At 44.6% G+C, this 72,089-nt stretch overlaps 1 pseudogene; it reads right to left on the bottom strand.

Moving 5' to 3' along the window:
- Positions 1–34,196: 34,196 nt before the first annotated feature.
- On the bottom strand, positions 34,197–60,950 carry LOC132321192 (ATPase family AAA domain-containing protein 2-like; annotated as a pseudogene).
- Between the last annotated feature and the right edge of the window lie 11,139 nt (positions 60,951–72,089).

Genomic DNA, 72,089 nt, shown 5'->3' with positions numbered 1-72,089 from the left:
TGTGAGACGGAACCATGCGTATTTGGTTTCAGTGGGCTGGATGGCATTAATGAAGTAGAAGCTCTGCATGGTGAATGTGAGCTACCACCCCGTGCTGCAGAGCGTGAAGGAACAGGACGAACCACCAAATCCAGCAATCTGTTAAGGGACACAATTTAAAATACGAAAAGAAATAAATCAATGGAAAGAATCATGCTGCGTTCAAGAAATCTGAGATGGTACGTAACAAAAACATTCCATGAACAAGAAATACAGGTGAACCCTCCCTGTTGGGGTGATGTCTCAGGCCCACCAACAAGTCAGAGGCATTTTCTTCTTTTCAATTATTTCGTTGCATTTCATACTTAATTTCCTAAATCACTGCCTCTGAGGCAAGAGTAATCCAATGTTAAGTTGCACAAGTGATGTCATTCTCGTGTCAGAAGAAAATGCATCCACATTTCAATGCTGGGACCACTTCAAATTCTCCACTTAGTTGTGTCCCTAAGTTGGCCTTTTCTTTAACAGACACAAAACTAAATGCAAACAGAACGCTTTGCAAGCACAGGAAGTGTACACACCCACACACGTACACAAATATATATATATGAGAAGCAACACCTTTTTGAAATATTCATTGTGTAGATCTACTATACCTGGAACATTTTCCTAAAAATTCTCTAACTCGTGCCCCAACAGATGCATTGCGCGACTCTGCATCAGGGAGAGGATGTGTTATGACTGGTGGTTCTGTCACTCCAGGACTAGAATTAAAAGGAAAATGTAAATGACTTTCATTCCCCTGAAGTCCAAACATACCAGAATCCAAGTTTATTTGACCATACCACCTGCAGGAAAATCATCTGACAACTACTAGCCTCTTTTCCGCTCTATTATCATAGCAGAAAAACTCACTCTCCAAATATTACTTACGATGTATTGATTCTTAAATGCTACATATTGTATGCGCAAAAAAGCCAGACAAAGCTCTATTCAGGCGCACCTTCCCTCCAAAACGCTAACGCAATTCAAATGGATTTTTCTCTCTCTCTCCAAACATGTAGCTCAAGACTAAACTTTGTTAGAAGGCTGCTTACCTATCATGCAGTGAGAAACTGTTTTTCTGCTCGTTTGCTACCCATACTTCTCCAATTTTGGACAATACATTACTGATGAAAGTTGCTCTTGGGTGCACGTTTCCTGCATTAGCTTCTTTTGTTACTGTTGATAATGGCTTTGGTCTTGCGACTGTAAAGCGAGAGGGAAAAACCCTCAGCCTCGTGTAATCAAAGCGATGGTTAGCTGTCCATTGTATTTCCCCCCCGAAAAATTACCTTCTCTTAAGACAGATGAAGGCAAATGGTAAGGCTTGGCTCTCTCTACATCCAGCTTCCTTTCTCTAGGAAGGATCTTGCCATATTGGTCTAATACAGAATTTCTGGCAAGCGCTCTCTCTCTCAAGCGAGGATCACGATCATTCTGATGAATGAAAAGCGTAAAGCAGAACGCTGACGAATTACAAGAAGTTCGTTGCACGGAACTGCCTGTGCTATTTCTAATGAGTGAATAAACATCCTCTGCAGATACAGTAAAATGCATCCACCGCACAGAACAGCAGCAAGTGCTACCCATCAGCACACGCTTTGGAGTAGTGGAATATTTTGTTCAACTTTTAGGTTCGGCTGTAACTTAAGGTGTAGAAGCTTATTCCTAGTATTTCAAAGAACGGTATAAAACCCCAAGCATTGTTGAGTACTATCAAAAATGGTTAGTAACACCTAAGAGAACCTTGCACACTTGACACTTACCATGCGATTAACCTTCATTGTCTGATTCAACTGTCGTGCTGGGATATAGTTGGTACGCTGCAGATGCTGGACTAAAAGAAGTTTGCGATTCTGAACACCAGCAGTGGTCTGTAAAAACTTCTCCAAACACTCCTATGAGAAATAACACATTTCAAAAATCGATTATGAATCTGCCTCTTCTCTGTTCAAAGAGACGATTAAGATTTTTATTTTCTTGTCCACACTTACTCGTTCAGGGCCTGTGAAAGGTAGCTTCAGTAAGTCTTCCATTAGTCCCACCTCCTGACAGACTTCAAACATGTGTTTTAACAGCTCTTCTGGGTTTAAATTAGTGGTATGTTGCTTCAACAGACCCCAAGCCTCCACCATGCACCTGCAATTAATTTTTGTGAGACGTAAAGGAATATTAATAGTATAGCCAAAAAGATGCCCCAAAGTTGTGGTATTCAAAGTTTAAAGGAAATTTAGGGCGTCGTGATTTGTATTATTTGTTCTCCACCTGTCACAATATTTGAGCGCCAAAACGGGGGGATATATTTCTTTACCTATTGGACAACAACACAGTGAGGAAAAGCCGCGCTTCACTACTGCTTGACATTGAGGGCTTCATCATCTGTACGTATCTGAGGGCTCGCCTATGCTCTCCTTGGCACATGAGGGACTGAAGAATTCTCATATGTTGCCATGACACAGTTTTGATTGTAGCTGGATGAAAGAGCAGGGCCAGCGAATTCTGTAGAAGTCAGAGATCACGTTTACTAAGATACATACATACACGCAGGCAACAAAAATATTCAAAAGTTTCTTAAGGAAGGGTGAACGGGTGTTAAATAAACTTAGGTGACTAACCAATGAAATACCTGATATGGGACATGTAGATAACAAGTATTTGCAGGAAAAAGCATTAGAGCATTCAGTTAGCCATACAGAACAAAGTGAGTGTTTTAAAAGGAGTAGGTCACACTTTTCTAGGTCCATCAAATCTCTGCATACAAACACCGCTTGTTATAAATACACTACTAAATAATAAGTTCTTCTCCCAGACTAACCGATTCCATCAACGCTGTGACAGGCAAAGAACAACCTTCAGCATCAGAAAGAACATGGATTAGGTTGAAAAGTCACTTTTGTAGTCTTCTGTCTCAACTCTGGCTGCTATGATCTTAGCTTTAATATTTAAAGTACCTAAACCACTGTTTTGGAGAAAGTGCTCAACTGGTCTGCTGAAAACAGCCTAAACGGATGGCTTTGAAAAGTCAAATATCAAGCATTATTAAAGTGGACTTTGTCTTCCTTTTCACCAACTGCCTGTCAAAGTCATTGAAACAAACATTTCAAAGCATAATTTATTGCTGAAGATGTCGTGGCAGTATTACAAAAAAGCTTCTGATGTTTTATCACCTGTTACTAGCTAAGCACCAATTTATTAAAATTGCTTTCTAGATTATCGCTTTGTACTGCAATGTATGTCTCGCTAAACTGTTACATACTTACTTCATAATCATTGTGATCTAGAAGCCAGAAACCTTGAACAAGCTTAACAAGACCCCAAGGGATAGCAAAGGCAGTTGGGAAGGAGTCGATTAAAGTTTCTGTTTTGTTCGGAAAGGAATGCATGACATCTAGCAGCAAGTAAATTGTCTGGTATCACGTATCTAATTAAGGCTAATAAATTTGTAAGACCAAAATTTATCACATAACATTTAGAAAAACATCAGGAAGTAAGGATATGCAAGTGGTAGGAAGCAGAAAATACTAATGGCTTAGTCTTGCTGTTTTAAGCTATTCTAACCTGACGACATTTGGGTCCTAACCACAAAACTGCATTCTGAATAAATAACCAGAAAGAAAGGCTCTTTGGTTTCTGTAAGGCATTCAAAAAGGTTAACTTTGGGTATTTAACTACTTCAGTTAGAAACTCAGGCTCCCTCTTTAGTCAGTGGAGCTACCAGTTGGACATTCAAAACATTGGAACATCCGACGCTTAGTTATTAAAGCAAACAAATTCTACAGTTGGTTTTTTTCCTCATTTCCAGAGTATATGAACCAATGTAAATTATGGTGTCCTTACAACACAACTCAGCTCGGAATGATTAAAATGGGATTTACACCAGTATGTGGATCACTCACTGGCAGTGTCATCTTCGCTTTCTGACATCCGTTTTTAGGGACGTACTCTAATAAGACAGCTCTGGGGTACAACAGTTTTTAAACCCCTTGCTCTCTAGGCTCTCCTCTCGGCTTAGGCAACAAACAACAAAAGCAATTCTGGATATTTCCGCAGCTTAGAAATTAAGTTTCTGCCCAATGACTTTTCCCTCTGTTTACTATTCTGTGGGCGTGCACTTTTAACAGAACAAAAGCTTTGCAACAAAACATTAAAAAAAAAAAGAAAAAAGAAATGCACAGTACAAAGAAATAAAACAATGCTTCTGTCTAGGACTTAATTCTAAACGAAATGTTTTCACTTGCATTGTGTTTGAAGGATAAATTAAAAAATGTTATGAAACACGTAGGTGACAAGCATTTAAGAACATTTACGTGCATATACTGAAGGTGTAATAAAAATAACTAGAAAGGATACAGTTGCATGCTTGTAGCTTTCTTCAATGCTTTCTAGCAAATAGAGATCCAGCAGTGCCTGAAATGAAAAATTGAAAGTTTTTTAAAAACTCCTGTCTTTCATAAATCACTGCCTTTTGGGTGGGGTTTTTTTTTGGGGGGGTGAGGGTTTGTTGTTGTTGCTGTTGTCATTCTTGTTTTCTGTGAACATAACACTCACATGTAAACTAGCAGGTGGATATTTCCCAGTTCCTCCTTCATCTCTCCGCCACAACTTCTCAACTTGGTCTCCTAACTGGGAAACCATTCCATCAATCATCAAGCAGTCAGAATCCCATTTTCCTCTGGAACAGAAGGTAGCAAGGATTCAGGCAGAGTAAACCACAAGTTCCACCCTCGCAGTGTAACAGATTTCCTCCAGTCAAAAGCAAACAAAAAAGCTCCCAGGAGTCAAAGAAAGTAACAGACATACAAAGGCATGATTAGAACTTGAAATGCACGTGAAAGAAATTTCTGAGTCAGGTGAAAGATGTTCATTAGATCATGTTCAGTTATTAACAGAGGTCAAAATAGAATTACAATTACGGATGGCTGAACTTTTAACAATTACATTCCTCACAAGTCCATCACAGCCTTCTGCTGACTGCAACGCTACCCTTTAATTTCCCGACGACAGCAAGCGCCAAAAGCACACCAGAGCTTGTGTGCTTCTAAGGATCACATGAGCCTGTGTGCAAGTTACTTGAGAATTAAGCTCAGAAAGATGAACTTTACAGTCAATACCTAATATGCTGCAGCTTCCACCTTAACTCATCTTGCAGCCTCTTCTTCACAGTGCCATAGCCTAAGCTTGTTTAGGTCTTTCCTTAGTTTCCAGTACCATTTCCAAAGAAAAATCTATTATCGTCTAATCCAAGGCCTATCACCTATATGCTAGTAAGCTAGTCCAGGAAAGAGAGTTTACGTTAGGAAGGGACTTCTATGCACTAGCCGATAGAGTGCTAGGTGTGCCAACTACACGTAACTCTGACTGTCTTACGAAATTACACAAAGGTACTTGCGAGTAGGAGCTTTAGGCCAATACAATTATTACCATCTATTACTAGCCCATAAAAGAGATGATTTGTTTTCTTTTTAAACATGCTTTCTTCTGTGTCCAAAACAATTGTTCTGTGAACGCTGTGCTTTCCTGAACCAGACACGACTGATCCTAGCCTGGTCACGTGATCTTTTCCAGTAGTGACAAATTATACAGATGAGCCAATGAATTAAGTACCCTACAAAAAACGATGATACCAACAAGTGGTACTAAGCCGAGGGATATATAAGGATTTTACCATGGGCAAGTAACCCCTGGGCTCAAGAGAACACATGCATCACTGAAGTCACGAGTATGGCCGGCAAATGCATTAAGCACAGCAAATACAATGGCTGAGATAAAAGCTGTTCCCTTCCACTTCTAAATTTGCAGTGGAAGTGTTCCAGAGTTTTCCAGTAAGGCTTACCTTGACAAACGCTCGAGTTTCTGTCGCTGACCAGCATAGTAGCTCTGAATCAGAGGATAGTTGTAGAAAGGTCGAGACAAATGCATATCATCATCTACAGGCAATAACGTAAAAGCAAGTTAAAGAAACAATAGCACATTTTTCGACTAAAATTTTTGACTACAAAGGCAGACACAAGGTAAGCATCACCAACTCTGAAAGAAGCCAAGCCCATTTCTGCCTTTGCCAGAAGAGATGTAAGAGACAAAACTCAATTCCTTCTTGTCTCAAGTGCCATTTCAAGCTTGCACTTGATGTAGCATTCAGAACATGTAGCGTTAGCTGAAATTCACTATAAAAAACACCAGTTCTCAAAGGGAATGGCTTTTTAAACATGTCATGTGAGCATTTGTAAAGACAATTAGGGCTGACAATAGAACTTATAATCCATCCAAATAAAGAAGCATTTCCAAGGCCTATTGTTTCCTCAAGCAATACATAAAAAGTTCAAAACATGCAGGTAGTGCTTTTACTGTACAAACAAGCATTCCAACAGGCTTTTGTTGCCTAATAGTAATTTGTCTAAAATCCCAAGTATTTCAAGCTGTGGACACCAGCAGCTCCTTGAATCAGAGCCTTATTGCTATTTCTAAAAAACATCCAGGAAAGAAACTGCTTGCATTATTCTACGCTATGTATTTGAAAAACCTGTAAAATCTCAATTTCACCACCAGAGCTTCTCGGCATACATTGTCACTGAACCAACAGGATTTGCTGCTGACAAAACATTTACAAAAGCGTGTCTAAGCACGTGTTCCTAGGAATCACTTACTGGACAGTCTCCTTGGTACAAATGTCTTACGGTTTATGCTTACCTAAACCCTCTGGAAGGAGACTGGCTCGACAGAACCAGATGACCACTCGTGCATACAAAGAAATGAGGCTAGTTACCACCTTCTTGTTTGTCAAGTCTGCAAAACCTGAAAAAAGGCATAGGATGATTTTTGTTACACAATTCCTTTCCTTTTTACAAAACTCCCTTCATCATACTACATAGAAAATACAAAAATAACCCGGTAGAAATCTCTCGTCTTTGCATTTTCTACTCTGTATCGCTTTCTTATTTGAAGAAAAAACCCACAATTACCACCAAAAGAGAAAGCAACCCCTCCAAAGAACCAGATTCACTAAAGGTTAACATAAAACAAAATTAAGCCTGAACTATTAAATACACGCAGGAAGACGACACCTGGTTTTCAAGTAGCAGAGATTTTTACTAGAGCAAAGGGACAGTCTTTCTTTTTCTCAATATGCCAAGAACAACTTATGATCTAAAAAGCTACAGAAACTCAAGTAACTTACTTTACAAGTCACTCATTTGCGCTTCCTTTATCTTTTTTAGTAATTTGCAATTCAATATTTGCATGCAATTATAAATTGCTGGCTAAGAATTAAAAAGAAACATGTTGAGCATTACCACATTCAGGTGCTGCAATTTCAACCCAGGTGCTTACATAGCTTCTTGCTGAGCGTAGTCTCCCCTAGCCGCTTGCATGAACTCCACAAGAAACTGTTTCCCTGAACTCAACGCATATTGAGTGGTCGTCCCAGCTTCTCAGATTTAAGCCCCTTCGCCCAGCTAAATTTAACCGTCTTCCAATCACCAAACCCAACAAAAGCTCATGTTCCCACAATTACAACCCAAGCATAATTCCAAACCTTAAGAAAGCATACCAAAGATTTAATAATACTATGACAAACCTTTTTCAGTCAGCTCTTGTGCTTCTGTTAGAAAACAGTTTAAGACTGTCCTAAGGTTGCTCAAAAGCAACTGGCAGTGCTGAAGAGACTGTAACGTCTGTGGGTCAATGAAGTTGCAAGAGCCATCAAAGAGCGGAACACCTTTTCAAGAACAAACATTAAAGCATTAGCCTACAGAGCAATTTCAGAGTTTCAAAGCACACTTAAAGAACCATGTGCAATACCATATACCAGCAGATTACTGGATAAGCTCAATTAGAAGGAATGATTTTATGTTTGTGGAATGACTACACTAGTACTCACTTATTTGGTCCAATTCTTCTTTTGTAGAGATCACTTTGTTCCATGTCCACTCAAGAACAAGCCGTAAATTAGCAGCAGAACTTGGCTGCTCTTTAAAAAGAGACAACAAAAAAGAAACAAATCAACAACTTCAAACTAACCAATATATAACATAAAAACAATGTAAAGAAGTATTACCTTCAGATGCCCACTGTTTAATGCACCCAGTAAGAAGTTCTAAAGAACCTGTCTGGACAGCAGCTGACAATACCGCTTCTAACTGCTCCTTCTAAACGTAACAGACAAAGTAAAATGAGAATCTTACATACTTTCAATAGCTGAACCATCAACAGCAAATGGTTGCTTCTACTGGTATACTCATGCAGACAGCACAAAGTCAAGTAGTACACCTGCAACTAATTCCACATTCTTCTTCTGAATTCTAGCCACAGGCTGGACTGCTGCTTGGTCTGAGGAACACATTAAACTTTTCCTCTGACATTTCAACTTACCGAAGGCTAATTCTAATCTTTATTTGCACGCCTCTGCATTATAGTCTCAATTTCCTGAGTTCCAGGTAACTATTTTCAGTAACATCCTCTGCTAATACCCATTACGCATTTTGTGCGCATGAGCTCGCCATCAGGAATGCGTGAAGGGGACAGAACAAATACCCTCTTTGCGTGGGAACAGTGAAGCTCAGGTCAAGCAGCTTTCTAGACTGTGAAGACATGAAGCAGTTCTGACACCCAGAACATGAAGTAATACTTTTCTCAAATGACAGAAAAGAAGTGAACCATTTAAATTCTAATAGGTTTAAATTTTAGGCTGTTCAAATACTGTATTCTAACGTGCTGGTAATCCTTCAGAAGGATAATGCACAGGTACGCACAGGCATGCGATATTAAGGAGTAGTTTATTTCAGCTGGTGTTCTGATACTTCTTTCAGCTGAAATGATCCTTCATAAAATTTCACTGTTTTGTTTGGTTGGGTTTTGTTTGTTTCTTTGTTTGAAACGTAATTCAAAAGTCTCTTTCCCTTCTGGGTAAAATCATTGCATTCAAAGCGATTTCTACACATTAGAATACACATGTGATACTTCCTTCTGTTTCTGAAAGCTGCTTTCAGACAAGGAAACACACCAAATACTACGTAGGGTGGCAAACAAAACTCCAAACCAGGCTTCCTGACCCTAATTCTGAAATTTGCCTTACTAACATTCAAAAGAAATCCCTGCTCAAATGCCTAACAAGTCTCTGAACGATACAGTCACAATGCAGCAAAGGTTATTAAAAAATGCCTTGATTTCCCAAGTTATTCCCAAACTGGAGCTGACAGCAGAACATCTAATTTGAATGTAAGAGTCTACATCAGGCTTGCAAAATAAGCAGTCTCTGGGCTAGGTCAGCTGGCCAAGAAATTTATTTTAGCTACCACATTGCACAGAAGTGTTATTTGCCCTAAGACACTTCCACAAATCTGGCAAAGAATCCGGTAGACAGGAAGATGAGGGCAGTGGGAAGACCGCTCTCCCCTTCCTACTAATTGCTCCACTGTATGATGACTAGCCAGCTGATCATTTCGCTTAGATGCTGCCTGGGTGAGGATGGGCTGTTCATCACAAAGGCTCCATCTCTCATGAAACTCTTCAGATGAGAGAGCAGGGGTGGTGCGCTGCAAATGGAAAACCTGGGAAAGAGGGGGCTGAAGTCACCATGGTGGGATAAAGAGGATCGAAGGGAGAGGGCGTCATGAGATAAAGGCGGCCAAGGTGTTGCAGTAACAAGAGGGCTGTCTAAGCGGGGGAAATTGTGCTACTGGAGCGCAAGGCAAAGGCTACAGAGGTGAAGATCTGCTTTGAGAGGCCACAGAAAAGCCGAGTGATGATGGGAAAATGAAGGGAAGCGGTGAGGAAATTGTCAGGTAGAGCTGACAACAGTAATCCTTTACCACGGCCCACCTCCTTGGAAGCAAATGATCGGGTATAGTGCAGCAAGCTGATGTTTGCAACAGCTCACATCCTAGCGAGACACCCCCATCGTCAGCTACTGCACTGAACCTAATGCTTTGAGAAACTGACAGGGATAAAGGTTGTCCTGAGGGAAAGATGCTTCCTGGTGCGTAGCTGTGGCACAGAATTAATAGATGGGTCTCTAAAGACAGATCTGTTAGGGCTGTGCCCAGTCAAACTCAGTAGCTTGGATCTAGGACTGCTATTACTTCTGCTCACTAAAGTCACCACCTGCATTTCAGTGCAACTTGCACATAATAGGAAAATCAGATTATCGTGTCTTGTAGCCTCTGGAGCCCCGTCAGACAAGATGGGTGTGTTTCCCCCTTGATTCCCTGATATGCGCTCACCTGACTCAAACTGGATGGCTGGACATCGACTACTCTTGGAGACAGCAAGCCAGCTGCAAGACACCTATTGTAGCTATCGTGAATGGCTTCACTTGTCAAAGGACCAGATTTCTTCAAAAATTTCAAGGTCTGAAACATCAATCAAAAACTACAGATTAAGACAGCGTTATTATTCAGTCACTAAGGTTCTGGATAAGCACTACGAGAAATAACATAAATGTTCACTGAAACTGTCAGAAAGCTTGCGTCAGTAATACCCTTTAGGTTAGCCATCTCAGTAAGCATTACTATGTAGAGTCTTAAAGACGGCAGCCAAACTAACAGTTACAGTTTATAAAAAAAGTCCTGTAAAACAAAATGTCAGCCCTTGCAATGCTTAATTAAGTATTTTCTATCTTCTCTGTCAATACACAGGCCTTTCTTTTTCCCCGAACACTGACGCAAAATGCATTCTATCGAAGCCAAAACTGACACACAACTTTAAATCACACTGTGGAAGACCCTTGCTATGCTTGTTTGCGCAGAAGCTGGTTGACGTTGGAAATGTTTAGTGAGCTCAAACTTAATTCAAAATTATTTGTTACAATCTGTGCCGTGGCTCAGAAGTTATGATTTGGCCAAGTCTGGGAGAACAAAGAATTCATTGCTTCTTAAGCAGTCAAATAATTTTTCATTTTCTCCATTCTGTCCTCCTTTTTCAGGTTAATCAGGGATCCAAACCCTAACTGAAGCCTAAGCAGGCAGTTCGACTGATGGGTAATATAGAAGTAACAGCTTTCGCCGCCTTCCACGACATTTTTGTTCTTGCTCCTACAGCAACGTTGTATTCCGTTCTAGACACTCAATCCCTGATCGTGCTTCAACAGGAGACAATGGTAGTTTTACAGTCCCAAGAGTGGACCGAAAACGTTACCATTGGCATAAAAGTGGCAGGGTACAATTGCGATTCTGCATGTGGATGGGCAGGATGAGCATAGAATGGTCTCTGACACTGAAAGCAGTGCAAGAGAAAACTTAGAAAAGGTACATCTCTTGACAGTCTCAATAAAGATACAGTAAAAGATCACCTCCTTCTGCAAGCCGGTGCAAGTCATGTGAACGACTCCGGAGTTCGGCAAGCACGAACCATCTGCAGAAACAAAGAACGTTTGACAACATTCCATGCTCTCACAGTTATGTTAGGACCACTTTACTTTTTTTAAACAGCAATATCTGGAAAGCTATAACTGAGTACCCAGAAGAAGAAGAAAGAGAAGAAGAAAGAATTTTAGCTCTCTAGCCCAACAGCCCCCAACAGCTAAGATCCTGTATCTGATGCAGACCGTAGCCTTGATTTCCCTTTAAATGAGAAAACAAACAAAACCAACACAGATCGGAATTTGACACTTCAGCCAGTTTACCCAGCTACCTCCTATGGTTATTCTCTAACACAACTATACTGCCATTCAAGAGTTGCAGTCCCTGCCTAATGTGGCTAAGCTAGCAAAAGTTCCTAAAGCCAGTTCTGAAATTGCGCTCTTTTTTACATTGCTTGTTCTACCTGGACAGACGGATGGAGGTGCCGAGTGTCTCAGTACAGAACACACGCAGCCTTCCAGCACAGGGAGACAGGAGTTAACAAGGCATTTCCAGCGTACCACACCACTTGCCCCTCTCAGCACAAGTTCCGGAATCACAGAATCACAACAAAGAGGATTCCAATCCCTGGAACCCACGTGGCCCAACCCCCCCGCTCAAGCAGGGTCACCTAGAGCAGGCTGCCCAGCACCGTGCCCAGCACCGTGCCCCTTTTTGACATTGCTTGGTCTACCTGGGCAGACGGATAAAGGTGCCAAGTGTCTCAGTACAGAACACACACGCAGCCATCCAGCACAGGGAGACAGGAGTTAACAAGGCATTTCCAGCGTACCACACCGCTTGCCCCTCTCAGCACAAGTTCCGGAATCACAGAATCACAACAAAGAGGATTCCAATCCCTGGAACCCACGTGGCCCAACCCCCCCGCTCAAGCAGGGTCACCTAGAGCAGGCTGCCCAGCACCGTGCCCAGCACCGTGCCCCTTTTTGACATTGCTTGGTCTACCTGGGCAGACGGATAAAGGTGCCAAGTGTCTCAGTACAGAACACACACGCAGCCATCCAGCACAGGGAGACAGGAGTTAACAAGGCATTTCCAGCGTACCACACCGCTTGCCCCTCTCAGCACAAGTTCCGGAATCACAGAATCACAACAAAGAGGATTCCAATCCCTGGAACCCACGTGGCCCAACCCCCCCGCTCAAGCAGGGTCACCTAGAGCAGGCTGCCCAGCACCGTGCCCACACGGCTTTTGAATAGCTCATTCTGAAACATACTTTTACGAGCAGCAGACAGCTCCAGACCCGGAGTCACCTTCCTTCATTAAGGAAGAAGTCAAGCACTTTTGTTTAAGGCAGTAACTTTGCTGCGTGATGCGTGCTTCGTGCAAAAATCAAGAGACCCCCACAAAACGCGCTGGATTCCTGTAAAGCTGTGCTCTCCCCATTAAACCCAGCCCTCTTGCCGTGATCGCCGCTCTACGCAGATAGCGAATTTCCTGACGCCTCCCTTTGGCAGTTACCCATGTTGAAGCAAAGAAACGGTTCACGAAGAGCAACTGGGAGGGGAGCAGCATACGGCCTTTCAGTGAAGGTTTGCCTTGAACGATTTATTAAGCAAGTCACCATCAGACCCCGTCTTTCCCAGAGCAGCCTGTCACGCACTCCTTGGCTCTTACACGCCACAGCCTCCTACTGAAATGCTTCTGTCTGGCTAAATAAGTCACGTTGAGATCGGTTGCTTTCAGAAACATGCCCCAAATTAAAAGCAGTATTACCCTTTTTTAAGAAAAAGAACAAAGAACGCGTCTGCCCCATGTTCTAGGGTGTTTATCTCATGGCTGGTTTTACAGGGAATATCTTTGGTTCTCCCTGTCAAGGACTTTGAAACGACACAAGCCTGAGCTGCTTCGACATGGCTCGGTGCATTCACTGGCATCTCTTATTTCCGTAATAATTTCTTGTAACGACAAAATGAAGACCACAAACTACAATGTAGTTAGAAGTAGACAGCATATTCTGTCAGCTGAACTCATGAGAGATTTGATATTACATTGTGGACCCCTAACCAAGGGCTACGTTATTGCCAGTTTACCCAGGCTTAAAAGCCCCTGGAAGGTCTTGTCGGGGCCTTGCTGGCAGAGAGGTGTGTGAGTAACAAATCTTAAAGATGACAAGAAGGGGAAAACATCAGACCACAGGTTAAGGTATCTGGCTACAGTGCCTGTTACTGGGAAACTCGCCTGAGCCACGGCGGCATACTGGTGCTCCCACTCCTTCCGGGCTTCCTCCAGCCGGGACTCCCTCGTTGCCCGTGTGCTCCGGATCCGCCGCTCATGCTCAGCCAGCAAAAACCGCACCTCTTCTGAACAGCTTTAACCAGGGTATCTACGTGTAAGATAGCAAACCCCGTGAGGGACGAGGACCAGCACCGTGGCAGCCACGCAGCGTGTTCACAGTTGTTCCAAATGTTCTCTGCCACCCACTTTGTAAGAAATCCACCGGTGGACCTACCTCAGCTGCATTCCCACCACACTTCCTCGATGTTACAGATTACCAAAGATGCCTCCTGATAACGTTTGGGGAAGTCAAAATCTACTTGCTATTTATGCTGAAATACGTACGTGTTTCGTCGGCTGTTGGTGGCCCTGTGCTCCCGAGCCCAGCCAGACTGGACAACACTTTGTTATTTTCAGCCTTCAGGTCTCTTATAAGCTTCTCCCCGGGACTTGCATTTACACTGCTTTCTTCCTCATCTGTTTTGTCCTTTTAAATATGAAAATACATAAAAGACAAAACAGAAGCTGGTACCCAAATAATCCCAGCAAACAGCAAGATTTCCTGTCAAAAATTACTCTTCTTTTTTTTTTCTTTTTTTCCCCCCCTCTTTTCTTCTTTTCCCTGTTCAGAAATATCCCATGTAGCTCTGGAACTTCACAAGTGAAAAGGTCTCATGGCCACTTTGCTCCTCGGGTGGAAGCATCTGATGCCCTCTCCTGTACTGTTACCAGCAATCACAGCCTGGTTTAGTTTGATTTGGTTTTGATCCCAGTCTGTCCTGGGAGGGGGCCAAGGGCTCCAGTTTGGACTGGGACAGGGCCCAGTCTGTCCTTGGAGAGGGCTAGGGAATCCAGTTTGCACTGGGAATGATCGCAGTCTGTCCTCGGAGGGGGCCAGGGGATCCAATTTGGAATGTCAATGATGCCAGTCTGTCCTGGGAGGGGGCCAGGGGATCCAGTTTAGACTGGGACAGGGCCCAGTCTGTCCTGTGAGGGGCCCAGGGGCTCCAGTTTGGACTGGGACAGGGCCCAGTCTGTCCTGGAAGGGGGCCAAGGAATCCAGTTCGGACTGCGAATGATCTCACTCTGTCCTGGGAGCGGGCCAGGGGCTCCATTTTGGACTGGGACAGGGCCCAGTCTGTCCTGGGAGGGGGCCAGGGAATCCAGTTTGGAATGGGAATGATCCCAGTCTATCCTGGGAGGGGGCCAGGGGCTCCAGTTTGGACTGGGACAGGGCCCAGTCTGTCCTGGGAGGGGGCCAGGGGATGCAGTTTGGACTGGGAATGATCCCAGTCTGTCCTGGGAGGGGGCCAGGGGATCCAGTTTGAACTGGGAATGATCGCAGTCTGTCCTGGGAGGGGGCCAGGGGATCCAATTTGGAATGTCAATGATCCCAGTCTGTACTGGTAGGGAGACAGCGTATCCAGTTCGGACTGGGAATGATCCCAGTCTGTACTGGGAGGGTGCCAGGGGATCCAGTTTGGACAGGGACAAGGCCCAGTCTGCCCTGGGAGGGGGCCAGGGAATACAGTTGGGACTGGGACAGGGCCCAGTCTGTCCTGGGAGGGGGCCAGGGGATGCAGTTTGGACTGGGAGAGGGCCCAGTCTGCCCTTGGAGGGGGCCAGGGCATCCAGTTTGGACTGGGACAGGGACAAGTTTGTCCAGGGTGTGGGCTAAGGGATCCAGATTGGACTGGGAATGATCCCAGTCTGTCCTGGGAGGGGGCCAGGGGATCCAGTTTGGACTGGGACAGGGCCCAGTCTGTCCTGGGAGGGGGCCAGGGAATCCAGTTCGCACTGGGGATGCTCCCAGTCTGTCCTGGGAGGGGGCCAGGGGATCCAATTTGGAATGTCAATGATCCCAGTCTGTACTGGTAGGGGCCAGTGTATCCAGTTCGGACTTGGAATGATCTCAGTCTGTCCTGGGAGGGGGCCAGGGGATCCAGTTTGGACTGGAACAAGGCCCAGTCTGTCCTGAGAGGGGGCCAGGGAATCCATTTTGGACTGGGACAGGGCCCAGTCTGTCCTGGGAGGGGGCCAGGGCATCCAGTTTGGACTGGGACAGGGACAAGTTTGTCCAGGGTGGGGGCAAAGGGATTCAGATTGGAATGGGAACGATCCCAGTCTGTCCTGGGAGGGGGGCAAGGGATCCAGTTTGGACTGGAACAGGGACAAGTTTGTCCTGGGAGGGGGTCAGGGGATCCAGTTTGGAATGGGAATGATCCCAGTCTGTCCTGGGAGGGGGCCAGGGGATCCAGTTTGGACTGGGTCAGGGCCCAGTCTGCCCTGGGAGGGGGCCAGGGGATCCAGTTTGGAATGGGAATGATCCCAGTCTGTCCTGGGAGGGGGCCAGGGGATCCAGTTTGGACTGGGAACGATCCCAGTCTGCCCTGGGAGGAGGCCACCGGATCCAGTTTGGAATGGGAATGATTGCAGTCTGTACTGGGAGTGGGCCAGAGGATCCTGCTTGGACTGGGAATGATTGCAGTCTGTCCTGGGAGGGGGCAAGGGGATGCAGTTTGGATTGGGACAGGGCCCAGTCTGTCCTGGGAGGGGACAAGGGGATCCAGTTTGGACTTGGAATGATCCCAGTCTGTCCTGGCAGTGGGCCAGGGGATCCAGTTTGGACTGGGACAGGGCCCAGTCTGTCCTGGGAGGGGGTCAGGGAATCCAGTTTGGACTGGGAATGATCCCAGTCTGTACTGGGAGGGTGCCAGGGGATCCAGTTTGGACTGGAACAAGGCCCAGTCTGTCCTGGGAGGGGGCCAGGGGATCCAGTGTGGACTGGGAATGATCCCAGTCTGTCCTGGGAGGGGGCCAGGGGATGCAGTTTGGACTGGGAATGATGCCAGTCTGTCCTGGGAGGGGGCCAGGGGATCCAGTTTGAACTGGGAATGATCGCAGTCTGTCCTGGGAGGGGGCCAGGGGATCCAATTTGGAATGTCAATGATCCCAGTCTGTACTGGTAGGGAGCCAGCGTATCCAGTTCGGACTGGGAATGATCCCAGTCTGTACTGGGAGGGTGCCAGGGGATCCAGTTTGGACAGGGACAAGGCCCAGTCTGCCCTGGAGGGGGCCAGGGAATCCAGTTTGGACTGGGACAGGGCCCAGTCTGTCCTGGGAGGGGGCCAGGGGATGCAGTTTGGACTGGGAGAGGGCCCAGTCTGCCCTTGGAGGGGGCCAGGGCATCCAGTTTGGACTGGGACAGGGACAACTTTGTCCAGGGTGGGGGCCAAGGGATCCAGATTGGAATGGGAATGATCCCAGTCTGTCCTGGGAGGGGGCCAAGGGATCCAGTTTGGACTGGGACAGGGCCCACTCTGTCCTGGGAGGGGGCCAGGGAATCGAGTTTGGACTGGGAATGATCCCAGTCTGTCCTGGGAGGGGGCCAGGGGACCCAGTTTGGACTGGGACAGGGCCCAGTCTGTCCTGGGAGCGGGCCAGGCGATCCAATTTGGACTGGGAATGATCCGTGTTTGTCCTGGGAGGGGGGCAGGGGATCCAGTTTGGACTGGGACAAGGCCCAGTCTGTCCTGGGAGGGGGCCAGGGAATCCAGTTTAGACTGCGAAAGTGCCCAGTCTGTACTGGGAGGGGGCCAAGGGATCCAGTTTGGACTGGGAATGAGCCCAGTCTGTCTTGGGAGGGGGCCAAGGGATACAGTTTGGACTGGAACAGGGCCCAGTCTGTCCTGGGAGGGGGCCAGGGGATCCAGTTTGGACTGGGAATGATCCCAGTCTGTCCTGGGAGGGGGCCAGGGGATCCAGTTTGGACTGGGACAGGGCCCAGTCTGTCCTGGGAGGGGGTCAGGGAATCCAGTTCGGACTGGGAACGATCTCGCTCTGTCCTGGGAGCAGGCCAGGGAATCCAGTTTGGACTGGGACAGGGCCCAGTCTGTCCTGGGAGGGGGCCAGGGGATCCAGTTTAGACTGGGACAGGGCCCAGTCTGTCCTGTGAGGGGCCCAGGGGCTCCAGTTTGGACTGGGACAGGGCCCAGTCTGTCCTGGAAGGGGGCCAGGGAATCCAGTTCGGACTGCGAATGATCTCATTCTGTCCTGGGAGCGGGCCAGGGGCTCCATTTTGGACTGGGACAGGGCCCAGTCTGTCCTGGGAAGGGGCCAGGGAATCCAGTTTCGAATGGGAATGATCCCAGTCTATCCTGGGAGGGGGCCAGGGGCTCCAGTTTGGACTGGGACAGGGCCCAGTCTGTCCTGGGAGGGGGCCAGGGGATGCAGTTTGGACTGGGAATGATCCCAGTCTGTCCTGGGAGGGGGCCAGGGGATCCAGTTTGAACTGGGAATGATCGCAGTCTGTCCTGGGAGGGGGCCAGGGGATCCAATTTGGAATGTCAATGATCCCAGTCTGTACTGGTAGGGAGCCAGCGTATCCAGTTCGGACTGGGAATGATCCCAGTCTGTCCTGAGAGGGGGCCAGGGAATCCATTTTGGACTGGGACAGGGCCCAGTCTGTCCTGGGAGGGGGCCAGGGCATCCAGTTTGGACTGGGACAGGGACAAGTTTGTCCAGGGTGGGGGCAAAGGGATTCAGATTGGAATGGGAACGATCCCAGTCTGTCCTGGGAGGGGGCCAGGGGATCCAGTTTGGACTGGGACAGGCCCCAGTCTGTCCTGGGAGGGGGCCAGAGGATGCAGTTTGGACTGGGAATGATCCCAGTCTGTCCTGGGAGGGGGCCAGGGTATCCAGTTTGAACTGGGAATGATCGCAGTCTGTCCTGGGAGGGGGCCAGGGGATCCAATTTGGAATGTCAATGATCCCAGTCTGTACTGGTAGGGAGCCAGCGTATCCAGTTCGGACTGGGAATGATCCCAGTCTGTCCTGAGAGGGGGCCAGGGAATCCATTTTGGACTGGGACAGGGCCCAGTCTGTCCTGGGAGGGGGCCAGGGAATCCAGTTTGGACTGGGACAGGGACAAGTTTGTCCAGGGTGGGGGCAAAGGGATTCAGATTGGAATGGGAACGATCCCAGTCTGTCCTGGGAGGGGGCCAGGGGATCCAGTCTGGACTGGGACAGGGCCCAGTCTGTCCTGGGAGGGGGCCAGGGGACCCAGTTTGGACTGGGACAGGGCCCAGTCTGTCCTGGGAGCGGGCCAGGCGATCCAATTTGGACTGGGAATGATCCGTGTTTGTCCTGGGAGGGGGGCAGGGGATCCAGTTTGGACTGGGACAAGGCCCAGTCTGTCCTGGGAGGGGGCCAGGGGCTCCAGTTTAGACTGGGAAAGTGCCCAGTCTGTACTGGGAGGGGGCCAAGGGATCCAGTTTGGACTGGGAATGATGCCAGTCTGTCCTGGGAGGGGGCCAGGGGATCCAGATTGGACGGGGAATGATCCCAGTCTGTCCTGGGAGGGGCCAGGGGATCCATTTTGGACTGGGACAGGGACCAGTCTGTTTTGGGAGGGGGCCAGGGGATCCAGTTTGGACTGGGGATGCTCCCAGTCTGTCCTGGGAGCGGGCCAGGGAATCCAGTTTGGACTGGGTCAGGGCCCAGTCTGTCCTGGGAGGGGGCCAGGGAATCCAGTTTGGACTGGGTCAGGGCCCAGTCTGCCCTGGGAGGGGGCCAGGGGATCCAGTTTGGACTGGGACAAGGCCCAGTCTATCCTGGGAGGGGGCCAGGGGACCCAGTTTAGACTGGGAAAGTGCCCAGTCTGTCCTGGGAGGGGTCCAGGGGATCCAGTGGGAACTGGGAGTGATTGCAGTCTGTCCTGTGAGGGGGCCAGGGGATCCAGCTTGGACTGGGAATGACCCCAGTCTGTCTTGGAAGAGGGCCAGGGGATGCAGTTTGGACTGGGACAGGGCCCAGTCTGTTCTGGGAGGGGGCCAAGGAACCCAGTTTGACTGGGAATGATCCCAGTCTGTCCTGGGAGGGGGCCAAGGGATCCAGTTTGGACTGGAACAGGGCCCAGTCTGTCCTGGGAGGGGGCCAGGGGATCCAGTTTGGACTGGGAATGATCCCAGTCTGTCCTGGGAGGGGGCCAGGGGATCCAGTTGGAACTGGGAATGATTGCAGTCTGTCCTGGGAGGGGGCCAGGGGCTCCATTTTGGACTGGGACAGGGCCCAGTCTGTCCTGGGAGGGGGCCAGGGAATCCAGTTCGCACTGGGGATGCTCCCAGTCTGTCCTGGGAGGGGGCCAGGGGATCCAATTTGGAATGTCAATGATCCCAGTCTGTACTGGTAGGGGGCCAGTGTATCCAGTTGGAACTGGGAATGATCCCAGTCTGTCCTGGGAGGGTACCAGGGGATCCAGTTTCGACTGGAACAAGGCCCAGTCTGTCCTGAGAGGGGGCCAGGGAATCCAGTTTGGACTGGGTCAGGGCCCAGTCTGTCCTGGGAGGGGGCCAGGGAATCCAGTTTGGACTGGGTCAGGGCCCAGTCTGCCCTGGGAGGGGGCCAGGGGCTCCAGTTTGGACTGGGACAGGGCCCAGTCTGTCCTGGGAGGGGGCCAGGGGATCCAGTTTGTACTGGGAATGATCGCACTCTGTCCTTGGAGGGGGCCAGGGAATCCAGTTTGGACTGGGTCAGGGCCCAGTCTGCCCTGGGAGGGGGCCAGGGGATCCAGTTTGGAATGGGAATGATCCCAGTCTGTCCTGGGAGGGGGCCAGGGGATCCAGTTTGGACTGGGAACGATCCCAGTCTGCCCTGGGAGGAGGCCACCGGATCCAGTTTGGAATGGGAATGATTGCAGTCTGTACTGGGAGTGGGCCAGAGGATCCTGCTTGGACTGGGAATGATTGCAGTCTGTTCTGGGAGGGGGCAAGGGGATGCAGTTTGGACTGGGACAGGGCCCAGTCTGTCCTGGGAGGGGACAAGGGGATCCAGTTCGGACTTGGAGTGATCCCAGTCTGTCCTGGCAGTGGGCCAGGGGATCCAGTTTGTACTGGGACAGGTCCCAGTCTGTCCTGGGAGGGCGTCAGGGAATCCAGTTCGGACTGGGAATGATCCCAGTCTGTACTGGGAGGGTGCCAGGGGATCCAGTTTGGACTGGAACAAGGCCCAGTCTGTCCTGGGAGGGGGCCAGTGGATCCAGTGTGGACTGGGAATGATCCCAGTCTGTCCTGGGAGGGGGCCAGGGGATCCAGTTTGGACTGGGACAGGGCCCAGTCTGTCCTGTGAGGGGGCCATGGAATCCAGTTCGCACTGGGGATGCTCCCAGTCTGTCCTGGGAGGGGGCCAGGGGATCCAATTTGGAATGTCAATGATCCCAGTCTGTACTGGTAGGGGGCCAGTGTATCCAGTTCGGACATGGAATGATCCCAGTCTGTCCTGGGAGGGTACCAGGGGATCCAGTTTGGACTGGAACAAGGCCCAGTCTGTCCTGGGAGTGGGCCAGGGAATCCAGTTTGGACTGGGACAGGGCCCAGTCTGCCCTGGGAGGGGGCCAGGGCATCCAGTTTGGACTGGGACAGGGACAAGTTTGTCCAGGGTGGGGGCAAAGGGATTCAGATTGGAATGGGAACGATTCCAGTCTGTCCTGGGAGGGGGGCAAGGGATCCAGTTTGGACTGGAACAGGGCCCAGTCTGTCCTGGGAGGGGGCCAGGGGATCCAGTTTGTACTGGGAATGATCCCAGTCTGTCCTGGGAGGGGGCCAGGGGATCCAGTTTGGACTGGGAACGATCCCAGTCTGCCCTGGGAGGAGGCCACCGGATCCAGTTTGGAATGGGAATGATTGCAGTCTGTACTGGGAGTGGGCCAGAGGATCCTGCTTGGACTGGGAATGATTGCAGTCTGTCCTGGGAGGGGGCAAGGGGATGCAGTTTGGACTGGGACAGGGCCCAGTCTGTCCTGGGAGGGGGCAAGGGGATGCAGTTTGGACTGGGAGAGGGCCCACTGTGTCCTGGGAGGGGGCCAGGGGATCCAGTTTGGACTGCGACAGGGCCCAGTCTGTCCTGGGAGGGGGCCAGGAGATCCAGTTTGTACTGGGAATGATCCCAGTCTGTCCTGGGAGGGGGGCCAGGGGATCCAGTTTGGACTGGGATTGATCCCAGTCTGTCCTGGGAGGGGGCCAGGGGATCCAGTTTGAACTGGGAATGATTGCAGTCTGTCCTGTGAGGGGGCCAGGGAATCCAGTTCGGACTGGGAATGATCTCACTCTGTCCTGGGAGCGGGCCGGGGGCTCCAGTTTGGACTCGTACAGGGCCCAGTCTGTCCTGGGAGGGGGCCAGGGAATCCAGTTTGGACTGGGAATGATCCCAGTCTGTCCTGGGAGGGGGCCAGGGGCTCCAGTTTGGACTGGGACTGGGCCCAGTCTGTCCTGGGAGGGGGCCAGGGAATCCAGTTTGCACTGGGAATGCTCCCAGTCTGTCCTGGGAGGGGGCCAGGGGATCCAACTTGGAATGTCAATGATCCCAGTCTGTACTGGTAGGGGGCCAGTGTATCCAGTTCGGACTGGGAATGATCCCAGTCTGTCCTGGGAGGGGGCCAGGGAATCCAGTTTGGACTGGGAGAGGGCCCAGTCTGCCCTGGGAGGGGGCCAGGGCATCCAGTTTGGACTGGGACAGGGACAAGTTTGTCCAGGGTGGGGGCAAAGGGATTCAGATTGGAATGGGAACGATCACAGTCTGTCCTGGGAGGGGGGCAAGGAATCCAGTTTGGACTGGAACAGGGCCCAGTCTGCACTGGGAGGGGGCCAGGGAATCCAGTTTGGACTGGGACAGGGCCCAGTCTGTCCTGGGATGGGGCCAGGGGATCCAGTTTGTACTGGGAATGATCGCAGTCTGTCCTGGGAGGGGGCCAGGGAATCCAGTTTGGACTGGGTCAGGGCCCAGTCTGCCCTGGGAGGGGGCCAGGGAATCCAGTTTGGACTGGGACAGGGCCCAGTCTGTCCTGGGACGGGGCCAGGGGATCCAGTTTGTACTGGGAATGATCGCACTCTGTCCTGGGACGGGGCCAGGGAATCCAGTTTGGACTGGGTCAGGGCCCAGTCTGTACTGGGAAGGGGCCAGGTGATCCAGTTAGGACTGGGAATGATCCCAGTCTGCCCTGGGAGGGGGCCAGGGGATCCAGTTTGGACTGGGAATGATCCCAGTCTGCCCTAGGAGGAGGCCACCGGATCCAGTTTGGAATGGGAATGATTGCAGTCTGTACTGGGAGTGGGCCAGAGGATCCTGCTTGGACTGCGAATGATTGCAGTCTGTCCTGGGAGGGGGCAAGGGGATGCAGTTTGGACAGGGAATGATCCCAGTCTATCCTGGGAGGGGGCCAGGGGCTCCAGTTTCGATTGGGACAGGGCCCAGTCTGTCCTGGGAGCGGGCCAGGGAATCCAGTTTGGACAGGGAATGATCCCAGTCTATCCTGGGAGGGGGCCAGGGGCTCCAGTTTCGATTGGGACAGGGCCCAGTCTGACCTGGGAGGGGGCCACGGAATCCAGTTTGCACTGGGAATGATCGCAGTTTGTCCTGGGCGGGGGTCAGGGGATCCAATTTGGAATGTCAACGATCCCAGTCTGTACTGGGAGGAGGCCAGGGAATCCAGTTTGGAATGGGAATGATCCCAGTCTGTCCTGGGAGGGGGCCAGGGGCTCCAGTTGGAACTGGGAATGATCCCAGTCTGTCCTGGGAGGGGGCCAGGGGATCCAGCTTGGACTGGGAGGGGGCCCAGTCTGTCCTGGGAGGGGGCCAAGGAATCCAGTTCGGACTGGGAATGATCTCATTTTGTCCTGGGAAGGTGCCAGGGCATCCAGTCTGGACTGGCACAGGGACCAGTCTCTCCAGTGTGGGGGCCAAGGGATCCAGTTTGTACTGGGAATGATCCCAGTCTGTCCTGGGAGGGGGCCAAAGGATCCAGTTTGGACTGGGAATGATCCCAGTCTGTCCTGGGAGGGGGCCAGAGGATCCAGTTTGGACTGGGAATGATCCCAGTCTGTCCTGGGATGGGGCCAGGGGATCCAGTTTGTACTGGGAATGATCGCAGTCTGTCCTGGGACGGGGCCAGGGAATCCACTTTCGACTGGATCAGGGCCCAGTCTGTCCTGGGAGGGGCCAGGGGATCCAGTTGGAACTCGGAATGATTGCAGTCTGTCCTGGGAGGGGGCCAGGGGATCCAGTTTGGACTGGGAATGATCCGGGTCTGCCCTGGGACGCAGCCAGGGCATCCATTTTGGACTGGGACAGGGACCAGTCTGTCCTGTGAGGGGGCCAAGGGATCCAGTTTGGACTGGGAATGATCCCAGTCTGTCCTGAGAGGGGGCCAGGGGATCCAGTTTGGACTGGGACAGGGCTAAGTCTGTCCTGGAATGGGGCCAGGGAATCCAGTTCAGACTGGGAATGATCTCATTCTGTCCTGGGAGGGTGCCAGCGCATCCAGTCTGGACTGGGACAGGGACCAGTCTTACAGGGTGGGGGCCAAGGGATCCAATTTGCACTGGGCATGGTCCAGTCTGTCCTGGGAGGGGGCCAAGGGATCCAGTTTGGACTGGGAATGGTCCCAGTCTGTCCTGGGAGCGGGCCAGGGGCTCCAGTTTGGACTGGGACAGGGCCCAGTCTGTCCTGGGAGGGGGCCAGGGAATCCAGTTTGGACTGGGAATGATCCCAGTCTGTCCTGGCAGGGGGCCAAGGGATCCAGTTTGACTGGGAATGATCCCAGTCTGTCCTGGGAGGGGGCCAGGGGATCCAGTTTGGACTGGGACAGGGCCCAGTCTGTCCTGGGAGGGGGCAAGGGGATGCAGTTTGGACTGGGACAGGGCCCGTTCTGTCCTGGGAGGGATCCTGGGCATCCAGTATGGACTGGGACAGTGCCCAGTCTGTCCTGGGAGGGGGCCAGGCGATCCAGTTGGAACTGGGAATGATTGCAGTCTGTACTGAGAGGGGGCCAGAGGATCCAGCTTGGACTGGGAATGATCCCAGTCTGTCCTGCGAGGGGGCCAGGGAATCCAGTTCGGACTGGGAATGATCTCACTCTGTCCTGGGAGCGGGCCGGGGGCTCCAGTTGTAAGACGGACAGGGCCCAGTCTGTCCTGGGAGTGGGCCAGGGAATCCAGTTTGGACTGGGAATGGTCCCAGTCTGCCCTGGGAGGGGGCCAGGGGCTCCAGTTTGGACTGGGACAGGGCCCAGTCTTTCCTGGGAGGGGGCCAGGGAATCCTGTTTGCACTGGTAATGATCCCAGTCTGTCCTGGGAGGGGGCCAGGGGATCCAGTTTGGACTGGGAACGATCCCAGTCTGCCCTAGGAGGAGGCCACCGGATCCAGTTTGGACGGGGAATGATTGCAGTCTGTCCTGGGAGGTGGCAAGGGGATGCAGTTTGGACTGGGACAGGGCCCAGTCTGTCCTGGGAGGGGGCAAGGGGATTCAGTTTGGACTGGGACAGGGCCCAGTGTGTCCTGGGAGGGGGGCAGGGAATCCAGTTTGGACTGGGTCAGGGCCCAGTCTGTCCTGGGAGGGGGCCAGGAGATCCTGCTTGGACTGGGAATGATCCCGTCTGTCCTGGGAGGGGGGCAGGGGACCCAGTTTGGACTGGGACAGTGCCCAGTCTGTCCTGGGAGTGGGCCAGAGGATCCAGTTGGAACTGGGAATGATTGCAGTCTGTCCTGTGAGGGGCCAGGGAATCCAGTTCGGACTGGGAATGATCTCACTCTGTCCTGGGAGCGGGCCGGGGGCTCCAGTTTGGACTGGTACAGGGCCCAGTCTGTCCTGGGAGCGGGCCAGGGAATCCAGTTTGGACAGGGAATGATCCCAGTCTGTCCTGGGAGGGGGCCAGGGGCTCCAGTTTCGATTGGGACAGGGCCCAGTCTGACCTGGGAGGGGGCCACAGAATCCAGTTTGCACTGGGAATGATCGCAGTTTGTCCTGGGAGGGGGTCAGGGGATCCAATTTGGAATGTCAACGATCCCAGTCTGTACTGGGAGGAGGCCAGGGAATCCACTTTGGAATGGGAATGATCCCAGTCTGTCCTGGGAGGGGGCCAGAGGATCCAGTTTGGACTGGGACAGGGCCCAGTCTGTCCTGGGAGGGGGCCAGGGGCTCCAGTTGGAACTGGGAATGATTGCAGTCTGTCCTGTGAGGGGGCCAGGGGATCCAACTTGGACTGGGAATGATCCCAGTCTGTCCTGGGAGGGGGCCAGGGGATCCAGCTTGGACTGGGAGGGGGCCCAGTCTGTCCTGGGAGGGGGCCAAGGAATCCAGTTCGGACTGGGAATGATCTCATTTTGTCCTGGGAGGGTGCCAGGGGCTCCAGTTTGGACTGGGACAGGGCCCAGTCTGTCCTGGGAAAGGTCCAGGACATCCAGTTTGAACTGGGAATGATCCCAGTCTGTCCTGGGAGGGGCCAGGGGCTCCAGTTTCGCCTGGGAATGATCCCAGTCTGTCCTGGGAGGGGGCCAGGGAATCCAGTTTGCACCGGTAATGATCCCAGTCTGTCCTGGGAGGGGGCCAGGGGAACCAATTTGGAATGTCAATGATCCCAGTCTGTACTGGGAGGGGGCCAGTTTATCCAGTTCGGACTGGGAATGATCCCAGTCTGTCCTGGGAGGGTGCCAGGGGCTCCATTTTGGACTGGGACAGGGCCCAGTCTGTCCTGTGAGGGGTCAGGGGATCCAGTTTTCACTGGGAATGATCGCAGTCTGTTCTGGGAGTGGGCCAGGGGATCCAATTTTGAATGTCAATGATCCCAGTCTGTACTGGGAGGGGGCCAAGGGATCCAGTTTGGACTGGGAATGATCTCAGTCTGTCCTGGGAGGGGGCCAGGGTATCCAGTTCAGACTGGAACAGGGCCCAGTCTGTACTGGGAAGGGGCCAGGGGATCCAGTTTGGACTGGGACAGGGACCAGTCTGTCCTGGGAGGGGGCCAGGGAATCCAGTTTGGACTGGGACAGGGCCCAGTCTGACCTGGGAGGGGGCCAAGGGATCCAGTTTGGACTGGGAATGATCCCAGTCTGTCCTGGGAGGGGGCCAGGGGATCCAGTTGGAACTGGGAATGATTGCAGTCTGTCCTGTGAGGGGGCCAGGGGATCCAGTTTGGACTGGGACAGGGCCCAGTCTGTCCTGGGAGGGGGCAAGGGGATGCAGATTGGACTGGGAGAGGGCCCAGTGTGTCCTGGGAGGGGGGCAGGGAATCCAGTTTGGACTGGGTCAGGGCCCAGTCTGTCCTGGGAGGGGGCCAGGGGATCCAGTTTGGACTGGGACAGGGCCCAGTCTGTCCTGGGAGGGGGCCAGGAGATCCTGCTTGGACTGGGACAGGGACCCAGTCTGTCCTGGGAGGGGGCCAGGGGCTCTAGTTGGAACTGGGAATGATCCCAGTCTGTACTGGGAGGGGGCCAGGCGATGCAGTTTGGACTGGTTATGATCCCAGTCTGTACTGGGAGGGTGCTAGGGGCTCCAGTTTGGACTGGGACAGGGCCCAGTCTGTCCTGGGAGGGGGCCAGGGGATCCAGTTTGGACTGGGAATGATCCCAGTCTGTCCTGGGAGGGGGCCAGGGGATCCAGTTTGGACTGGGACAGGGCCCAGTCTGTCCTGGGAGGGGGCCAGGGTATGCAGTTCAGACTGGAACAGGGCCCAGTCTGTACTGGGAAGGGGCCAGGGGATCCAGTTTGGACTGGGACAGGGCCCAGTCTGTCCTGGGAGGGGGCCAGGGAATCCAGTTTGGACTGGGACAGGGCCCAGTCTGACCTGGGAGGGGGCCAAGGGATCCAGTTTGGACTGGGAATGATCCCAGTCTGTCCTGGGAGGGGGCCAGGGGATCCAGTTGGAACTGGGAATGATTGCAGTCTGTCCTGGGAGGGGGCCAGGGGATCCAGTTTGGACTGGGACAGGGCCCAGTCTGTCCTGGGAGCGGGCCAGGGAATCCAGTTCGGACTGGGAATCATCCCAGTCTGTCCTGTGAGGGGGCCAGGGGATGCAGTTTGGATTGGGACAGGGCCCAGTCTGTCCTGGGAGGGAGCCAGGGAATCCAGTTTGGACTGGGAATGGTCCCAGTCTGTCCTGGGAGGGGGCAAGGGGATGCAGTTTGGACTGGGACAGGGACCCAGTCTATCCTGGGAGGGGGCCAGGGGCTCTAGTTGGAACTGGGAATGATCCCAGTCTGTACTGGGAGGGGGCCAGGCGATGCAGTTTGGACTGGTTATGATCCCAGTCTGTACTGGGAGGGTGCTAGGGGCTCCAGTTTCGACTGGAACAGGGCCCAGTCTGTCCTGGGAGGGGGCCAGGGGATCCAGTTTGGACTGGGAATGATCCCAGTCTGTCCTTGGAGGGGGCCAGGGCATCCAGTTTGGACTGGGACAGGGCCCAGTCTTTCCTGGCAGGTGACACGCGGAAACAGACTTCACAACTCACACAGTTATAAAGCAGGCATGTTTTTATGATGTATTTGGGGGTTTTGTTTTGTCTTTTGCATGTTTTCATTTATTAGGAACCTGAAAAGGACCTTTATTTCTGGCAGCGATGACTTTAAACCTGAAGTTCACAGCTTGGCATAAAGCTCATCATGGATAAAACACTAATACCTACTTTTCTGAAATTCTTTCAAAATCTAGTGTCAGAATTTTGCATTCATTCAGTTACAGTGTGATAAGGGTTTTCGAGTCCCTCGTAGGAGAGAAGTTGCTATTCCAGGCTACAGTTGGGGAAAGGGTTAAAAATGGGCCCAGCTGCAGGGGGTAAAAGAGGTTCCTTCGCATGAACTGGAGAGGGTAGAACAAGGACCTGATCTTCAGGGGATACTGCAGTGAGCAAACTTAGCAAAATTGCTAGGTTGGAGTCCTGGAAGTTGGCCAGTGCAGAGCAGGGCTACTGTTTACCTGCCATGATGAGAAAGGGAATATTACATGGATGTTTCCCCAGTGTGGGGACAATGTGACCAGATAGGAATCCCCTTTGGTGAAAGGGCTTGTCAACACAATTTCCATCACATTTTTAAGCTGTGACCTAATTTGTAGAGGTGAAACTAACTTTTTAAAGCTGGGTTCCTCAGGAAGCAGATTTCAGGGGGGGTTGTTGTTCATGTCCGCCTGTGTATATAGAGAAGCCACACAGGTTTTTCATAGAGTCAGGCTGCTACGAAGTTATTGCCCACTGGAGAAATGGTACTGTAGAGCCCTTATATATATGTTTCAGCTTAGATATGTTTCAGCTATGAGGAGAGCTACCGTCATGAAATGCATCTTTTAGAAAACTTGTTTCATTAACATGGGTGCCATTGGAACTAGCCGCTCATACCAGAGAGCCTCTTTGGAACTCACCGGCAGCGAATAAGCTAGGTGAACCTCCAAAATGTAGCTGCTTGGTTTTGTTTGGGTTTTTTTTGTTGTTGTTGTTGTTTGTTTCTTGGCTCGGTAACAGTCCTAGAACTTTATGAACATACAGAAGAGCATGCCATCATCTATGTGGCAGCAATGAGAAATAGTTTCACATGGGATGTTGACCATACACCTCTGTCACATCCTACCTTTTCTGTTTGCAGCAGCTGAAAGCACACTGCATGGTTTTTGTGCGTCTTAACTGCACGTTGTATAGAGTGAAGTTGAGGGGAATACTCAAATTTTGTGCTAGCTGATCTGAGGGAGGCAGTTTGATGACGGGCACTTGTGAGGCCGTAATATTTTCATTTGGTGTGGCTGCTCTTTTAAGCTACACAGCCTCACACAACACAGATGCTGAACAGCGCAGCAGGGGAAGAAGGTGCTGCCACTAGCTTGTTACTGCTGTTTTCCCAGAGATTATCACATTTACGTCTTTGGTAACAGAAACGACTGTGTGAGAGATTAGTAATCTGCTCCAGGCAGAGTCACTCTGCTAGTTTATCCACTCTTCAGTTTAAAGGTAGGAGCTAAGTGATCTAACTTTGCTTCCTGGTCTGCTTTAGACACTTGAGCAGTGTGTTCAGAGTTGTAGGCACAGTACACGTTCAGCTAATGGGCAAAGGTGAGCACCTAAGGATGCTTCTGTTTCCAGCTGGGACAGCTGTATCTAGAAGACCTGTAGCCCGCCTTCCAAAGGTCCATTTTACGGTGCCCTGCATTGCAGCAACAGTTTCTCTAATGAAATGCTACAGTGGCTTTGCTGCGGCAGCAACTCTACGACAAAGTGGATTGTGTCATTCCCGGCTGTTCTGGAAGCAGTTGATTCGCAATTATGATAGTTGATGTGATAGATTGATTAGTAATAAAATATTGTCTGAAAGGTAAGCCTTCCTTTTTTCTGAAGTATGAAAAATTAACTCATTTTCTCCAGTTAAATCTTGCAAGATATTTAATCTGTTCTCTGAAGTGTCACTCATATTTTATTTAAAATTATAAGAAAGTAAGATGGCACTTTGTTGCATTGTTATTGTTTAGCTTCTGAAAACCTAAAGAGCCTATTCAAAGGATCTTGCGCTATTCTAAACTTGTAGTTCCCATTTTTTTCTTCAGCAACTCTTGCATTTTGTCACTGTGATAACCAAGAACTTCAATGTATTTCACTTGGTAAAACTATATGCTGTTCTTAGTCAGTGCATTTACCAACATCGGGAAGATTACGACAAAACCGAATTAGTGAAGGTAAATTTTTTTGTCTTATAGCACTTTCTACCACTGTTATGCATGTGTGTGTTATGCATATGTATGCGTGCACGCTGGACATCATGCTTATTTAGCATTACTCTTTACTGCTTAGTCGCCTGTGTCACAAGACTTTTTCATTTCAGTCTGGAAGACATTTATCCATATTGCAAAACCATTGTTGTATTTGGCATAATTGTTGGCAGTTTCAGCAGGAAAAGGCTTCAACTTGAAGACAATGGGTCCATCCACACAGCTCTCTCAAAGCAGTAAACTTCAGTCTGCAAACAGTCCTTCTCCAGAACCTTTTTAGGTGTGGGGGGCTATGAAAGGAGGGTGCTTTTCACAGTCTGTTGCTTCCTCTTTCTCCCCTTACAGGCAGTCAGACATGGTAATACTTGGTATAGTAGTCATTCTATTCTTGAAAAGAAATTAAGTATGAAATATAACAAGACGTTGAGGTTTTTCTGTAGTCTCACCAGAATCCCTTTTTAACTAGCATGGCTCGAGCATCTCGAGTCTTATGAGGAGCAGCTGAGAGAGCTGGGGTTTTTTAGCCTGGAGGAGGCTCAGGGGAGACCTTATTGCTCTCTACAACCTCTTTTCAGGTAGTTGCAGGGAGGTGGGTGCTGGTCTCTTCTCCCAAGTGACAAGTGACAGGACAAGAGGAAATGACCTCGAGTTGCACCAGGGGAGGTTTAGATTGGATATTAGGAAAAACTTCTTCACTGAAAAGGTTGTCAGACACTGGAACAGGCTGCCCAGGGAGGTGGCTGAGGCACCATCCCTGCAAGTATTTAAAGGACATGTGGACAAGGCGCTTAGGGACATGGTTTAGTGGTGGACTTAGCAGTGTTAGGTCAACGGTTGGACTTGATGGTCTTAAAGGTCTTTTCCAACCTAAACGATTCTATGATCTTTAATTTCACATAGGGGAGATTTCTGCCTATGCCAGTTTCATGCTAATGAGTGAGATTCTGTGATCTCTTCCTGTAAGAGAAGATTTCTGAGTTGTCAGAACTCAGCAGAAATCTTCCAGAAGCACCTGTGGTCCCAGTCAGGCATTCCCAGTATTGAGTCAATTTAGATAGGTTGGATATTCAGTCTTCAGATTCAATATCCTTGAATCCATTTGTCTTTGAGACGCTTGTGCCTGAGAATAGATAAAATTTTTTATGCCTCTCAGTCTGCCTTAAAAAAGGGGAAGCCTCTTCTTTTCAGCCCTGGTCATCTCGATCTCTTCTTCCAGGTCTGATGAAGAGTTAGAACAGATGCTCTGTTCCCATTGTGCAACAGTGAGGATTATTTGGCTTCAGGGAGGCCATTCCTGAAAAATGCGCCCTTCTCTCATCTAGGATAACGATGTGTTTTAGCATGAGAAGGGATTTATTTGTTATCTCAGGGCTTGTGAGCTTTTGTGACTTAACTTTTAATGCTTAAATTAAAAGGGACTTGATTTCTTTGTTTTCTACTTCTACCTTTAGCTTTAACAAAAAAAAAAATCTCCTATTCCGAGTGACTGTGTAGGTCAGTCAGGAGCAAGCTCTACTGTATGAAGAGAGAGACTTCGACAAGTCATTATTCAGAGTGCAGAAAACAACATTTCCAGCTTTTAGTTGTGGCTTTTCAGGAACTGTCTCCTCTTTCTAATTGTTGAAACCACTGTTGATACAGATCCATAGTCTCTTGATACAGAGCCATACAGTCTCGCTAGCCTACTCTCTGTTTTGGATGCATAAGGATGCGTTTGAAGCTAGTGGGTATAGAAAGACGTTGTGGTGGTGGTAGCACATGTATTTGCTAAATATTACTGACAATTGTATGTATGTACAGATTCTTCATTCTTTTTATGAAGAAATAAACAGGGCTCTTAAACTTATATTTATGCTGACTGCTAGTTTGTCTTTTTTTCTTATTAGGAAATGAAGAAAGAAATTACAGCCTTCAGTTATGCTCAGTGATACTTGATTTCAGCGTACTCGACTTCTACTCTCATGTTTTCTTTTCATTGCATGCTGTTACCTGTGCATAATTCAATAGAGATTACTTCTACTTATATATTTATACATACATGAAACAAATATACCTTAAAATTTAAGAAAGCTGAAATAAAGTCCTTCAACTGCTTTTATTTCATATTTGTCTCCTATATACATATTTTTATGTGACATACTGCTGTGATTGCCTTTGGAATGCTGCAGATACGAACATCTCCCAGATAGTTTCAGTACCTCTCTTTAAAAGGAAACAATTGAAAACTTGATACACTTTTACCATCGTTTTCCAGCTTGTGGGAATACATTTTTCTGAAGTAGCTTGTGGTGCTGTATAGTCAATTGCATATTACATAAAGGTTTTAAACCAAATCTCATTTTGGTATATGAAAAGTAAATCCTTTAGAAACCTCTTAATGCAGTTCAGAGGTAATTTTTTTTAATTACCTGATGGCACCTCAAGTGGCTTTCATAGAGTTAACAACCTAAAGAAAGTATGTGGGAGAAACGCTCTTTCCACAAACATAAGAACTTTTGCTATGGCATATGTTTGCCTGTCAAAAAAACCTAACTTGAAACAAAGCAAGATGTACTACTGTAACTTTCTAAGGTAAAGTTGAGTCTTGCTTCTAATAATGACAATCTTCTTGATACCAGAGAATTGCATTTTAATATAAATTGTTAGTTACAGGTCAGGTGGCTTGTAGTTGAATTAAACTGTAAATAGTGTTCTAGTTACCTGGGGAGAATTACATCTGTTTATTACATAAAAGTGAATATATTGTTAGTGATAAGTATGTTTAAGTAAAAGCAAAGCAGTACCCCATTTTGAAGATGTATGCCTCTTCAAACCAGCAGAGAAAATGTCTCTGTTAATTTGACAGCTATTTTTTAAAAAATTGAGGATAGGCAAAGTGTAAGTTTATGAGAATAAAAGTTTGTATCAGGTGTGATAAAGTATGTGGCATGATACATTGCTGTTATGTCACCTCACACACACAACGTCTGGTGACACTGAATGCCTAACTGTGCAATCCCTCCGTGCTTAGTTTCTTACGCATGTTTTAGTTTCCTTTGTTTGGTTCTTTCTAGTGTGTTTGTGCCAACATCTGTGTACTATGCAGAATTTTTTCTTTTATCTGTATTGTTTGGATGGGTGTTAATAAAAAATGAATCACCTTTTTGGGGGGTTTTGTCTGCTCTATTTTAAGCACAGAATAATTTTGATCATTAACAATCTTACACTTGAAAAACAGCATGAGCCTTAAGACTTTAAAATAAGAACTGTACATGAGCTAGGTGTAGCTAGCTACACCCCACTCTAGGTGTATTGGTTATGTGGCCAAGGCAAGCACAGGAGGATGAAAAATTATATTGAAAATTTACATTTTAATGTAATGTATTACATTGGAAAGGTAATAAAGGAATTAACGTAATTTTCCTCAACTTGATCTCCACCTTGACTGCTGACAGCCATTTTCGATGGGACTGTGGGGGTGGTTTGCTGACCACGTTCCCCAAGATGACTGTTTGAAAAACTGAACAGGAGTGACTGTGGAAATGAGGAACCAGAAACATTCCTGCGATCAAATCTTTTGCTTTTCAAAGCTTTGACCAAACTCTTTCCTGGCAGTAGTCTCGACAGGATACTGTACCTATACAGTTTTTTAAAAAAATTGTAGCTCTGTGTATCTTGAGCTTCCATGACCAACTGTTAACGGTTCCCACAAGGCACACCTTTATTTTTCTTCCTCAGGGAAACAGTCGTATTCTAGTGTCTGAACCAAAACGGCAAGCAGCGATCAAAGAAATAGTATGTAGAAACGCAACGTTTTTGACAAGTAGGCAGCGGGAGTCAAAACTAAATATTGCCTCAATAGCTAGGTTATGTACTAAAGGAAAAGGTCCCCGTTCTCCAAGTTCTGTAACTAAACAAAAAAAAAAGGGGGGGGGGTGGTGTGGTGTGGGGTTTTTCCCTCAGAGCCGTCACTTTGTGCTCACTCGCCCCTGGTTTGGGGCTCTGGACCCTGTGGCCATGTCCTCCCTCAGCGACAGCTCAGGGCGCCTGAGAGAAACTCGGGGCTGGCGTCGGAGAAAAACCCTTCACGGGGCTAGAGACGACGCTGTCTTTTAAAAACCATCTGGGTGCGTGGCGGGACGGTCTAGCACGGAGACGAAGTTTGGCGGCGAAGGAGCGGGCTGTGAGGGCGTCCCTGCCACCCGAGAACTCCCAACCTGCGCAACCGCTGCACGCCGGCACCTCGCCTGGCCGAAGGACGAGGAGACGCCGGCGGCCACCGGCCTGCGGTGCCAAGGATTTCTGTTTATCGGGAATACAGTATCAGTGAAGTGTCCTGTGCCTGGAATACAGTCTCTCTCTGCAATGACAGAGGCAGACCCATTACCATTTTTTCACTGAGAAATGCTTGACTTTTACTTTCTTTCTGGCAAAAGCCAGTGCTCCATAAAAATTAGAAATTCAGGCACACAGAAAAGCACTAGAGAAAAAGGCAGGGTAAAAACAGGAAAAAAAATAGAGTCACGTTGCCATTACAGCACTGCAGGGTAAAACTCCAAAGTAATTTAGGTTAGGAAACACATCCTGCATTGCAAACATTAGGACAGAAGTCTTCTTTTCCACATGTGACTCTGGGTCCACATTGCTTGAAGTACAGCTTTTTAACTTACGCTGCTCCTTAGTGGAACAATACTCATACAATAAAAGAAAGTCAATGACTGTTTTTCGATTAGGTACCATTTGGAAAAACAAACTTCAGAATCAAAAGAACAGCAGCTGCAGACAAACATGAGTTTGGCTACTATAACTAGAGGGGCAGCACGATTATGCAAGAAACACTGTGTGCTGATTTTAGAGAGATGCAACAGAAACAGCAGAATGGAATTAAAGAAGGCTAAAACCTAATAAATAGTGTAATCCTCCTCAGGAAGAAAAAGGAGCTAAAGGACCTGTTTGACCTTTCACTTACCATTTGAATCTCCATCTTCAGAACTTTCTGCTATTTGGCAATCTGGCATTTCACTGTCCCCTCTTAGGTCTGAATGTTCAGAAAGCATGACAATCTTCTTTTCAGAAGCAGATTTAGCCACAAGGAGAACCCTCTCTCTTTCATTTTCTGACCCAGATTTATTTTCATTCCCATTTTTCTGTCGTTCTTGAAGTACGCTTCCATTTTCTTCCATAGAAGAATCCTGTGTGGACTCAACTTCCGTGCAATCCATGTTAGAAACATGTTCTTCTGGAGACTCTTCCGCACTCTCTACTTCATTTTGGTTTTCTGGAACTTTATTCTCTTTATTGAACTAAAATTTCCTCCTCTTTGCTGCGATACTTGAAGACGCTTTGTTCTTTCTGCGTTTCCTTTTTGACATCTCTACAAAGAGATATCAGAAAAAGTAAGCCAAAACATTACCAGAACAGTTCTTCCTTCAAAATCCAGCATCCTCATTGTCGTGGTTTAAGCCCAGCTGGCAACTAAGCACCACACAGCCGCTCACTCACTCCCCCCAGGTGCGGTGGGGGAGAGAACCAGAAGAGTAAAAGTGAGAAAACTCGTGGGCTGAGATAAAAACAGTTTAATAGGTAGAGCAAAAGAACACTGCGCGGAGAAGCAAGCGAAAGAAGGAATTAATTCACCACTTCCCGTCGGCAGGCAGGTGTTCAGCTATCTGCAGGGAAGCAGGGCTCTATCACGCGTAGCGGTTGCTCGGGAAGACAAACGCCATTACTCCGAATGTCCCCACCTTCCTTCTTCCTCCCCCGGCTTTATATACTGAGCATGATGTCATATGGTATGGAATATCCCTTTGGTCAGTTGGGGTCAGCTGTCCCGGCTGTGTCCCCTCCCAACTTCCCGTGCACCCCCAGCCCACTCACTGGTGGGGTGGGGTGAGGAGCAGAAAAGGCCTTGGTGCTGTGTGAGCCCTGCTCAGCAGTAACTAAAACATCCCTGCTTTATCAACATTGTTTCCAGCCCAAATCCAAAACACAGCCCCATACAATCCAAAACACAGCCCCATACTAGCTGCTATGAAGAAAGTTAACCCCATCCCAGCCAAAACCAGCACACTCATCTTACTTGACTTACAAGGAAAATTATCAAAGGAGCTCAGATAACATTGTCTGTCTCCCTACATATGTCTAGAGAAAGAGTTGCAAGTTAATGAGGTCAATTTGCTATTAAATTTTAAAAAGCCAGCTACAGAATTTCACTCACAAAACCATCAGCTTCAAGATTTTATGAGCAGAAAATTCTTACTTTAGATAGGAAGTATTACCAGAAAGCAAGGTTATTAGGTGAAGTTGCTTACTGTCTTACTACGTGAACTAATATAGATGAACAGAAAAGCATTTGGAGACGAGCCCTTCTTCAAATCGGTTATAAAGCTGTAAACTTCAGAAGCTAAACACATGTTGGGCAGAGTTAAAGAGACAATTTTAAGGGAATATTTGCTGGAGAAAAATTTGCCTGTGAAGACTTACACCTCACACGCTTTCTGTTAACCTTGTTTAAAACAAACTTAGCATTTTTGCCTTCCAGAAAAACCCACCGTTCTTTGTATCGACGGAGTACTGCACAAAGCGCATGGGTGAAGTCAATGGCAAAATTCCTAGTCCTGTTATGGAGACCAGGAAAGTTCACACCATGTCATGCGTTTTAGCCGAGAGACCCAAGTCCCTTTGTTCTTTCATGTCCTTTTCACAGGAAAAGTGGGGAAATAATTGTCTTTCCTTTACATATCTATTATTATTGCTCCCCTATTTTTCTGCCCTTTCCCCCTTCAGTTGGAAATCACACTAAGAGGTGGCATAGATTTTAGCATTTGAGGGCAGGGAAGGGAAAAATACTGTTTCTCATAACTAAAAGCTAGTTGAGTATTCAGAAACTGCCATGTACAACATTTTTGACTTCAAGAGAGAGCAATTTAGGAGCCGTTAAATGTCAGTTGGGTCATCAAGTCCAGTGTCTTACAGTGTAAACCATCCACTGTACTTGAACTTCATAACTATATCGAATGAATGACCTCTGGATTTATCTCACGTTTTGAAGCAAATTAAAAACACTGAACACCTCTGGCATGAAGAACCAGGCATCACCGAAACCTGTTATGTCACAAAACCAGAGAAGGTATCAGTGACTTTAGCACCTTCTCCAAGAAAGTCTGAATAAAATGCAACTTGCCTTCAGAGCACGGTGCACTGGAATCTACAGGCGCTGCTGGCATCTTCATCTTTTCGTTACACTTTGGGTCTGTTTTCTCACAGCCAGGAACATAGTTCTGCTTTGGCATTACACGGTAGTAAGGCGGAGCATACTTCGAAGAGCTACAACCTTGCAACAAAGAACAGATAGCAAAGAATTGTGTCTTGCATTGTTGGTTACAAATACCGAGACAAGTCTTAAAATCATTAGCTTCAAAAACCATACCTCTTTTCTTGCGAGGTTCTTGAAGTTCTTCACAGCATTGTTCAAAATCTTCATCCATTTCCTCTCTCACGATGGCATATGCAGTATCTCTCAAAGCACAAGCTCTGTGCCTAATGAGACGATCTGAAATTTTACAGTCAGAACTGAGTCTTTTCTACCAGCCGATGAAATCCTTTATTTTGATTACTTATCGAAAGATTTTGCGCTTTTCATAGATAGGTTCTGAAGGGTTATCTCAGTGAATATTTTCAGCATAACAACATAAAAGTTAATCATTAAAGCAAAAGCACTAGTTACTGATCAACACTTCTATCACAATTTCTTGTCCAAGTAGTTTAATGCTACAACATTTACAACCTGGCAAGAAATGCTCTCTGTGGATGTTTAAAATGATCTAATCCCAAGTCTACTGTCCACAGACGACGTTTATCAATTTATACATTTTTAATTTTTCCAAATTAGGGATCAAAACACATTCTTACCTCCAGGGTCTTTATCTGGGTTGTACTGTAAAGCATTGCTGCAGATTAGATCGATGTCTTTTAGAAAATCTCCTGCAGTTAGGTACTGGTGCAAGTCAATCTTCGAGAGAACTGCCGAAAGGTCCATGGGCTGTTTAATGACTGCGTCATAATCAGGTACCTACAAATGAAATATGCGTGTTCAGAGATTTAACATGGTATCTACCAACATTAATTATTTTAATAACGTAAAATAAAGGACTTCTTCAAAACCCCAAATATTTATGACACATCCAAAGATATGGAAATTAACCAGTTAGTTGCTTGAAAATAGAAGGGCTATTTCAACTGGCTTTGAAGAGACAGACCAGAAGAGGGAAAAACAAGAAGCAGGGAGGTCAGAAGCACGTGTGGGGCAGAGAAGGGAGCAGACACCCAGAGTGGGATTCATTTCACTTCACTTCAGAAAATCACAGCAAAGAAAGCTTTCTCAGTAGAGTCACCCGAGATTCTCTTTGTTGTTGGCGGGAAGAAAAAGGTGCAGGAATGCACCTTTGAAGTATCTGTCCTAGGCATCTACTTTTGCATGAGATAACTGGACCGAGAGGTGCCAATTTCTTTACTCAGACCATAAAAGGAGCCTAATGACTAGTAGAGATGAGGACATCTAGGTTTAGGTTATTTACATCTCAGAAACTAGAAGTAAAGGGAAAGACAAGTCAGTGGATGTTTAGGGGAACAGGACTTTGCTGAAATGCAAAGCTCTATTAAAACGACAGCTGACTTCCAAGTATATGCCCCTGGCTTAGACTTATTCAATACATTACATGAGAAAAAAAAAAGACAGAAGTGTATGGGAGGAAGAAGAAACCACACAGCCCTTATGGTTGATCTTATACGGAGGAGCCCCAGACGAAACAGAGAATAGAATCTTGGAATTTATTTTAAAAACTGCTGTTCTTACTCCTGTTCTCACAGAAACTACTGAAAGTCAATTAAAGAGCTTTAGGCTTTATTAAAACAGTCCTATAGATACTGTTTATAATTATAAAGAAAGAGATCTCTCTGCTTTTCAGTGCTGTAACATGCCTACATGTCAAAGCCTTTTCATGAGTGAACTGTGTTGGCAGTCGGTCTAACTGGCAGTTGGTCTAACTGGCAGTCGGTCTAGATGATCGTTATAGGTCCCTTCCAACTGAAATACTCTAAAGTTCTGAAGGCATTGCAGAAGGAACCCGGGGCTTTCAGTGAAACTCAAATAACAGACACTTGAGGGCCTCAAGGAGTCAGCAAAAGTAAAAGCAAACTTTCTGCTTCTTGAAAAATCAGAATAGTACGGTCCTAAAAACAAAGACAAACCTTCCTATAAAGAGCACACAAACTCTGAGAAATATAAACACGCAGAAATTATGAATACACGCAGATAAAATGGTATTACAGATCAACACTAATTTACCTCCTCTGGGTCGACAGGCTTTGTAAATGCTCTGAAACGTCTGTCACCGGCAAGTCTACGAGTCACATCCCTTAAGAAAATCCTAAGTTCTCGCAATATATCCTCCTCCTGCTCCTCCAGCTGTCTTATTTCTTCCTCTGTCAGCTGTGGAGGCTTAGGCGGTGGTGCTACAGGCAGTACTTCCAATGTCTGCCAAGCTTAAAAGAATCAGAAACTTTTAGTCAATTTACGGTACTCAAATACAAGCCTATGAAAAATTATTGATAGAAAATTACCACCAAAGCAAATGCTGTAGAGCTGTTAACTTACAGTTAGCAAAGTTTTCTATGTAGAATATCCTCACCTGTCTTAGTTTTTGATGCAGGAGGTTTAGCAGTTTGATTTACAATTAAGTCCTCAAAAAATGTTCTTCTTTCTTCCTCATTAGGCAACTGGATTTTGAACACTTCATCATCATTAATAAACAATTCTTTTATCTAAAGCACGAGGAGAAAAGATATTTCAGATGTAAGGTCACACAAATTCATGTTCTGTTCCAAAAAGATGAGTGCCTTTCCAAATTAAACTGAATAATCACCTTGATAAGACAAACTGTGAAAAGGTATCTTCTTGGCCTTAAAAGGCTGGATTTTCATAGGTTAGCATGGCAAATTAAAGTATCTTCTCTAAGGAACACCTCTAGAGTTAAAGCTCAATGAAGGGACCCTATGATACACTGATAAAGTGCTGACATTCAGCACCTCCTAGACTGCTTATTTTGTATTTACCTGCCTTGCTGTCCTTTAGTTTGAATCTTTATGGCAGCTATAGAAGGAACAGGCAGGATTCAGGAGACAAGTGTGGGCTTTTTTGGTAAGGTGCTGTGGGTTTTTTTTAAATTAATTTAAATGAGGTGTCTAAAGCTGCACACTTCCAAGTTTTACTCCATTTTTCAATCTCTACTACCAGAAAGTATGGAAGGAATTTCAATACTTATTTTAGAAAGAATTTATTAACCGTAGAAGAATTTCTGTAGAAAGTTAAGCCCTTTCAAAGCATTTGATGATAAACACATCTAGGCAACCCCCTCTCTCCCCCCCAGTAAATGAGACAAAATAATCAGAGCAGCATATTCACATTTTGAACACCTTCCTTTAATGCACACTCTCAGATACCTAGAAAGCTAAGCACATACTCTTACTGAATTTTGTTAAGAAATACAACTAAAAATAGATTTCCAAGTTACTTAAACAGAAGTTGGAACTTAGCTTTCTGATTTGTAAAGCTTTCACCGATATGAAGAAAGAAATTGAAATTTTTAATAAAGAATTTAAATTTGAAATTACATTCTATCATTAAGAGTGTGACCATCGTACTTTCTCTGTAAAACTATCTTTCACTTTTCAGTAAAAGTATCTTTTTCCCATGTACATTTCAAGCACCGTATATTCTTGCCTAAGTACATACCTAACAATCTTGAAGTCACTGGAATTATTGTCTGAAGTAAATGTTTATGTCTGTCTAATGAGCATGAGTGTGTGAGAAGGGGGAAAAAGTTGGGTCAAAGTCAAGCTCTTTACTCAGAAAACACTTTAGGCAAATGCTTTCAAGCATTGTTTTGTCTAAGCAAATTTTAAGAGACCTGGTTAGGGTGCCTGAGTAATAACAGTATGAATTTGCTTAAGAGTGCACAGTACTCCAACGTTTAAAGGATTTATAAATTAACAAAAAACTGACTAAAAAAAGTAAGAAAAGTATCAACAGAAGTACCTCTTCTGGGAGATCTGCATGACACACATCAGATGTTGCAAGCAGCAAAACTGGAGCAAATGCTGGAATGTTCTGCAGTAGTGTTGTAAAAGTAGCTCTCAATGTAGCTCCAGCAGCCTCCCACCACAAATGGATATGTGGAATATAAATGATACTTGGTGCTGTTCTTTGTGCTTCTCGCATCAACTGGTAAAATGAAAGCTTGGATAAGAAAACTAAACCATGTAGAACAGGCTAATAAATAACTACGCGTCAGTCAAACTGTCTTATGAAATAGGAGCACATGCAGCCAAAACATCAAAACAATCCAACAAAAGAACAACTCCTTAACAATAAGGTAAAATTTTCACTTTACTCAAATATGGACATTGCTACACAGACAGAAACTGACCTGAATCTCTGCCTGATTTCAAAACTACTTAGGTGTAAGGTAATGCCTAAAGAGCCTTACAACTCAGCTGCTGTGGTGGTGTGCCTGAAAAAACAAGACTAACCCTTGAGCAAGATGTATTAGCCTGGGTAAATCACTACACGACTCTGACTGCACCATTTTCAATTCAGAGTGCGCACATATCCAAGTCACTCTGAAGCACAGTTTGAACAAGCAAAGACCTATGTGAAAAGATGAGGGCTGACACTGTGAAAGAAGCCTGGTTACAATTCATAACTTCACGTACATTTTATAAGAGGTGACCAGTCTGAATAGCTGCCTGAATAGCTAAATCACTCACAGCCTCTCATTATCAATCAGACCAGATTACGTGCTTTGGAAGACCACAAGCCATTGCCTACAGATGGTACCTCGATCACAGAAGAGGACATGCATCTACCACATGAGGGAAGCGGCAACAGTCCTTTCACATGACAAATTTCTCCGTGCACCCTTTCAGATTATCAATATTCAGGGAGTTCCTGTCACAAGATGGGAAGTGCACGTGGTATATCCGGGCAGTGACTAGACATGCTAGTTATATGACCGCAGGTGCAACCATCACATAACACAAAAGGAATTGTTCCTCTTATGTGACAAATGAGTATCCAGTCATGTAACATGTCCATCCTTACTTGTAGAGCTCTCAAATGCTGCTACTAAAGGTGAAAATATTTTAATACAGTGGTGTCAAACAATGAAAGGGATTTCCTGCCTAAAAGTAAAAAGGAAAACAGCACTAAATCTGCTTATATTTAATTTATAGTATAAGAAAAACAAACATAAGCGTTCCATGAATTTTAACGCTTTTACTGCATATACTGCAGCAGTACAAGCTGTATATGTATATATAAGAAAAGAAACACTTCTTTTCCCCAAAAGCTTGATTGCCTTACAAATATAATGAAAATGAAGGTTACAAAAAGTGCATGACAGGCAGTCAGGCTGCTGCAGAGCCATCTACTGGGAGCACAGATTCTTAAGCAGCAATGAAAACAACTTTCTGGATCCCACCGAGATGGGGAGGACTTCTTGCTATAAAGAGGGGTTTATTAGCAGCACCTCCCAGCTTCCCAAGCTGCTAGCAACATCCTCACTTTCCATTCCTTTGGAATGAAAGATACGGCCACATGTAACATCCTCATTTGGTATCATTTGATCTAGCAGAAAAGTGGCTTTTCAGACAGAAGTAAACCTAACAGCACATTCAAACCAGGCCACCTCCATTAACAATGAATTTTGCTTACTTTACTAGTTTATATACAGTTCATGAATCCTATGAGATTAAAGAGAAAAAACGGTACCTGTGCACATGTTTCTTCCGATGATGTGATGCTAACGAACAAAACAGATAGGTCTAGTGTATAGACTGGAAACTTTTCCAGGGCATGTATTACTGCAGGTGCCAAATGAGAAGCTTGCCCGTATCCTGGCTCTCCAACTAGTAAGAATCGTGGCCTGCAAGATGTTGGCTGGTAATAAGCATTTCTAGAACAGGAAGAAGAAAACAAGTTTAAAAATGAGGTGATGAATAGGCACACAGATGATAAGGTTTTTTCCTATACACCTTCCTTTCTTTTTTTTTTCCCTTTCGGTAAATACTCTCCATGTTCCAGCAAATAATAAGCTGGTCTGTGATCAGGAACACTGTCAAAGCCCATTTTCTTTTTAAAAAACTTGTACCATACCTCCCTTAAGAAATCCTGCCAATCCCCAGCATGTCTGCTGTTCCTTGGCTGGGTTAAGTAACAGCTCTTAAATCATACAGGGGGACTGTCCAGCTAAATACACATGTGACAACTCATCAGTAACCCAATATGGGGGAGAATAACAACTCTATCTCTCAGCACACGCCAATCTGGATCTCCTCACTGCCCGTAGACACTGATTTTCAGTAGGTCTTGAGTTTAAGTAGCTGTGAGATCTCTACATCTGTCTAGTTTAGCTGAAATTTGGCCATAGTTACTGGACATAGTGGGAAGGAAGGAGTAGAACAACATTTCTAGAAAAAAATTAACGTGGGCACTGAAACACATTAGCTGTATCTGAAGAAGTACACAAATGGACTGGTTAAATTACAGCAGTACACTCAATATGTATTAAGATGTATATTTATTTTATTCAGTCATTCTAATGTTTCATCTTTGAATTGTCTATTAATTTCCTAGTAATCCTGCTTTACTAGCATGAAACACATTTGTGAAGAGCATTCGTTTTTTTCCACCACAATACTATTGTACCTTTGCTGGCTGAAGACAAAGGTATAGAGACCTAACCAAGCTCAGCAGGTCAGAAGATTTTCTGGACAGCGCAGCAATAGAAAGTGAGAAAAATAACTGACCCACCAGTGACGACAATAATCTGTTTTTTCAACTGTCAGCTTATATGACTTCCACATTAAAATGTTAAAAAGTTAACATAAACTTAGTCGGTTAAAGGTACAAAATGCAGACATTGTTTAAGTTTTTCTCACAGTGTTTTAACAAACCATTTCTCAGTTCTGTTTCTGCTACATAATTCGCTGCTGGTTTAACAATCTTGGAAATTAGAAGGGCAAAAGATGTCTACACGAATCTGTAGGGGTTTTTTAGCTAAAAGGACAGGTAGCACGTTTCTTTGGTCTTGAGTCTTTCAAGGAATGCCATGGATTAAATCAACACATTCTAATAGTCTGTGGACCACTTTGACTTAGGAAAAGAGGGCTGGGCCATTCAGTTTGATGGGTTATGGCAGTGTACTCCATTAGAACCTCAGTACCCAGCTGGATCTTCACGCTTACTTCTTGCAAATATTGATCACCCCCCCACACCCCTCCTCTCTACTTCTTCATCTACCACCCCTCACACCAAAACTGTTTACAGACACGGCCATCTGAATAATGCAAACATCAAGGGACAAATATGTACCTGCTAAAATTGAGGAATTTTTCCTTTTGTCTACCAGGCATTTTAGGAGTTGGCTTATCTTCAAAGATTGATGGTGATTCCTCATCACTGTCAATCGCATAATTTCTTAAAATATGATTTAAACTGTCTGAAAGACAAGAGAGGTTTGTTAACTTTCCTGAATAGTCCATATCTCGCTCTCACATTAATACAGCTTCTAAATCAGTGCTGGAGACCCCTTATATTGTATTTCTTCATTTGAGGGCACATGCAGAATGTTATTTTCTGAAGAGTTTATCCTACCACAGATCTAAGGAGATTGCACAAGTCTCTACAAAGCTGTCCTACATCGCATGATTTGCATAAGGTATTCTCTCTCTGTTGGTGAAAACAACAGGAGGTTTCTTCCTTAGAATAAAGATGATTAGGAACTTCTGTAGTTCCTAGACACCTGAAAAACCCAACAAGGCCACTTCCTTCTGGAGCAGGTTCCCCCACTGGATGTGGGGAAATTAAGTGAACGTGGTGGCCACAGACTTCCCTTTGTCTAGGACTAGTGAGTCAGAATATACAGACCAACACATCTTCTAAATAAGGCTCCTCAAAGATCCCCGAAGGAAGAGATCATGAAAGGCCGACAACGGAGACGGGATGCAATTACCAATCCCTTAGCCTCTCTGCTTTTATATTGTTGGTGGGTTTCTGCCTCTTTCACCAATGCAAACAATCTACCAGCTCTACTGGGAGTAATACTGGTAGGATATTTTCCAGGGATTAGGATAATAACTAACTATTCATGGATCTCCGTTAATCAGGAGTGCAGCGAGTTTATCGATTTATTTGCTGTCACCAACCGACAGACAACTTGGTCAGGGTTGATGCAGTCAGGAGTGTGAGCTCACATACGCTATGCAAGCCAAGCCCCAGAGTATACGTTACTGAAACATTCTGATCTCATGTGCAGGCGTACAGTGTGATCCACAAACATTCAAATTAAGAGACTATGGTTAAAAATCACGGTAGCTGTAACAATATTTAGCTTAAACCACTTATACTTGTATTGTGGTTCTGACATTCTTCACAGGAATTAGAAGCATTCATGTAAAAATGCCCTCTCCCCCCATTTAAACATTTATTTTGAAAGAGGTGCCTCACACATTAAACCTTAAATCCATCTCTACGAATGATAAACACGATATTAGCTACTGTGAGAAACAGGGTGCTCTAGGAGAGAATGCATAGTTCTCTCCTATGTATTGCGAGTCATTCACAGCTCCCATCCAGCACTTCAGTTTAGAATCCAGAATAAAAACTATGCACGATATTCCTGAAATAAAGGCGTGCATGTGCATATTATAAAATCCTACTGTCATTATGGCTGAGAGGTTTCTGTATGTTGATTGCACAAATCAGAAGTTTTTGCTTTGGCAGAAGTTTAAAGAAGCGGCTACTATTGTTATACCTTGCTGTTGGTCCTTCTTTAGAGCAAGCTCTGCGTGGGGAAATACTCTCTGCAAGGCTTGTAAAATTCTTGCTAGTGTGTTTTCAAGCAGTGGTTTTGAAATAGGTGATAGTGCTCGCCCAGGTGAAGCCACAGCCCTCCGTGAAGCTGGAACAGTCTTCTGCATAGCCATGACAAAATCCTTCGCTGTTATTTTAATAGAAGCAATATCTAACTGCAGTTTCTCACTGCTTTTGTATATTTGAGGATAGCGGCGGCGCAGAGCACAGAGGGCAGCTTCAGCACATAAGCATTTAATATCAGCACCACAGTATCCTAATAAACAAAACAAGAATCAAATGTTATGTCAGTCTCAGGCAACACAGAAGTCAAGGCCAAGGTTTCCAAAGTGCAACACTGAAAGACTTTGTATGCAGCTAAAAATTAACAGGCTAAGAGATAATCCAAAGCGTTACCGAACTGCAGAGAAGTTTTGTTATGTGGCTCACAGCTTGATACCCTGCGCTTATGAAGCGGCCTCCTAATCAGAACTTTAGTCCTGAGGAAGATGCCCCAAAGCTATTTAATGTTCTGAGAGACAAGAAGAAAATGACAAGAAAAGAAGCATCTAACTTTGTTTGCTCCCAAGGCGTGTCAGCTGCCTCACGCTGCAGCAAGGCACAAGAGCTCGGGTGCTGCCTGGTACAAGCTCGGATTCCTTAGGACTCAGTCATGTGCAGTGACTGACTTTGTTTTCAAACTTACCAACACATTTTTCAGCTAGCTCTTCAAGAAACATGTCCAGTGGCTTAGGGGTCCAGTCTCGTGTGTGAATCTTGAAAATATCTTTTCTGAGAGCAAGAGTGCTTCAGGGTGAAAGTGCCTAATTGGATTAAATAAGTAAGCAAACATGAACCACTTTGGGAATGAAAAATCTTAAGTTGCTCCAGCACCAGCCTTGGTAAAAGTTGTTGTTAGCAAAAAGGAATTCTTGCGTGCACACCATTTCTGTCATTTTCTAGATGAGATAGCAGTAATTTATAGCTAATTCAGACATTGATCCTTACTTAAACATTTCAGTGACTAGCAGCATCCCCTTTTCTTGGCTGGTCACAGTGAAACCAAAATTAATTCTAGAACTACCTACTTGTTGAAATCATCTTAGTCATATATATTCAGTACCAGATCTGCCCTCCACAGCACAACGCAGCTCTCTCCAGACATCCCTCTTTTGTCCAAGTTGTACAACACTGATTTCGACTTTAACTGCTCCGTGATACTGCACTGTTATGTGATTTTGTTACAAAGAGGGACTTTGCCACATTAGCATTAGGGTTGAGTTTAAGTTCTGACCTCTTTATTTGGCAGGCTGAAGAGGAACTCTCGATCAAACCGTCCGGGTCTTCGTAAAGCAGGATCTATAGAATCCAGCCTGTTGGTGGCTCCAATTACCACAATCTCTCCTCTGCTGTCTAACCCATCCATAAGTGCCAGAAGTGTTGATACAATAGAGCTAACAGAAAAATATAATTTTCATTCACTGGTTTAGTAAATTTTGTTACGTTTTACATGACCTTCTCCAATGACCACTCAAAAAGGACAAGTTTTTATTGATGAGATGCTCCTTACTGAAAGACTCGTTTTAAGACATAAAGAAACAGACAAGGTAACACAGGTCTTGTGCTGCTATCAAGCTTAGTGAATTGTTTTCAATTATTGTTTAAAAACCGTCTGAAGTTTAGTAGCATTGAATTACTAGTTTTCAGGACAAATGAATGTGTCACATGAAGTTAAATAGGTTGTGGTCTTCTTTTCACAAAGATCAAGCAGCTTCTATGTAGGTACAAAAAATGTACTACCTATGGATTTCGTCTTGTTCACAGGACCGCACAGGAGCAAGACCATCTATCTCATCAAAGAAAATAATTGAAGGTCGCATCTGGTAGGCCTAGAATGAAAACACAGGAATACTGACATAAGTAAACCAGCACAATTTTAAAGAGAAAAACGTCATAGTTGGAAAGTCACTGGAGCTAGATTTTTCCAACTAGCATCAGGGATCTCTACTAATGGAGCTAACGGAGTAAGTGGCACGAGTAACAGAAGACAGCAGCTATGTCAACCCGCTGAGACTGGGTGACAGGAAACAAATCATACCAGTAGTTTTTACAGCTATTTGGCAACCACCGAGAACAGAGCCAGGACTTAATTCAATTAGAGGTTCTGGAAGCAAGCTTCTGTTATGAATTTAAATGACCATGCTTGCAGCCTGCATCTGTTTCCCTCTGATCTAAAGCCACCGTCTCTTGCCTCTTGAAACCTTTTTTGTGGCTGTTTGATGTTTTTTTGAGGGGGTGTGTGTTACTTTGTGAGGTTCTCTCATTTGCTTTATTAATCTTTCCCAATACACCTCAAGATTTCAAGCCCCTAAAAAACCCACTGAAAAAAGAAACACTGACAATCCCGTTTCAGTGGAAGGAACTGACAAAACCCAAAAAAGAGTGAGTTCTTAAAAATATTGACCACAGAAAACTACAGTTACAACTCGGACAGAACACGTGGCACGTTTCCACCTTACCTGATCAAACAATAAACGAAGCTGTCGTTCAGATTCCCCTGCCCATTTACTCAGGCAGTCGGCACCTTTTCTCATAAAAAAGGCTATTCTCCTGTCACCTTGGCTACATTCATTAGCAAGTGCACGAGCAACCAGTGTCTTCCCAGTCCCTGGAGGGCCATAGAGGAGACAGCCTCTGCAATTAAAAATACCAAAGATTCACATAAGAAAAAAACATCATGGCAAAGTACCTATTACAACCCTCATCCCTACAACACACAACTCTTCTCTCTAGCTTACACTTCACGTGTAAGAGAGCGGTAACAGCTGAAGCGTGAGAAAAGTCAAACCAGATGGAAGTTTTGTGTTCCTACACAACTCAACAAGGCAGTAAACAACATGAATAAAGAGGATCATGCAGATGTACAGAACCTTGAGAAATGATCGTAGTGTCCCAGAACAACACTTCCAAAACTGCTGACAAACTAACAGGGGTGGTTACAGCACAGTGGAGCCAAACAAGAACAAACTTCAGCACAGAATCTAAGACTGGGCTAACTTATGAATCACCAGTTCATTCTTCAATGATACATGGCACATTCATTCTTGTTTTCACAAAAGGCAAGATTTGATAGTAAAGCATTTAATTCTCCCGTAAAAAGCTTTAAGTTAGTGGACTTGGTCTCCCATTGCTGATGATAAACGAGGAGGAAGTCTAAAGCTGGGATATATAAATATAGCCATCAGATAAATATAGCCATCAGATAAATATAGCCATCAGCTAGAAAAGCCAATACACTGCTGTTTCAAAAAGAATTTAAATGAATAAAGAAGCAAAACACAGATTTTGTTGTCGTTCTTTGTAATACTTTTAAAGTTACTGAAAGCAAAGGATTAAAAGTCGTATTTCAATATACCATGATTGAGTTTTGCTGACCAAGAATATGTAAAGCTAACAATTAAATCTCTAATAATTTCATTTCATAACTAAGTACAACAAACGCTGCAAGGTTCTAGTTGCAAGTCCTATCAATTGTAAAATTGATACTTGAGCACTTGAAAAAAAAGAGAGTTGGTGGGAGAGACAACTGGACATCCAAGAAACAAATTACTGTTGACTACCAGTAGGTAATTCCTTCTTCCTGCTTATAAACTAATGAAGTTGACTTGTACGTAGAACTCAAAACAAAAACACTCCAACCCTGCCTTTTAAAGGCAAGACACTTTCAAAGTATATTCTCCCCACACAGTACATCTTTGAACCTACATATATTCTGGATTCTATCCATTTTTAAGAAATTACTTTTTACTACTGCTAAAAAACCCCATCAACACTCCTGAAAATTTTGAAGCATGGAAACATATTGATACCTCAGTTGAATATTCTCATGAAAATGGGTGACCAGCAGGTTGAGGGAGGTGATTCTTCCCCTCTACTTCACTCTCATGAGACCCCACCTGGAGTACTGCGTTCAGCTCTGGGGCCCCCCACGTAAGGACAGGGACCTGTTGGCGCAAGTCCAGAGGAGGGCCACAAAGATGATCAGAGGGCTGGAGCACCTCTCCTATGAAGACAGGCTGAGAGAGTTGGCATTGTTCAGCCTGGAGAAGTGAAGGCTCCGGGGAGACCTTAGAGCAGCCTTCCAGTACCCGAAAGGGGCCTACAGGAAAGCTGGAGAGGGACTTTTTGCAAGGGCATGTAGTGACAGGACAAGGGGTAATGGCTTTAAAACTGAAAGAGGGTGGATTCAGATCAGCTATAAGGAAGAAATTCTTCACCATGTGGGCGGTGAGGCACTGGAACAGGTTGCCCAGAGAAGCTGTGGACGCCCCAACCCTGGAAGTGTTCAAGGCCGGGTTGTATGGGGCTTTGAGCAACCTGCTCTAGTGGAAGGTGTCCCTGCCCATGGAAGAGGGTTGGAACTGGATGATCTTTAAGGTCCCTTCCAACCCAAACCATTCTATGATTCTATGAAACAATGTCTGTTACCTTGGAGGTTGAATTTTGAATCTCTCAAAGACTTCTGTGTAAAGCAAAGGAAAAACGACCATCTCTTTTAAAGCTGAAATGTGGTCAGAAAGACCACCCACACCATCAAACCGTACCTAAAGATAAATTCAAAAGAACACATTTCATATGTTAAAGAAAGCTGCAACCTTGATAAGGTTCCATCAGAAATTGTATGTCAGCACAAAGGAAATGCTCTGGGCAATTTTCAAACTGCTTGAGAGAAAACTGTAAACCAAGGTAGCTGTAGACAGCACATTATTGAAAGCTTTCATAAGCACTGGAAACATCTCACTGACACAATGAACTAAAAATACTTACTGAACAATCTGTTTGCATTGGATCAACGTCAGCCAGACTTGCTCCAATTTTCATTCGATCCTTGTGAATTCCCTTCAAATCATCTTTCCGAAAGTTTAGTGGAAGACACCTGTTTTGAATTAAGAAGAAAGAGAAAAGCGCTTTCTAACTTACGATGCAGCTAGAAGGTTTTTGCTTTTATAACAATGGCAAGTGAATGCAGAAAACCTTACAAATGAGCTTAAACTTCCTAAATAGTTAAATACGTGTTCAAATTGTTTTATATTTAATGTCTGTGAGTAAATAAAGGAAAAAGGTCACTGGAGGCATTAAACTGGGTTTACTTTAACAACTCTTAGCAGTTACGAATAGCCACACCAGTCAACACAGCACATACATGAATGCAAGCTTCGAACAAGTTATTCCCTATGTGGAGACCGTGAACTGACCTCGATTTGTGTGATGAAAGAACCCCCCAAAACACAGTGACATCTTTCAAAGATTTTTTGCTTCTACATTCAAAAAGTTACAGCCCAAGGGGATACTTATTTCAGTGCGGATTAACATTATAAAGGCTGCCCACCACTGCTGGTCCTTCCCAAGGACTTTGGGATGCGTGTGTCAGAAGACACACATGTCTGAAAGACACTGGGCTGAAAACCTGTTTCTTAGATTGTTATCAAAATAGTTTTTCTAGACCAATTGTTAAGTAATAAGAGCACCGTCATTTCCTCTATTTATAACATTTTCTGTTACGATGGTTTTCTTTCGGAATGAACTACTGTAAAGCACAGGAGCAGTAGTTTTACATTTAAAAATTACATAAAAGTGTTCCTCCCCCCATTCCCACCTAGAAATCAAATTGCTTATTAAAAATCAATTCTAAAAATCCAATTTTAGAGAGTCCAGTTACAGTCGTCAGTACCAAGAGATACGATTAAATATTGCCACAATTTAGAAACTATACAAGATGAAGAGGATAACAGTTCACGGTTAGACAGGTGCAAACTCCTCCCAAGTAGATTTCTCCCTCCCCTACGCTCCAATTTCATTAACCTTTTTGAATCTCTGTTACAGCTGCGCTTCCTACGCCTCTCCAAATGCTCTTCGTCATCAGATGAGGAAGAGGATGTGGAATCCCTGTTGTGGACTGTGTGTCTCCGTCTGCAAACATTTAAACAAACAAGCGAAAAGAATTGAAGTACAGACTAAGTGATATCAAAATTTAAATGAATTGTATCTCAGAATTTACTTTGAGATCTATTAAGTTTCCAGATCAGTGTACTCCTTATGAATCTGATTTCAAAGTACACTACATGATTTTCCTTATGACAGCAAAATTCAATTTTTTTTAGGAAGGGAAAATGTTTAACTAATTTGCAAATAAATTTCATGAACAAATGACGCATTTTGTCCAATCTCTCTCTCTCACACACAAATAGAGTTTCACTTAGCATTATGTACCCACTCCGTGAAACATAAACCTTTTTAACTGATTTAAAAATCTGGCTTCAGAAACCCTTCCTTCCATAACTGTCTGCTTTCAGGGATGCTAAACAAAGTTCTCATATCTAGCAAGAGACAGCGTTCTCCATGCTTCAGCTGCTTACAGGACCCAAACCCCCTTTGTCATTACTCTTGCCATTTATCATCTATAATTTCATTTAGTATTTTTCTTGTTTAATGATAGTTTCATACAGAAACATTAACTGATTGCAAAGAGAAACCAGAATCAGTATTTGAGTGATTAAAAAAAATTCCACTAGAACTTCCATACAGGCTCTCCCTCTAACTAAATTATCTTCAGTTTTAAGAAAATAATTGGTCTCCTTCAAGACTGAAGAGTCTAAAATTTTCAGAGTGAGATTCTGGCTTCAATTCCAGAACAAAAGAATTTCAGTTATACAATCTCAGCCATGACCTCCATAATCACCTCATCAGTGACCACAAATACTGCATTTAAAAAAAAAATCTAATGGCTAATAAAACGTATAGTCTCCCCCCCAAGATTTGTTTTCTTTATACCCTCAGACTACCACAGCAATAATCATACTACTAATCTGTAACTACCACCAATTCAAAACCCTTGCCCCTTGAAAGCATTATTCAGTAAGGGGCCTGACAGCATTCTTGATAAATAAGAACTATCACTAACCATACACCAACCTGTTAGTTCTTTTGCAGCAAGAGCCTTGTGACTGAGCACTTCTAAATGAGTATCTCTGTCTGACAGGTGAAGACCGGCCCGAAAGATAGTTCTTACGTTGCCTTGGTTCTGTTGAAAGCAAAGAATTTAGAATAATGTTACAAACAAGTTTAAGAGAAAGCAGGATAGTGAAAGAGGCAGAAAATGTGATGTGTTTCACTGATCTCTCATTTCAGGGGAAGTTTCAAGTGATTGGGGGCGGGGTGTGTGTATTTATTTTTTTTAAATCAGCGCACAGTAGAAGTGAAAAAACACGCACCTACTTTTTAAGGAGAACTGAAAACCACAAGAGTAAGGTTATCAATTCTGTTTAATTACCATTCTCTCAAGGATACATAGGTCATTTTTTACTGAAAAACAACAGGAAGCATGCCAAATGGCAAAGAAATACAATGTGCACAGGATACATACATTTAATAAAATCTAACTGCAGAATGAAGGTAATAAATTTAAATAGGAGTTGAGTGTGTGTATACATTTTCATTAAAAGAGTAGCTCGCTTATATGCAAGAAATTAGCTCTTAAGAGAAACTGTGCATATAACCTACTTTCCAGTGGAGCTTGATAGCGCTCAACAGTTTTCCTCTGTCGAAAGTCATAACGCTTTCGAGTGTCTTCGCTTTCTTCTGATGAAACTACTGTAAATCGACATAACGTTAAACTGTTTAAGTACTGTTGTAAATGATACTAAATTCAAAATGCACTGCACAGATGCCTATAGGTTTTACTATTACCTTCATGTTAATGACACAATAGATCTGAAAACCTGCAAAACCTTAAGACCAATTTATGCAAGACACATTCCAGAAATTACAATACACAGAGGAACATACATATAGATATTGTTCTGTCCTCACTGAAACTGCTGGGTGACGTCTCATCAGTCTTAGTAACAACAATACTGTCATCTTGCTTAGCTAAGATGCAGCTCCTGTGAAAACCACTATTTCAGAAAGTAATTCCTTGTTATTTTGAGAAAGTGTTTCACAGAAATGTTTTTAATACTCTACAGTGCTAAGACTAAGCATGGTAATCTAGCTCCCAAACCCTAGCTCAGCCACATGAGCAATAATGGGCAAGCCACAGGTGTGAACCTCCCCAGTCAGAAAACAATGTCAAATGCATACAGTTTATGCCACTAGCTTCTGTAAAGTAACTTGAAGTTTCTTCATGAAAGACAATATGAATGCAAAAGACAGCGTATAATTGTCTAGCAGGTTCTTAATAATACCCTCTCACATTAATAGCTGGACACCAGGTGAGGAATGTACATGCTCTGTTCACCTACCTGCTCACTAAAATTAAGTAAAATTTTATTCCTTGGAAAGCACTACCCATTTTTTTCTTCCCCCCAAAAGGTCTCACTGCTTTCTGAATGCAAGATAAATTACACAAGATATATAGACAGCACATGGAAAACTGAAAAATTATTTTGGCACCACTACCATCCCAAGTCCTTGGTACTCCAACGCTCCTGTCACAAAGGCATGAATTTCTCTGCTTTTCTGCTCCTCTAGTCCTTCCCCTTGCTCCACTCATCTTCTTTACACCACCACTGACACGCTTTCCTTTCCCCACTCCTTCCTGGCATGATTTTAATTATAGAAGTATATTTTAGTTTTTTCCTAATTTGAAATTCCAGAGTTTTCACTTTGATCACAAATGAATTGCCCCATACTCTTTCTTTCTCATTCAACATACGATTTGTAATTACTTTCTACAAGTCTCTCCTGCCCAGCACCCCTACATCCACACACTTGAACCAAGCCATATAGAGGAGGTCTGATCACCAAGGTGCACACCTGGGAGCCACGGGTTCAATCATGAACAGGCCACGGACTGTTCTCTGAACAAGATCACCCCAGTGCTCATTAACACCTGGACATCTAGCTTGAACCTTTTTGTAGGTCTCCATTGCCAGTGGTCAAGTCTTACACAGGCTGTGTAACATGTCCAAGATACTGCCCTCACTGCGTATTGCATAAATCATCTCTTATTCAAGCTCTGATGGTCTGATGGTCAGACAGGTGATCAGGCGCAGGGCACAGTCAGACAAGCGTACTGACCAGCCAACTATTTACACGTGACTGGCCCTTTTTATACCCTTGCCCCTCTACTTGCCCACTCTTGTTCCTCCCAGAATCACCTAAACCCCACCCTTGTCCCGCCTTTGGTTCCTGCCCTAAAGATCCCATAAGTCCTGGGTGAACTGCTTTTCCCCTGCATCCCACAGTATGTCCCACCCCTAGGCAGTAACCCCTTAGTCGGAAAGGTGATCTGGAGAGCTGCCCCCGATGACTCATCCAGATGGGTTTCACCCCTGGACGCTGGGGCGGATGGGGCGGATGGCTCCGCTGAGACAGCCCTGGGAGGGGCCCAGACAAGGTGGCTCTTCCTCCTTGACTGGAGTCCTTGGTTTGGGTCCCTGCCTGCCGTCGTGCACCCCTGTGCTCCTCTGGGCTTGTGCAGATAGGACTTTGATGGGCTGATGGCCCTGGGAGTAGCCCGGCGGGGTATTATTTGGGCTCCCCCTCCTGCCACTGTCTCTCTGAGCTCCTTTGTGGGTGTGCAGAGGAGGTCTACCGCAAAACCTAACACCCATCGGCTCAACTACCGCCACATCCTTTTCTGTCCTTGAGTACAGTCTCGACCCATTCTGTTCCATCCAGAAAGCTCCTACAAGGATCGTTGGACTGACTGCCTTAATCACAACTGTCATTCTCCTTAAAACCTTAAAGTTTTTCCCCCTCACTTCAAACATAAAGTTAATATGGCCTTTTACCATTTAACCTGATTCCTCGTGTTATTTCCCGCTGAGTACCGGGATGACAGCTCCTAATTACAGGACCAGACAGCAGCTTTCACTGACTACCTGCTGAACACAAAAATGAACAACACTGTCTTCTCCCCTGCTGATCTTCATCCTCTGGAGGAGCTTTCCATACACACCGGGCAGCGTCCCTTACTTCCTGAAAACTCTTGCCGTACTGCTCAAAACCGTGAAAACTGTCCTGCTGCTGCTGTTGCATGATCACTCTTTCTCATTCTGAGTAATAACGTCCATTTCTTGTATTCCCACCTGTTTTTTTCTCTGAATATCTGTTCTGAGCTCTCTGCAGTACTGCCCTGAAGTCCGTGACTTGTAGTGTCAACAGCAATATAGATTTTTTAATAGATGAAAAATACCGAGTAGTTCAGCTCATCTCAGTTGTTTAAGACAAGGCTTTTGGCTACAGCGTAGTAAAGAAAATTTAAAACAGAACTAATCTACAGTGCCACCTTGATTATCAGCTATTTCTTCAGCAGCTCTTTGGATTTCTTTCTCTCCTTGGGAGTACATATCGAGGTTTTCCTAATTAAAAGAAACGAGAAAGATCAGTGACAAATATGCAGAAAACCCGACATAGGCATATTGCCTGCCTACAGAGTAATATTATCAAGGCACTCCAGAGACAGAAAAGATTAAATTAAGGTATGGGAAGAGAGAACTGGAACATCATTCTGGCATCCAGAATTAGTAACAAGAATTTCTGCTCTAAAATAGGGTTTAGTACATGTGATAGTTAAATACTGATCCAGATACAAAACTGAGGGTATCAGTTAATTACAGGTTAATAATCCAAGAGTGTGGCAGAGCCCAGGAAAAAGCAATCCCTAGCAAACAACATAAAATTTGTGCGGGCATTTGAGAGATGATATACAAAGTACTATGGACAATTCCGGTTTCATTAAAAAAAAGGATTTCAGATCTAAACAAAAAAACCTCTGAAAGCCGGCTATGAAGATGTTTAAAAAATGAAGTGCTTGTCATTCAACAAGACAGGAGAAGAACTTAATTTAATAGAGCAAAACTAAGACAGAGGAAATATGATTGCTGTATATAATTTTAACGTAAGTTCCTCTAAGGACAGAGGACTATTTAAGCTCACAGGCAAGGCTGGCACAAGAACACACATAGATAAAGCAGGCATCAATGAATTCAGCTTTCAGTAAGATCTGAAGTGAAAACCCAAGCCCTGAAACAGCTGTTTGTAAACAGTGTCCATTCAAAAATCATACGGCAATTCAGAAAGCATAGTATAAGACATGTATTTCAGCATATCACTGCTCTTTCATGTCTTCTGAAGAAGGTATTTTCTTCACCCTTAGAGCGTATCTGTAGCATGATCATACCAGTAAGATGTTAAATTATAATTAGAGAGCAAAAACAAATGTTATTTTAGACTACGCTATTCTTTGGAAGAACTTATTTCAGCTCAATTAAAATTACAACTACGTAATTCCCCTACGTGAAATACACTACTTATACAAAAATAGTAAAATAAATTAGTATCTACTTCTTCTGCATCGTGGAACACCCCAAGGTCTTCCATCATTCGCCGCCTACGCATTTTCTCCATGTCATCCATTTTTTGCAAGACTGCTTCTGCAGTACTAAGATAAAAAGTTAACATGTAAGAGCAAAGACAGGCAAGAACAAAAACACCCATTTAAAACAGTACACATAATCAATATGATATTTTAATACAGTATTCATAAAGCAAGAATCATTGACAGACAAGTTTTTAAACACTACTTAAAAATTAGATCAAATGTTCAAGGTTTTTATAGATTTAAGAACAAGTGTTTGAGATTTGCAAAAATACACTGTTTTCAGGTTTGTTTTCCCTCTCGGTGAGCACAGTAAAAAAAATCCATTTAAGCAAGAGAAAAATAAGAATTCTAAAGATCATAGTAAGACAACAGAAAGAAATTATGGCAGTTTTTAATAGCACTTAAGTTGTTCTGCATGATAGCATTAAGTAATTTTCAGCTCACAGCCTTCCTCAGACAACAGGCTGCTTGTTCTTCTCTTAACTGTAATCTAAGTTTTGTGCTGGTTTTCCATGACTAGACATGCTGGAAAAAACATCCCACTGCTGTTACACTTGGCAAACCTTTCCGAAAACAATGTCCATTTGGGCTTCACAAAGAGAATTAAGCCATGGACAGACAGGCAGAAACACTGGGACTACTTCACTTTGGCTTTATCCAACTTTCCTCAGTATCTTAACTCAACCAAGCATTATAAGAACATTCATAAGCATGGAAGAAAAGTTAATTAAAAATGAAGGCAGTTCTGATGCTAAGAAAATTCATTTAGAGGGCAAGTTAAATCTACTGAAAGTCACAACGTAAAGTGATCTTCTTGGTTCACAAGACAACACATAAACCCACCGAGCCCATACATAAAAGATGCTCTCGTATGAAGACCTCTCTGCAACTGGCAATCCCAAAACAGAGACACCAGTGGCAAATTTCAACATTGGCTGTGCCCAAATTCTTTACACATGAAACACCTTCCAAATACATCCTCCCGCACATGCTCTCAGACCTGGAAGTCTTAAGCAGCCACAAGCACCTATTTCCAAAAAACAGGTTAAACAGTTTTGCTGCCAAGTACAAAGGCCCACACCTTACACAAATCAATGTATTAACAATAATTACAGGACATACCAGTGCAGGCAGAGGAAGAGGAGGAGACCCTACCTGATCAACGACCACGGAATGTTAGCGGAGGTTGCCAGTAACAACCCAGAAGTTCCAAGCTGCACCACCCTGGTGGAACTCTACTATGGAAGGCACCTGCAGCCCAGCAGTTGTCACACGGATGTACCGTATACGTAAGGGCACGTAGGGAAGTCTCAGCCTGAGCACTGAATACATTTAGCTCTTGCTGCCAGGAATAACAATACCTTTTTCTGTTGTCAAAAGAAGGAGAAAGTCCCTAGCCAATATGATGCCATAGCAGAAAGGCTTGCTAGTAAGGCTCATTTTAGTAGCTTTGTAAGATCATGAAAAAAACCCACTTACTTTGTTATAAGTTTGTCGAACAAAACAGATTGATTTGTAATGGTGTAACGACTTTGTTGACGTCTGCAGCTTCAGCGGACCTCCAAATCCCCGTTTTCTTCATGGACTTGTTGTGCAGCTTTTGCATCAGCTCTGGTCTTCAGTGTTCTGGTGACTACAATGCATTAATGTATAAAATATTTTGAGACAGAAAATACGTTAGTCCCTTTATTTCACCGTTGCTCTAGTAAAATGTAAAAAAATCTGCAGTGGCTTGATTTTTTCTTTAAATACTGAATTGGAAGTTATTGTCATCACCACAGCATTCAACTTAAATTAATTATGTTTACCTACCTAAAAGCATGACTTGTATAGCAATTTTTTAATAGACTGGGAAGCCAATCTGATGAAAACAAACACGCAACTTTTGTTCCATGCAGGAAGCAAGTTCATTCCAGTTACTTCTTTCTGGAAAAGTGAAAACAACAAATACCTCTCTCTAAGGTGTTTTTACTCCATCCATGTCAAATTGTATCGAATAGTTTTTTTAAAAAATTATTTATGTGGGAAGTCTCTTCTTAAGATGCGTGGTTTTAGTCCATTGTTTAAGCATGCATCACTCATTTTCTGCATCCTGACACAAAAGCTCTAGAAGATAAGAAACGTCTCAAGATAAACTCCCAAATAGCAAAGAACTCAAAGGCTTGCCTGCTTTAAAAACTATCTGCCCAGTATTTACCACACAGCATCCTTTGCCACGGGTCTGTTACTTGCACTATCATTAAAACAGTTAAGAGAGGTCAGTGAGGAAGTAGTGCACAATTAGAACTTGAATTACTACACACAAAGCGCATTTCAGGCCCCTTCCTGCGTTCAGCCCATCCATGGCTGGCAGGACGCTGCCTGGAAATAACGCATTTTCCCAGCTGCCAGCAAGCAGCCTCACAGCACCAAGCCTGCTTGTGTACTCAGCACAGTGATTCAGTTCCAAGGTGAATCACTGAACTTCAGTGACACCTTCCCCACATCAGCGGGTTTGTGCGCCTCATGACTGAATTACTTTTTAACTCAAATATTACCTCCTATTTGCAAGAACGATTTTCAATTAATTTGTGTCCTGCAGACTCCAGAAAATCCGTGTCACAAAGAAACCTGAGCTAAGGAACAGATTCTCAGGCACTAGTGCCTAAGAGCAGGCTGGAATTCACGCTGTGTTCTCCCCAAGCCTGACAGGAATTAATAGCATATCCTCCTATTCTCACCTACCTCTTTTCGTAAAACTCATAGGAAATTCACTATCTTTTCACTATCTATTTTCACAACTTCAGCTGCTTTGGGTTGATGCGTTCAGCAGTTTTTGTGGCCAAGTTAAATAGATGGTGTGACCAAACGCAATCCTTCTCAGAAACCAGAGTAAAAAGGAATCCTAGGGAGTTACCACTACTTACCTTCTTTATATTCTTCCTTTTTTTTGGTCTGACTTTGGCTTTGCCAACTGCCTACATTAAGAAAGAGAACAGAGGAGAGAAAGAAGAAAAGAATGATTGTATTAGAATATTGTATAGAAGTCTTGTATTGTACTGTTCCCCATCAAGACTAGGGAACCTGACCAAGTTTGTAATCCAGTGCTCCACATCATGCAAAGAAAAGCCTGTGGACCACACTGAGGATTCAGATCCCAAGTCTGCTGCGTACCATATGCAGACAGTTCGGTAAGGACGCAACTTTCCTAACCGGCTAATCTTGAAGTCTCAATAGTGCAAATAACATCTCAGTAACCAAAGCGGAGGAGAGATCTCAAAGGAGTTGGGAAAAGATGCACGTTTTTTATACAAGCAGAAGACTTTTACTAAGAAGAGTGATTCTGGTTCTAAGACACTGACACTGACATTAACATAATCATACTCCCCCGCAGATTTTTAGCTGTAGATTTATCATGATGTGACTCATTGTGCATGCTTTCACTTTTCCTTTTAATTCTATGAATTGAACAGAGATTGGACATCTAGAAATACAATACCTCGTAAAGCGTCTTCGATTGACATTTTCACTTAATATTTCCTTGCTTTTGTCAAAGCTAGAGTCTGAACAGGGCGGCATGTTTTTTCTCATTGATTTCAAACAGTGTCCACTGAAGCATTCAATTTTGCCAGAGAAAAATTCCTAGGGGAAGAAGGAAATAAGAACATATTAATCTGAACCATGTATGTTGAGCTAAGAAGGGAATTCTCCCTCCTTTAGGCAAGTTTATTCTGTAAGTCTTATGACTTGATAGTGGTGCAACTCATGGCAGGTAAGCCTTGAACCACTTCGGCACCAAGAAGTAGCCCTCAGAAAAAAAACCCAACCAACCAGCTTTCAAAGCTAAAGCTCCTCTCCGCCACACTTTTCTTATGGACAACTTGAGCTTAATAGCCTTTGAAAAAATTATTGCGGCAAAACCTTTCAGATAAACTTAGTGTTTCATGAAAAAAAACCCACCTTTTATTTCAACATTGGTTCAGAAAAGCAGCCAAGCTTGACCTTGCATGTCCTGGGATTAAAATCTAGTTAGGAGAGTTTTTCTCCTCTCTCCGTTCCATTTGTGACTGCATTTGGAGGGATATTAAAAGATTTCCTTCAGGAGGATGGCATTTATCCACAGGAAGCCAAAGGGAACTCAAGATACACTTCTTTTATTACCGTTGATCTTGTTCACATTGGTATTTCTGCAAGGAGGATCGCTTCTACTATGTGAGGAAAGCTGTGATGACCATGAGAGGTGGCTTGTTCAATTTACAACCCAAGGTTTCATTAGGAATACCCCAAACTACATCTCACACTGAAGAAGGCAGAAAACCGACCAGATTCTTCTACTTCTTGACACTAACTTTACCAAGAGGTACTTCCATTAGTAGTTGATGGAGATGGTGACAGAGGCGTGAAGAATGTCACTACAGGAGGGCAGTGATGCATGCGTAAGGCCCATGCAGGGCCATGCAATGAGAGCTGTGGCCACCTGCTGCTGAGGGGTCAGCCCTGAGCCACAGAGCTGGGCAATCCTGTAACTGTCTGACGGTCTTCTCCTCAGTCAACCTTGAACAAGTCATCCCCACCGTTCACCTGACAACTTCTCATGATAAGACAGACCTTTCGCACGAGGAGGATTTCCACCACCTTTCCTTCATGGCTCGTTTTAAGGAGCACCTCCCTTCCAGCAGTCCTCTGGGCTGGTGGAGCAAGGCCTCATGAGACACCTCCCGTAACTGGCTTTTGAATTGGGGCATCTGAGATGAAACCCCTGAAGACATTTTCTGCTTCTCAGATCCAGCACAGATGGATGTAACAAGACCTAAAGCTTAACAAGAGGCAGTCGGATATGTCAGAGTCACCCTTAACATTTTTCCTCTCAAAGGTTTAAGAAAGAAATCATAACAGAAAGCCTTTCAACTATTTTTCAATTTGTCAGAGCCCTAGGTTTATTTGAAGAAGGCAGGGCTTTGTGCACACTCACACACAGGAGCATATAAAGACTTAAACCAATACGTTCAGCGTTCATCACTGAGACAACTAGAAAAAAAAAGCCTAGACCAAGAAATAACGATGTTCTCTTACCTGCAAACACACTCAATAGTATTCCTACAGCTGGTATGACTATGGCTTATCTATCATCCTATAAAATCTGTAGGCACGCCTGGGAACTACCTAGAATGTTAGGTGACGTGATTAAAGGCTAATCTGCACAAACAAAAAGCAGCGAAGCACTGGCGGGCAGAGGCACCCCGGTAACTCAGCGCGGGGGGAACAGCCGGGCCCCACTCCTCACAAGGCCATCGGTCAGCCCAAGGCCTGGCTCCAGGGTGAGGGACCCCCCAGGGGCGTGGGCAGGAGAGGCCTCAGGGGTCACCTCACCTTGTAACAGGTTCTGGGTGTTCACTTCCAGCAAAAGCTGGAAGTTATAGTCATTTCTGCCCTGTTTTCATGAGAACTCTATTTCAGGAATATGACAATTGACAAGTAAAGGAAGAGGTCATGTGTCAGTGGGCATGAATTTTTGCGGAGACTTTAATCTGTGTTAGTTGTGGTGTAAGTTGTGAAAAATCACGACCACTAAATACTACAACTGTATTTTGACATAGAATGTTTATTTTCCATAAAAATCTGAAATTGAGCATCACATAAAATATTGCGATTAAATATTACATAATATAATTAACAGACATTGAACTGAAGTCTACATGCAGTGCTTGCGCAGTATTTTGCTTCTGTTTCTGACTGCCCATTTTATATTTTATTATTGCCTATGACATTATTCATCTACTCATTTATGCGTTCTAAAAGCAGAATCAGTATGATGATCTAAAGGAGTGAAATATTCAGCTAAGGTAAGATACTGGTGGCTTAGGCAAAAATAATTTGAATCGGTGAGAAGTGTAAAATAAAAATTTGCATGTGTGAGCACTGGAAGTAATATGAGCAGATGCAGCGCAGCTTACACAATGCACGTAACTATTGTGGCTCTGTCTTATGAAGAGGTAAATTCTATCACATTAAGACTAATTTGATTATCTTGTGTTTTTAGAACAAATTATCTTGTGTTTTTAGAACAAATAGTGCATCCTGGCTTTTGTTGAAATGATTGCAGGAGTATACTTGACATTTACTTTCTGTATTGTAGTTTTATTTGTATGCTTTATAAACGTATTTCACCGGAAACCCCATTCTTGTATAGCTCTCTTGTCCAAGGAATATCGGAATGTGCAGGCTGATGCATGAAGTACAGAGGTTCAGCTATAATTTCTGGATTAAATCCTTCATTCACCAGATGCATTTTCTGATGCTTGGAAGTTGCAGTGATTTGCATAACATCCTAACAAAGAAGTAATTCAAGTAAAATGCAATGTTCCATTTCAGCCTGTGTCAGTGAAAATTGGATGCAATTACTGACTAAAATGAATCATACCATTTTACTATGGAATGTCTTCAGTTAGACAGAATGATCTGATTCACAGGTACAGTGAAATCTCAGTCTAAATGCAGCATTTATTTCTTACTCATTTCTCTATCAAAGCCACATGCGAGCTTGGAAGTTTCTGTTTCAAAATAAGAATTTTCTTTAACTTTCATTGGTGCAGCTGATCACAAAATCTCTAGTTCATGGGACACTTGGCAATGCTCTGCAGAGAGCTGGCTGATTTTATGGTACTGGCTCTCCTCTCATTTCCAGCTGTTAAACTTCATTTAAGACATTAAATACAAATACGCTAAACGCCTTCCTGTGTTATTTTTCTGTGTAAGCATTTGCTGTACAGCAATGACTCAAATGCCAATTCATGAACAAGTTGGTCTACACACGATAGTCAGTGTACGAGAGCAGAAGTGGTATATAAAATAATCTCATTTGAAAGGTGGCTTACATTAAGGGAAAAGCTCAAAACACACTGTTCTCAAGCACTGTTATTACTTGTACGGTGTTTTCAATGTAGCCAACATTTTCTTTCACTTCTCTTGCTGAAACAGGCCACTTTTCAGTTCTTGTTTTTCCGTCTTGATCTGTAACGTGATCTGTAACATGCCTGATTTCCTCTTCACACTGCTACTCCATTTCCACAGCTCCCAGATCATTTAGTCTTTGGCTTCTGAGCTGAGACTGCTAATAAGTTTGCCAGCTCCTTCTCTCTTTTGGCAGCACTTAGGACAGGATCCACGCTTAGACCACCAAGTCATTTCACACAGGCACCGAATAGCTGCCAGATGGTAATAATGTTCAGTCATTACCAGGTGGGATTGCTCCAAACTGAATAGCTAGCATGAATTTGTCTTGGTAATTATTTAAAAAGTTGTAATGATAAGATTAAAAGTTCAATAAACACAGGTACTAAATATTTTAAATGTGTATTATGAATACAGATTGCTGAGATTTTCTGTTTAAATGATCCCTTGATGGTATTTTAATAAAGTCAGATTTTTCTACATGGAAAGACGAGTTTTGGAAAAAAAAAAACCCAAAACCAAAAAAACCCTAAAAACCTCAAACCAAACCAGAGCACAAATAATGCAAAACTGAAATCACTCCCTGCATGCTCTTAGAAACCTCTTCCTAATATCCTTCTGCAAACAAGAAATAAAGCTAGCAAAAGTCAAGTGAAAAACCTACTATCTCAGAGCCTCGGAGTACACTGGTTCTATGCATCATTGTCCCTGGGCCCCTGCTCTTCTTCTAGAGTCAAGTCAGGGAGGTTGAGAAGAACAACTCTCAGCCTGTCTGGTTTTCACAAAATCAGTCAACTATGGTTGCAAGTTATATTAGAAAGAGCCCACATATGGACTGCTGAAAAATTTTCAAGATTGATTTGATCTTAAATCCAATTTTGCAGGAGAATTTCATATTTTTGTTTGTCACTCTTGATTAGGATGAACTCTTTCTCAAGACACATCTGTTTTTTTCAGAAGGGACTGAATTATCTGTCCACTCAGAAAATTGTGAGTTCAGCATTCATCCTATTATCCTCCCCTAAGATGTTTTTTAAAGTAACAATATGTTTTTTGTAATTTTGAGGGTTTTTTCTAAGATTGTTCTTATCTGCTTTAATAAGAATTTACACATGTGTAGATGTTCATCAGTTAGTACTGATAGTATCTTTGGTAGTAAGCTAGCTAAAAAAAGCTTTAGTCAGAGAACACATAAATGCAAACAGGTTTAGTCGGTTCCAGATATATAGACCCTAGAGCTCCATATAGATTTTCTCCATCTAATGGAACCATAAAGACAAGTCTGTTCCAAAGGTTTTTCCGAGAAGAGGGCACTGCTGTCCTGAGGCACCGTAGATAACCTATGCTAACTGCATTTGAAGATACATTTACTTAGTACAGTAACCTATTAGTGAAAAAATAGCTTTCCTCAATTCTTTAAACTCTCTAAAAATTACACTTCTCTCTAAATGTATACTCTCTCTGTGTGCTTTCTCCGTTAGGTTCCCATCTTGTTCGCAGTCAAATTTGTGCCTTTCAGGCAATTTGTCAGTATTTAGGGAGAGGCAAAACTGCCGAATGCCTCTCGGCATCCCCTAACAGCACAAAACGGTCTGCTCAAACTTTCAGAAGATGTAATGTGGGGCCCTTTCCTGCTCTTTGCAGATGATGCTCTCCTGTCCTGTTGCAGAAGGTCGTCCTGTGGGGAGTACACAAGGGGTGTATTCCTTGCACTTTTAAGGTGCCTTTTCCCATCCCTTTTGTGTTTTGGTTCGGCAGCAGCAGTCTTGGGATCAGTTGCTGTAGCCCAGCATGCCTGCCCATGCTGTTCCCTAAGAAACAAAGCACTGAAATGGCTTTTAAAACAGTCCAGGTGTATACTTAGCATACCAAAAACCAGCATCTGGGCAAGACTCTAAGGACAGGACAGGAGGACATACCTGAAAAAACACCTGGTTGCTAGCTCTCTACAAATAACCCCCCTTATCAGAATCAAAAGGGGAGGCTCCGTCGTTCTTCCTTTCCTTCCCTTTAATATAAAGAATCCAATTCTGTAGGTGTTGCTCAAATATGTGACTCAAAAAGCTCCAACACAGATTTAGTTGACCTTCTTCTGAAGGTTAGTTAAAGCTTCCACAATGCATTTGTACCTTCTGACACTAAAAATCAAGCCTGACTGCCGAGATACCTATGTGAATGCCCTTTTAGACTTTTGGTACAGGATACAAATATGATTCTAAGTTAAACCTGCAGAACATACGCAGTGGTATGAGCAATACGCAGACCTCAAGTCATGTTATGGTGGATCTGTGTAACGATTGGCATCTGTTCTAAGCTTCAAAAACTAGGCATGTATCTTAGATATTGTTTGCAGACCGTAGAAGGTGATAAAAATGAGAAAATGACACAAGTCTATTGGTAGACATAATATTTGAGTTACTCACCAAACGGAGATACTTGCCAAACAACAGAATGTTACAGCATTCTCAAGTTAATGAAAATTCACTAGAAGGCAAAGATTGCCTAATTCAGTGCATCCACTGATGCCGAGAAGCATTCATGTGGTACAAGGGAAGAGTGAGCTTCAGAATATGCTGAGAAACTGCACCACACTGAGTAAATGCTAAGCAGGCAGATAGAGCTCTTAGATGAGTGATGATAGCGGCTTTTGGGAAACCTGTCAATGGGAGAAAAGCAAATAATTATAAATGTACTGCTTGCATTAATAATTTTGCTGCAAACAGAATTATGTTTGGAAGGTAGAGGGAGAATTGTCTTTTCTTCTGAGTCTTTGTCTGTCCCCTCCTTTAGTCTTTACCTCATGAGTACATCTCCTTAGTCTCTCAGCTTCTTTAGTCTTTCTGCCTGTAAGGCTATTAAATCCTCTCATCTGCTGTGTCTGTGGGAGAAAGTCCATACCCTTCACAGGCGAGTGCAGACCGACCGCGCACACAGTGTTCCCTCGCCACAAAGCGAGAATGGGAAAGCTTCTGAAGAGCCACTGTGCTGCTCGGCTGCTATTTGCAATAGGAAAAACTTTTACAAAGTTGATTGGCTTGACAAGAGGAAGGATTCCCCTTTGCTTCCCAGGGAAGTAAGGTGAAGCTTCATTATTCAGGTCAGTCTCAGAGGAACACTTTTCTCCCAAGGCCCAAGCACTTGTACTGCCCATATTTCTTTTTAGTATAGACCTGTGAAATTCTGTCACTATGGAATCTGAGCAGCTGTTAGAGACTGACTTTATTGGCCTTATGTTTAAGAAATAAAGTTCAGCCATGGAATAGCTATGTGAAAGGTCACTAACTGGAATTACGCCCTTGTTATGCCAAGACAAAAATGGTTTAAAGTGTACTATGCTTTTAACTAAATGAATTTCTCCCTATCTTGGCTTAAAAATTCAAGTTCTGTCTTTTTGTGCGCCTGTTTTGTTGCTAAATTTATACCAGCTAAATTTTCAGAGAGCTGCAGTTGTACTTTGTTAGTACACATCCTCACCTGTACTTCCCGATGTGAAGATACACGAAGCAGTGTTTCTTGTGTTACTGAAAACTTTACGGTGAGATGGAACGGGGTGATGTGGCACCTTGTCTAATTTGTCTGGCGTAGTGTGAAGATGCTGGAAAGGAGAGCTAGTGCTCATCAGCCAGACAGCAACATTATTTTCCAAGAGATGAAAAAGAAAGTCTTTCTCTGTTGATCCCAAACAATCTGCCAAGTTAAAGAATTTATATGCTTATTATTAAAATAAGAACAACTACAGACCCGATAAGCTGCATTGGAATGATAGACACTACTGCTGCGTACAGTGAACCTGCGTAGAGCAGAACTAACCCATCTATTCGACAGTGGGAAAAAAAAATCATGGTTTAATCTCCCTCTATTTATCTTGTGGATTTAATTGTAGTAAGTAAAACTCCCTGTTCTAAAACAGACAAAAGACTAAAGCAGGCTACATGAAAGAGTTTTGGTCTTCAGAGTTGTTTCAGGATTAATTTAGGTTCACCCTTTTCACACTTGAATGTGCACAGGAAGGCCCACCAATTCCTTGTTTCAGAATTGTTTGAGCGAGGTACTGTCTATGGGGCAGAAACATTAAATACAAGCTAAACAGAGGAGATGAAAGGAAAAACGTAGAATATATAGATGGAGAAGAAAAGGAGGGAATATTAGGAAAGAGTGACTCCTAAGAAAGAGTATGCGTCTCTCTGAGTGAGACTACAGGCATACAGTCAGCTGCAGTCCAGAAGCCATACTGCCATGACCTCCCCTATGCCTGGAATGACAAGCTTGATACCTGCTTTTGGCTCCAGTATCCTGGCGGTACCACCTCGCTTGCTTCTGATTACTGGACTTCAGGATTCTCCAAAACATTCACAAAGGCTACGTGCCCAGGAATTTATAACACACTCCATAAGAAGGAGCTGCTCAGGACAGTGAAGCATTTTCTTAAATCTAGACAAACTCAAGGCACGCTGGAGAAAATAATTATTCATATACTGATGAATAACTTGGGATTTAGCTGTAAATGCATACAACTCCATTGTTCCCCATCTTACCCAGTGCATGCTTAATTGGCAGTCTCAGCAAAGCCTTTGTATTCTTCTTACAGTATCGACTAACGGTCCAGTTTTGGCATGGTTTGGTTTAGGGTTTTTTTGCCAAGGCCCTCTGTCAAAGTAAGAGGTAACTGCTTGCAATGTGACTGTGTTACTTCTCCTTTGCGTTCTTTTCACCAGGTTTCACAAAGGGGCATTTTGCTGCACGTGTATCCAGATTTGTATCTCTGCGTGGTCAGAAATAAACTTACTTGTTCCAATGAGTCGGTAGACTCTGGTGTACTTTCCCTGAAGGCAGGGAGGCAGGGGAAGTCCTGGAGAGAGAAAGAACACATGAAGCATTCAGTCAGTTAAAGAGCAGGTAAGATTCTCCAGAAATGTTCTGCAGTCCCAGGGAAATGTAAACAGCCCTGTGTGTGTTGGCCCCGACGTCAAGTTCATGTCCTACTTCTCTGAGGTATCTGAGATGTCCCTGAGATACCTGAGGTACATAGCCTTTAGGTAATTGCCCATGTAGTTAGTATTACAACGAGCCTAGAAGTGCGTACAAGACCAAGGATCTCTCATGCAGACTTTGAATAGTGATCCATCAGGCTGCCCAAATGTCCACTGTGGGAAAAAAAAATTTTCAGGATAGAGCTAGCCTTTTAATAACCTTTTAATAGCCTTAGTGTTTTGAACAGGTGCTACATAACCTCTGCTCTGAAATTTGGAAAATTTGCAAATTGCAAGTTGCAAAATTTTCAAAATTGCAATTGAATTCAAGAAAATTGGTCACCAAATTCCCTGGCTTTGGTTTGTCGGGGTTTTTTGGTGCTATAGAGTCAGAAAGTGGGGAAACCCAGAGTTTTGTTTACTTACTCTCTCTGCTTTGCTCCTCTTTGTTTCTTTTCAGCTTTTCCTCTGCAGTCACAAGGATCAAAAACATTTCCTCGTAATGAAAACTGAGATTCTTAAGCATCTCTGGGTGTTCAGAGCCTGAGCTTGAAGTAAAACACAAAATACTAAGACAGTAGTCAACGGCATCGAAATGCACAATTAACTATCTTCCAGTATTTAGGCAACCACAGGACTAATGACAAACAGGAAGGCTTTCCAAACACAGTGAGTCCAAACATTCACTAAGAATTCAAGTGAAGATTCTGTTTTCCAAGTCATCTGCCAGCTTTTTCAGTTACACAACATGCTACCCTTGCTAAAAGCAATCTAATCAGCAGGCAGCAAAAGTTCCCTTTTGAAGCTCAACCTACTGTCTCGTTAATAGGAATAGGTTAAGAAGTTTATCTGATTAAGGCAGAGAGGCACAGAAGACAGCTTCAGAGAAGTGTAAGGCAAGCAAAGAAAGGAATGAATCTAATCTGACTTCAGCTACATACAGTGGACGTTGTTCTGTGTAAGTACTGAGAAATTACCTATAAAAGACATGAGAACATTATAATTTAGCTAAGTGTATAACCAGCGCTTTTTCCAGCATCTGAATGATAAGTAAACAGATATTTTCTTACCAACTTTTTGATTTTGTATTTTGATTAGTGTCCTGTATTCGGTTAGATCCTTTCTGCCCCTGTGCATCACTCATAGGAAGGTTGCGTGGGTAATCTGAACATACTCATTTTATCCAAGCAGATGCTCTCCTGAAGCTCCACACCCGTAGTGTTTCACTGGTGACTGCATGCCCACACATACAGCTGAAGCCTCCTTTCTGTCTCCTGGATGTCCCAGGTCTCCTGTTCTGTAGTTCCTCAGCTTTGCAGCTATCTTCAAGCATCTGACTGAAAGGGAATCGGACGTTGCACCTTAGAACGCAGTGTGTTTGCTGGCTGTATGGAGAGTGAATTGTTAAAAGCGAAAGCAGTCAATTACGCTCTGTTAGTTTATATGCTTAAGAGGACCATAAGCAGCAAGGCAGGGCGTTGTACCAAAGGAAAGGACTACTCTGTTGAAACGACTGTTTCAGTGTAATGGAAGAAGTGTAGTGATGTTGCTGTGTACTCCTAACTACAATACATTCAGTATACAGCAAATGTTTCCATAGCATTTCTCTCACATTGTCGTATGTTCTCTGCAGTAGGTACAAAGGCCTCATTAGGTGGAAGAGTATTTTCTGACAAACACATTTTTTAAGCTTAGTCATACAAACCTCGGAGGACAGTCTTGTTACAGACTGTAAGTGCTGAAAAAGGACACTATACTATATGCCTCTGGCTGCCTAATGGGTTGAAGAAGTAGGCAATACTACATGAATACAGGAAGGCATATACACTGTTGGCTAACAACTTAAATCACACGGACTAAGCCTTTCATTTCTAAAAGTCAAAATCACAAGCTGAACAGCTTTTGAAAAAGGTTGCTAAATACACATGGCTGTGCTGCATTCCTGTTTGTGTACTATTTAATTTTTCATAAGAAGTATCTTCTATCACTGTATGAATGTTCTCTGAGGCATAATGATGGTGTTTGGATTTTAGAAAATCTGTAGGCCATTACTTTTTTCCCTACAATTCATTTTACTGAATAATTAACAGATTACATTATGTCACCTGATTAGAATATATTAATTAAGCTTAGAGACTTTGTTCCGTTCACATACTAAATATTTCATTTCATTTGCTGTGTTTGGAGGACATAATTCTGGGCCGGTCGTATGGTACATTGGCACATAATGGAAGGACTGGACTCTCACCCTGACTGGAGGAAAAGATTAAAGAAGCTGTAAAGGAGACCACATGACTATGGAGTAGGTTGTCTGAAACCATGAATGGCCTGTCAGAGAGCAAGAAAAACAGGAAGCTAATGGCTAGGAGGGAGGGTCAGGCAGAGGAACGGTTTGGTTTATTTCTAATAACGGAAGTAGAGATGTGTGATTTTGCTGTTGCTGTTCCCTTGTGAAGAATGTATTTTAAAGGTGGGTTTTTCTGTCCTTGAAGGCGAGGACAACACTGGGAAGTATGCACAAAGTGAGGTCAAGAAGACTGAACAGTCTCAGCTGAAATAAAAACAACAGGATCGGCAGAAGAGAGAGAAAACATTTATCCTAGCGCGTAATATGGTTACGGGTCTTTCCTAGCAGTCCTAGATTTCAGTCCATTTCCTTAGTAGCAGAAACTGCACCTGTGTCATACTTCCTGAATGTGTCTTTGTGTGTGAAAGCTCTCCAATGGGCTTTTCTTTTGGGGGCTTGGATTCCTTGGTTTTAAACGTTTCAAAAGGTTAGTATGCACAAAACTGAGCAGCAAGAAGTTCC

Source organism: Gavia stellata, unplaced genomic scaffold, assembly GCF_030936135.1.
Source record: "Gavia stellata isolate bGavSte3 unplaced genomic scaffold, bGavSte3.hap2 HAP2_SCAFFOLD_113, whole genome shotgun sequence".
Taxonomy (NCBI): Eukaryota; Metazoa; Chordata; class Aves; order Gaviiformes; family Gaviidae; genus Gavia; species Gavia stellata.
Note: the sequence above shows the minus strand (reverse complement) of the source record. Positions and strands in the feature narration are given on the sequence as shown.